Source organism: Apodemus sylvaticus, chromosome 7 (assembly GCF_947179515.1).
Source record: "Apodemus sylvaticus chromosome 7, mApoSyl1.1, whole genome shotgun sequence".
NCBI lineage: Eukaryota > Metazoa > Chordata > Mammalia > Rodentia > Muridae > Apodemus > Apodemus sylvaticus.
In genome coordinates this window covers 93,361,062-93,433,150 of record NC_067478.1, presented here as the reverse complement: position 1 = coordinate 93,433,150, position 72,089 = coordinate 93,361,062, and positions in this window count along the sequence as shown.

The window sequence follows — 72,089 nt, the reverse complement described above, 5'->3', positions numbered from 1 at the left end:
GACTGCAAACTTTGCCAAAGCTTGAGAAGCATAAGTTGGAGCATTATCAGTTTTAATTCTTTTTGGCTTACCTGAGGAGGAGGAGCATGTAATAAGGTGTTGAATGACATGTTTCTCAGCCTCCACGGTTCTTGCAGTGGCCATAACCACATGAGAGTAGGTATCTACAGTAACACATACGTAGGCCAACTTTCCATATTCTGGGAAGTGAGTTATGTCCATTTGTCTTGTTATGTCCATTTGTCATGAAACTTGAGCCTTAAGGCCCTTTGGATTAACTCCCATTTTTAATGGTTGCTATACATCAGGACAATGTTCACAGTCCTTCACAATTGGCCTAGGCTGTTTTCATGTCAAATTGAACATCCTGTACTCTGTGTGTGTGTGTGTGTGTGTGTGTCTATGTCTCTGTCTCTCTCTGTCTTGCTCTCTCTCTCTGTCTTTTGTTGTTTCAAGAGAGGTTTTCTCTATATAGCCCTGGTTGTCCTGGAACTCACTATGCAGACCAGGCTGGCCTCAAACTCAGAAATCCACCTACCTCTGCCTAGCAAGTACTGTGATTCAACTCGTGAGCCACCACTGCCGTGCTGAACACCCTTCTCAAAGCCAGTGCAATCTGATAATGAAAAGCATGACTTTCTAAAGCTTGTTCAACCATACTAGCAATCAAGGGTTCTTTTGTTAATAAATCTGCCATAGAATTTCCTTAAGCCACTGGACAGGGCAGGCCAGTATGTGTTCTGATATGTTCTATAAAATTTCCTTTTTCTTGATTGAATTATCTTTTGCAACAGAAGCAAGAGTGATATAATTTAAAAATTTCCAGATATAAGAGCTGTCTCTATATCAGAAAATAATCAAACTACATAATTTGAACTTGTATAAAGGTTGACCTCTTCAAGTATATGTTCAAGGGCAGTAATAACTGCAATAATTTCCTCCTAATGTGCAGAAATTTCTTTTGCCTTTTGAATAATCACAGGTCTATCTTTCATATAGATGGCTTAAATTCCATGGATGACACATCTGTAAATAGTAAGAGGGCTTCAGAAGTAGGTTCTGATGCTAGTATAGAAGGAAAGATTATTCCTGTTCCTTCTACAAGCTTTGATTCAGGGTGTTGAGGTACATGACATTTGATTTGTCCCATATAATGAGCTAATGCATTTCCCCAATCATCTGCAGTTTGACGTAAATACCCCAATTGTTCCTTATTATATGGAATACAAACTTCATGAGTTTCTTTGACAAATAGTTACCTGGATCCTAACCTCACTTTAATAATTAACTGACTACACATAACAGGATAAGAAGGTATCATTTTCACTTGACTATGAGTGAGATATATACATTTTCATAAAACTTCTTGCCATAAACTTGCATTAGGGTGTAAGATGTTTTAAGAATAATAAGCGAGCAAGTTTTTAAATAGTTTGTTTGATTTACTTTAGCATCTTATATCATTCATTTGCTTTATTCATTCTGATTGTTTTAATGCTTCTTTTGTAAGCTGTATTTTAGACTTAGGATCAGGATCTCCGTTAAGAATGTCAAACAAATTAAGCAATTGTCCTGTGGTAACTTTTAAATGAGGTCTTGTCCAGTTAATATTTCCCAATTATTTTTAAAGATCATTCAGTGTCTTTAATTTGTCAATACTAAGTTGCAGTATTTGAGAGATCATATATTCATTATAAATTATTTTTGCAAGAAATTTATTGGCTTGTATACTGGCTGGTTTTGTGTGTCAACTAGACACACACTGGACTTATCACAGAGAAAGGAGCTTCTGTTGGGGGAAGGGCCTCATTGAGATCCATCTGTGGGGCATTTTCTCAATTAGTGATGAAAGGGTGAGGGCCCCTTGTGGGTGGAACCATCTCTGGGCTGGTAGTCTAGGGTTCTATAAGAGAGCAGGCTGAGCAAGCCAGGGGGATCAAGCTAGTAAGACACATTTTCCATGGCCTCTGCATCAGTTCCTGCTTCCTGACCTGCTTGAGTTCCAGTCCTGACTTCCTTTAGTGGTGAACAGCAGTGTGGAAGTGTAAGCTCAATAAACACTTTCCTCCTCAATTTGCTTCTTGGTCATGATGTTTGTACAGGACTAGAAACCCTAAGACAAATTGGTACCACTGTAGTGGGGTATTCCTGGGACAACTTTACCATGTTTTGGGGAGGATTGTGGGAGGGCGTGGAAGTTTGAGCTAGAAGAGCCAATAGGATGTTAAGAGCTCTGTGGAAAGTTCTGTAGGAGCTTGGAAGATAATGTTAAGAACAGTGCAGGATATGGTGGCCTGGCTTGTGACATTTCAGAGGGAAGATTAAAGTCTCTTATCAGGTGCAGGTTTTGATTGTGAAGATTCTGTGGTTTTGATTACCTGGGGCTGAAGAATCAGCTGTGACTAACAAGATAACAGAACCACTAAAGCAATCCTTTGTGTTACTGGGAATATTGATGCTGGTTAACAGGGGCTAAGAAATTAGTGGTGATTAAGAAGAGACCAGCATCACTGAGGTGAAAACTTTGGGAAGTGTTTTCTGAGAGCACAGAGGCTGGGTTCCTGAGAGAGCCACGGTTGTATTTTGTGCTGTGGCTAGACTTGGTACTTTGGAAGATTCACCCAGGTGGTCCTGGTTTTGAAGGCATGAAGTGGTCATGAAGAACAGTTAAAGCTCTGCACTGTGTGAGGCTGTGGAAGGCCATTGGTGAAGATGCAATGTCAGATGCAATTGAAGGCCCAAGACTGAAGGAGTCATGCAAAGAGTTGAGGCTTGGCACCATGAAAAAGAGCCTATGCCAGGCTATTGGTGAAGCGTAGTTACAGCAGAAAACAGCAGTGTTTTGTAGATGCCTGTGCCATGCAATGACCACCAAGAACAGCAGCAGCAGTGGAATACAGACAGCTGGAGCCTAGGAGTCAAGGTGTGTGTTAGAACAAGCATGGAAGGTTTTCCCATTTTCTGAGATCTTCTTCGATTTCCTTCTTCAGAGATCTGAAGTTCTTGTCATATAGGTCTTTCACTTGTTTGGTTAGAGTCACCCCAAGATACTTTATGTTGTTTGTAGCTATTGTGAAGGGGGTCATTTCCCTAATTTCTTTCTCAGTCTGCTTATCCTTTGAATATATAAAGGCTACTGATTTGCTTGCGTTGATTTTGTAGTCAGCCACTTTGCTGAAGTTGTTTATCAGCTGTAGGAGTTCTCTAGTAGAGTTTTTAGGGTCACTTAAGTATATGATCATATCATCTGCAAATAGTGATAATTTGACTTCTTCCTTTCCAATTTGTATCCCTTTGACTTCCTTCTGTTGTCTAATTGCTCTAGCTAGGACTTCAAGAACTATATTGAAAAGATATGGAGAGAGGGGGCAGCCTTGTCTAGTCCCTGATTTAAGTGGGATTGCTTCAAGTTTCTCTTCATTTAGTTTGATGTTGGCAACCGGTTTGCTGTATATTGCTTTTACTATGTTTAGATATGGGCCTTGAATTCCTGTCCTTTCCAAGACTTTTAGCATGAAAGGGTGCTGAATTTTGTCAAATGCTTTTTCAGCATCTAGTGAAATGATCATGTGTTTTTTTTTCTTTGAGTTTGTTTATGTAGTAGATAGCATTTATGGATTTCCGTATATTGCACCATCCCTGCATCCCTGCGATGAAGCCTACTTGATCATGGTGGATGATCGTTTTGATGTGTTCTTGGATTCGGTGGGCAAGAAGGCTTAATAGTGGTGTGTTTTTGTGTCAAGTTGTCAAGGGGTCAATGGTACTGGCAGGTTCTGTGTGTCTACTTGACAGAGACTGGAGTTATCACAGAGAAAGGAGTTTCAGTTGGGAAGTACCTCCAGGAGATCCGTCTGTGGGTCATTTTCTCACTATAGGGATCAAAAGGGGAGGGCTCCTTGTGGGTGGTACCATCTCTGTACTGGTATTCTTGGGTTCTATAAAGAGCAGGCTGGCCGGTGGTGGTGGTTCATGCCTTTACTCCCAGCATTTGGGAGACAGAGGCAGGCAGATTTCTGACTTGGAGGCCAGCATGGTCCACAGATTGAATTTCGGGAGAGCCATGGCTATAAAGAGAAACCCTTACAGAAGTGCTATGGAGTGTGGGGAGAGCTGACTAACAGGGACACATGGAGTCTCTGCCCCATTCAGACTAATACAGGGACATGCTGGAGACTACATGCATTAGGAGACAGACAGGGCTATACACAGAAACCGTGTCTCAAAAAATCAAATCTAACAAAACAAAACAAAACAAAACAAAACAAAACAAAACAAAACAAACAAAAAACCCATGCCTTAGGAGACATACCCTCTACCCAACATCATAGAACCCAAATACATAGTAAAGTATTAACCACACTTTAGTTAGCAAACTAAAATATTTATTTCTTGGGCCTAGTTACAGAGCCGGGGATTGAAATAAGTGTGGAGTAAATGCCTGTCCTTAAGAACCGGGTTACCCTAGTGTGAACAGCAGGTTACTCATGTCCTCAAATGTCGAATGTCCCCACCCACAACCTACTGTAAATCTCCCACCCTGTCTCATCTATAGTCCCACTGAGTTTATGAGAAATGAGAGCAGCATTACAACCAAATGCAAGGACAGAAAGGAAGGGAGCAGCAGCCTGCAGGCTCTCTGTCCTTCCTCCCTGCCTCCTCCTAGGAGGGAGAAGTCAAAGTCAATGAACCCATCTGGGTCTCTTGTAGGTCCTTACTGATGTTCTGAAGACTATGATCTCCGGGTGAATCTTGTCAGACTTGCAGGTCCATCGAGGGCTATGCTGTGAGCCTGAGACCTGCTTGGTTTCTCACTCTGGCATGCTATTGCCGGACACTGAAATCAATGGAGGGTCAGTGGGCAGTGCAGGAGGAAGTATCAGTATCCTCAGCATCCTCAGGCCAATCATTTCCTTCTGAGTGTAGGGAAGTCCCAGTTTGGCGAACAGCAGGATACTGTTAGAAGATAAAGAATCTGGAAGCTTTCTCTTCCTACAATGGCACAAGATCCTGCAGATCACCATAAATTCTGAAGGAGACCCTGCCCAATCCAAGAGGACACTCAGATGCATCATCCGAAGGAGAGTCTGATGGCCTCAGACCTTGGAGGTGATCCTGCATGATGATACTTCTACTCCACCACCAGGAGTGGCTGGGAGACCTGGGGGCTCCTATGCAAGATTCTCCAGACCTGTGAGTGGTTCCCTGGGACCTATAGCATCAGCAGAATCAAAAAGGATCCCGGAGGCTCCAGAAGTGAGTTTGGAGAATGTTGTCCCTTGTGGAGTAGATCCAGGATACAAAAGCTTGGATGGGGAAAGGCGCAGGGACTCTGGGTGCACCTCCTTGTAATAAGGACAGCTGTTGTGGCCCCTGCTCACGCGACTCCTGAGGGGTCCCAAATGGGAATGCCTCCAGATGGAAGTGGGCTTCCCCTGATCCAGTGTGTAGGTCCCAAGTGTCAGCTCCTGCCTGGGACAGGAGGTGAGCTCCAGCTGGTCCTTTCCTCTAGGATCCCCTTGCTGTTTCCACAACTCATAGCTCTCAGGCTGCAGGAGCCTTTCAAAGGCATCCATGGAGAAGCTCACCCTGGCCTCCCCACAGCTGCACTGACGTGCCACCTTGCCATAGTCAATCCACCTCGGGGTGGCAAAATTGATGGCCTCTGCGCAGTTGAAGCCATGGTTGAAGCCCGCGTGGTAGCCATAGGGAAAGGTGACCATGAACTCCCCAGCCTGCTGGGTGATGCGGCCAAAGGGGATGCCATTCTCCTTGAGCACGGTGGGGGAGATGAGCGCCACCTTGTGTCTCAGGAAGGCCTGGCAGCCCTTGGAGCTGCCAGGGAAGAGTTGCCTGGCCAGGAGCTCCAGGCGCCTGCCATGCTCAGGGGGCACAGCATACCAAGTCTTGGGCTGCCCAAAGTGCAGGTAGTTGATACTGTACAGGTCCATGTCCTCCGTGTGCCACGCAAAGGTGGTCTTCCACATGCCAAAGTACAGGTAGGGCGTGTTGACGCCCTCAATCACTATGCCATGGTCCTGCTTCAACACATCCAAAAGGCTCCCCAGGTGGCCCACGTTCCAGTGTTGAGTGTTCTCATCAAACAGGGAGCCGCTGACATCAGCACCATAAATTGGTGACCCAAACAGACGATTCTTCCAGTATTTTCTCTCCAAATCATCAAAATCCAGGTGTGGTGGGGTCTGGTATTTTTTGCTGGTGGCCAGCTCACGATACTCACCCACACTCATGCCTTTCCTCTTCTTATGGAATTGGGTGAACACACCTGCCTGCCCCGAGACCACTTGCTGCAGAGGAGCAGGAATTGACATATCCAGGACATCCTCACAGGACTTTCCACTGCCTTTCCACTCCTTGGGTGGGATGACCTTGGCCAGTCCAGCTCGGTGTGCGCCTTGGGACTCCATGTAGGTGATGTATTTGCGGAAGTTTGAGAATTCTTCCATGTTTGGGCGGAAGGTCATGATGGTACAGCCTGGGTTCTGGGACATATCCTGCTCAGGGTTTGTCATGGCCACAGCAATGCAGGAGCTCAGCCTGGGGTCCTGGCTGCCCTGGGTGTTTATGTTTTCTGAGACTTCTCTCTCTCTCTCTCTCTCTCTCTCTCTCTCTGTCTGTCTGTCTGTTTCTCTCTCTCTCTGAGTTTTCCTGACTTCCTGTTGTATTTTCTTCACAGTCTGATCTGTCCTTATGCTTGTCTTTTATGCCTTCTTCTCTGTGTTCTATGGTTTAGGTTTCCTGGTGGACAAGATAACATTTTGAAGATAAATTTGAATTCAGGAGAATGGCTTGTCTGAGTAGAACACTGTATATATAGCAAGACCCTTCTAATCTCTACAATCAACAGAAAAGACAAGAAAATGTAAGAAAGAAGAAGCCTTCTTTCTTGGTTGATAGTTTGTTTTCCCAGGGCATCCTCTTACTGGTCAGCGCTTTTCACCTTGAAAAACTGAGTTTCTATGGAGCAGAATCCCTATGCCACTACAGCAGCACTGGGAGCACAGCACTATCCCACTCCTGGAGCACTCCCTTGATTCCCACTCATCCTTGGACTCCATTGGTCACTGTGTGTTGATTGGGGAGGCTCAGTGCCATTCGCCTTTTAAGTAGAAATTCATCTACCCAAGGAACAATCATAGGTGGTTCATATGAGAAAGATTCTCACTGAGATGGGCAAAAATCATCAGAGGTTTCTCAGGACCTGATCTCAAAATATTTAAATCATTGCTTCCTAGTCTCTGAAACTAAATTAAAAGTTCCTCAGGAATTACTGACTTTGGGTTCCAGCATGCTGGTTATGCTGGCCCGTATTTGTCCAGCAGAGGCGACCTGTCTTGGCTCCCAGCTGAGGGCGGGCATAAGGAGGCTGTCTCAGAGGAGGACTGCTGCCAGCCTTGTCATCCCAGCTGCTTAGACTAAAGACAGCTGTGAGTCTTTCCAGCTGTGTCAGAGTATGGCAGCCTCTGTGTAGCAGTGTTGTGGGAGTAACATGCCTTCCATATACAAGCAGGAGGTGGGGCTGGGGAGCACTGAGCCTCTAACCAGACCAAGGCTACATAAAGAGGTATTACCCCAAGTGTTGTTAGCTCTCCTAGGGTTCGCTCTCCCTAGTCTAATGGAAAAACTAAAAACAAACAGCAGCTGATCTGGATCACAACATCCCACACTGCAGCTGAGGCCTCCTCCTGAGAGCAACAGAATTCTGACTGTCTAGTGTCAGTGGGACCCGGGCCCTTGCCCACCTCCTAAACAACTGTCATGGACCCTGCTACTCTCTTGCGGGGTGACAATCTCCTGGTGCTCATCTATGCCTGTCACATGAGGGGAGATGACATTAGCTCCATGGGTACTGCAGTCCTTAGTGTAACTGGAACTATTGGGGCCCAGGCCAAGACTCTCAGCCCAGAGAGAAGACCTGATCCATTTTATCCAGGCTGGGGGAGGACCTCAGAAAGATTGATCATTCTAAAAGAACTGGTAGAATCTACTACCTGACCTTCACAAGGTTACTCATCTGGGATACAAAACCTGCTCTCTGTTTCTAGTCACACCTAGGCCAAAGAAGGTCTAAGGGATGATTTCTCTGCCAGAAGCCAGGTTGGTCTGTCCTGAAGTAAATCCAAACTAGGCAGCCCTCTGCCCCATCTCCACTCTCACTGATCATGCTCAGTAGCTGAAAAGATCCCCAGGACCTTGTCTGCTGATTTGCCCTCCCATATGGGTGGGGTCCAACAATGGCCTGGCTATCACAGCTACAAACCTTTCAATCAATAGCTAAAGTTTAGGCATGCATTAAAAATATTCATTACTGGTATGGACCTTAAGAGTTCTATCCAGACAGGCAGTGGTGGCACACACCTTTATTCCCAGCACTTGTGGTGTTGAGGCAGTTGATTTCTGAGTTCGAGGCCAGCCAGGTCTACAGAGTGAGTTCCATGACAGCCAGGGTTACAAAGGGAAACCCTATCTCAAAAAACAAACAACAACGACAACAAAACACACACCCCCAAAACAACAAAAAAACAAACAAAAAAAATCTTACTTTGTTTAGCTGGGCATTGGTGGAACACGCCTTTGATCTCAGCACTTGGGAGGCAGACGTAGGCAGTTTCTGAGTTCCAAGCCACGCTAGTCTACAGAGTGATTTCCAGGACAGCCAGAGCTATACAGAGAAACCAAATCTTAGAAAAAAAAATCCAAAAAAAAAAAAAAAGAGAGAGAGAGAGAGAGAGATTTTTCTTGCAAGGGAGTGGTGGCACACACCTTTAAATCCAGCACTTGGGATGCTGGGGCAGTTAATTTCAGAGTTCGAGGCCAGCCTGCTCTACATCTTACTGTGTTTAGCCGGGGAGTGGTTGCACATGCCTTTAATCCCAGCACTTGCAAAGCGGAGGGAGGTGGATTTCTCAGTACGAGGCCAGCCTGGTCTACAGAGAGAATTCCAAGATAGCTAGGGCTACACAGAGAAACACTGTCTCAAAAAACAACAACAACAAAAAATACATTCCTGGTATGGACTTTTAGGGTTCTAGTCTGCCAGGCAGTAGGGGCACATGCCTTTAATCCCAGCACTTGGGAGGCAGAGGGAGGAGGATTTCTGAGTTTGAGGCCAGCCTGGTCAAAGGAATAAATTCCAGGACACGTATGGCTACACAGAGAATCCCTGTCTCAAAAAACAACACAAACACAAACACAAACACAACCAAAAACTAAAAACAAAAAAACAGGAAAAAAACAAACAAACAGGGTTTTACACCCGGGTAAAAATAAATTATCAGATATTGAAAGAAACTATTACACACTGGATAGACATCCTGCCTTTGCTTTGGGTCCTCTGTGCTCCATGTAGAGAGAGATTTGCTCCCAAAAGAAGTTCTATTGAGAACAGCTCAGTGCTACCCTGGGATCCCCAACACCCATGGTCATGTCTGGAAGCTGATAAAGTCTTTCTACAGTTTCAAACCCATTCCCTGCTCTCTTCTCTGGTGACTGCCCAATAGTAACCACATCTGAATGCCATATTTGTCAAAAAGGAACACAACTTAATCTTAAATGAAACTCACACATTAACGCCAAAGATTGACCAGCATTTTCTAATGCTTTGTAGAATGATTGAATCTTATCAACTATTACCACGACTCATTTCCTCACAAGAACAAATTTCCAAAAGCTGTGAATAGAGATAGGACTTACCCAACACCAGTGGAATGGAGACCTGTGAGGAGACAATCCAGCCACAGAGAGAAGTTTCCCCCTTAGGACTTGCTCTTCCTATGAGCAGGTAACCTAATGGGTTCGTCTTTTATAGTCATGAAGATCTGAGGCAAGGAAAGCTTGCCCACCCACTGGGGTCTCAACCAATCACTGGCTCTCAGCTGACTTAGGCCCACCCAGCTTCCCTAGAATGGAAACAATCTCATTAGGAGACATGGCAAATATTGAAGAAAGAATGATACAACACCAACTGTGCATAGAATCTATAAGAATGTTTTAGAATTTCCAAGGCTAACTGGGAGCATGTGGCAGAGCAGTCAGAGAACTGGACATCCAGAAAGTGTCTGTGCTCTTGCTGGACAGGCTTTCTCTTTCTCCCACCACCTCTAAACCTGAAAATAAAAACCTAAACATAAAATAAATAAACCTAAAAATATTCATTACTGGTATGGACCTTAAGACTTCTAACCAGCCAGGCAGTGGTGGCACACACATTTATTCCCAGCACTTGTGGTGCTAAAGCAGTTGATTTTTGAGTTGAGGCCAGCCAGGTCTACAGAGTGAGTTCCATGACAGCCAGGTTTACACAGAGAAACCCTATCTCAAAAAACAAACAACAACAACAACAAAACACCCCCGCCAAAAAAAAACCAAAAAACAAAAAACATCTTACTTTGTTTAGCTGGGCATTGGTGGAACACGCCTTTAATCTCAGCACTTGGGAGGCAGAGGCAGGCAGATTTCTTATTTCCAAGCCAGCCTGGTCTACAGAGTGATTTCCAGGACAGTCAGAGCTGTACAGAGAAACCAAATCTCGAAAATAAAACCAAATCCAAAAAGAAAAAGAGAGAGAGAGAGATTATTCTTGCAAGGCAGTGGTGGCACACACCTTTAATCCCAGCAGTTGGGATGCTGGGGCAGTTGATTTCAGAGTTCAAGGCCAGCCTGCTCTACATCTTACTGTGTTTAGCCAGGCAGTGGTGGTGCATGCCTTTAATCCCAGCACTTGCGAAGCAGAGGGAGGCAGATTTCTCGGTAGGAGGCCAGCCTGGTCTACAGAGTGGGTTCCAAGATAGCCAGGGCTACACAAGAAACACTGTCTCAAAAAACAACAACAAAAAAATACATTGCTGATATGGAATTTTAGGGTTCTAGTCTGCCAGGCAGTGGTGGCACATGCCTTTAATCCCAGCACTTGGGAGGCAGAGGGAGGAGGATTTCTCAGTTTGAGGCCATCCTGGTCAACAGAGTAAATTCCAGGACAGGTATGGCTACACAGAGAATCCCTGTCTCAAAAAACAAAAACAAAAACAAAAAAACAAATCAAAAACCAGGGTTTTCCACCGGGGTAAAAATAAATTATCAGACATTGAAAGAAACTATTACACACTGGATAGACATCCTGCCTTTGCTTTGGGTCCTCTGTGCCCCATGTAGAGAGAGATTTACTCCCAAATGAAGTTCTCTTGAGAATAGCTCAGTGCTACCCAGGGATCCTCAACACCCAGAGTCCATGTCTGGAAGCTGATAAAGTCTTTCTACAGTTTCAAAGTCATTCCCTGCTCTCTTCTCTGGTTCCTGCCTAATAGTAACCACATCTGAATGCCATATTTGTCAGAAAGGAACACAAATTAATCTGAAATGAAACTCACACATTAACTCCAAAGATTGACCAGCATTTTCTAATGCTTTGTAGAATGATTGAATCTTATCAACTATTACCACGACTCATTTCCTCACAAGAACAAATTTCCAAAAGCTGTGAATAGAGATAGGACTTACCCAACACCAGTGGAATGGAGACCTGTGAGGAGACAATCCAGCCACAGAGAGAAGCTTCCCCCTTAGGACTTGCTCTTCCTATGAGCAGGTAACCTAATGGCTTCATCTTTTATAGTCATGAACATCTGAGGCAAGGAGAGCTTGCCCACCCACTGGGGTCTCAACCAATCACTGGCTCTCAGCTGACTTAGGCCCACCCAGCTTCCCTAGAATGGAAACAATCTCATTAGGAGACATGACAAACATTGAAGAAAGAATGATACAACAGCCACTGTGCATAGAATCTATAAGAATGTTTTAGAATTTCCAAGGCTAACTGGGAGCATGTGGCAGAGCAGTCAGAGAACTGGACATCCAGAACATGTCTTTGCTCTTGCTGGACAGACTTTGTCTTTCTTCCACCACCTCTAAACCTGAAACAGACAAGAGAACAGCAGGGGCTCCACATTCTGAACAACTAAACATTTTAACCAAAAAGTAGCACAAAACAAAAGAATGAGAAAGATTTTTGCTGGGCATTGGGTTGTATGCACTCTATCCCACTCTGGAGGCAGAGCCTGGAGGTTCAATGAATTTGAGAAAAGACTGGTCTACAGATACACTTGCTGGAAAGTCAGGATTACAAGGATCAACTCTCTCTCTCTCTCTCTCTCTCTCTCTCTCTCTCTCTCTCTCTCTTTCTCTCTCTCTGTCTGGTTTTTCGAGACAGGTTTTCTCTGTGTAGTCCTGGCTGTCTGGGCACTCTGTAGACCAAGCTGGCATCAAACTCAGAAATCTGCCTGCCTCTGCCTCCCAAGTGCCTGGATTACAGGTGTTGGCCACCACACCGCCTGGTCTTTGACCTCATTTTACAGACCAGGCTACAGGCTGGCCTGATGTCTGAGATCTGTATGTCACCATGCTTTTGGTTAGTTTGTTTTGTATGCCTATGTCTATCTCTGTTCCTCTCTGCCTCAGGCTCTCTCTCTCTCTCTCTCTCTCTCTCTCTCTCTCTCTCTCTCTCTCTCGGTTTCTCTCTTTTTCTCTCTGTCTCTCTCTGTCTCTCTCCATCTCTCTCTGTCTCTGTCTCTGTCTCTGTCTCTGTCTCTCTGTCTCTCTGTCTCTCTCTCTCTCTCTCTCTCTCTCTGTGTGTGTGTGTGCGTTTCATGGGCATGCCCTGTAGTGCATGTTCATCACAAGCCATCTATCATGGTTTGTGGGATTTATGAGATTTGAATATATGTTCTCTGTAATCGTGCTAAATACTCTTGCCTATTGGGCATCCTCACACCAAAATTTCTAATTTCAAATGTGGCTCCAAAATTTTGACTCAGACCTTTCACACATACATTTAAGGAAACAGAATATTAAAGATCACAGATTATGTGGTTTCTCTTGATCACAGTTGACTAAACAATGCAAACTTCCAGAATCTGCCATGCAGGGATGCACAGGGTGTGTGAGATGGGTTAGTGACATTACATCTTTGTTTGCCTTGGGAATGTGACACAGTCTTAAGGAATCCAGGGTAACAGATGCAAAGGCCCCATGGACATTAACAATGAAGCCAGCCCAGGATATCAACATCACCCAAGGTTGGTCCAATTGACAATGGGAGTGAACAACCAAAAGCTGAGGTAAATTATCCTGGGTCCTCCAATAGGGGAGGTAACATGGCAACAGGCCCTGGCTAGGAGTCACAGACACAAGGGGAGAATACTGGGGCATCCAGTGGGTGTGGAAGTCTACAGGAGTGGACACAGGGACACTGAATGTCACAATAGGAGAGTCTATCTTTTCCAAATTGTACTGGAGCTACTAGCTAGAGCAATTAGACAACATAAAGAGGTCAAAGGGATATAAATAGGAAAGGAAGAAGTCAAACTATCACTATTTGCAGATGATATGATAGTATACTTAAGTGATCCAAAAAACTCCATCACAGAACTCCTATAGCTGATAAACAACTTCAGCAATGTGGCAGGTTATAACATCATCTCAAGCAAATCAGTAGCCTTCCTACACTCAAAGGATAAGCAGGCTGAGAAAGAAATTAGGGAAACGACACACTTCACAATAGCCACAAATAGTGTAAGGTATCTTGGGGTGACCCTAACCAAACAAGTGAAAGATCTGTATGACAAGAAGTCCAAGTTTCTGAAGAAGGAAATGGAAGAAGAACTCAGAAAATGGAAAAATCTGCCATACTCATGGATTGGCACGATTAATATAGTTAAAGTAGCCATCTTGCCAAAAGCAATATACAGATTCAATTGAATACCCATCACAATCTCAACTCAGTTCTTCATAGAGTTAGAAAGAGCAATTTTCAAATTCATCAGCAATAACAAAAAAAAAAAAAAAAAAAAAAAAAAAACCAGGGTAGCTAAAACTATTCTCAACAGTCAAAGAACTTCTGGGGGAATCAGCATCCCAGACCTCAAGCAGTACTAGAGAGCAATAGTGTTAAAAACTGCATGGTATTGGTACAGTGACAGGCAGGTGGATCAATGGAATAGGATTGAAGATGTAGAAATGAACCCACACACCTATGGCCACTTGATCTTTGACAAAGAAGCTGAAAACATGCAGTGGGAAAAAAGATAGCCTTTTCAACAAATGGTGCAGGCTCAACTGGAGGTCAACATGCAGAAGAATGTGAATTGATCCATTCTTATCTCCTTGTACAGAGCTCATCTCCAAGTGGATCAAGGACCTCCACATAAAGCCAGGCACACTGAAACTATTAGAAAAGAAACTGGGGAAAACCCTTGAGGACATGGGGTGGGGGGGAAGATCCTGAACAGAACACCAATAGCTTATGCTCTAAGATAAAGAATTGACAGATGGGACCTCATAAAATTACAAAGTTTCTGTAAGGCAAAGGACACCACCAAAATGGCAAATCAGCAGCCAACAAATTGGGAAAAGATCTTTAACAACCCTACATCTGAAATAGGGCTAATACCCGATATATACAAAGAACACAAGAAGTTAGACCCCAGGGAAACAAATAACCCTATTAAGAAAGGGGTACAGAGCTAAACAAAGAATTTTCACCTGAAGAACTTCAGATGCCTAAGAAGCATCTTAAAAAGGGTTGAACATCATTAATCATTAGGGAAATGCAAATCAAAACAACCCTGAGATTTCATCTCACACCAATCAGAATGGCTAAAATTAAAATCTCAGGAGACAGCAGGTGTTGGCAAGGATGTTGAGAAAGAGGAACACTCCTCCACTACTGGTGCAGTTGCAAGTTGGTACAACCAATCTGGAAATCAGTCTCACTTTTCCTCAGGAAACTGAGCATGTCACTTCCGGAGGACCCTACTATATCACACCTGGGCATATACCCAGAGGATTCCCCAGCATGTAATAAAGATACATGCTCCACTATATTCATAGCAGTCGTATTTATAATAGCCAGAAGCTGGAAAGAACCCAGATGTCCCTCCACGGAAGAATGAACACAAAAAATGTGGTATATATATACACACAATTGCGTATTATTCAACCATTAGAAACAATGAATTCATGAAATTCTTATACAAATGGATGGGGCAGGAGAACATCATCCTAAGTGAGGTAACCCAGTCTCAAAAAATCAATCACGGTATGCACTCACTGATAAGCAGATATTAGCCTAGAAACTTGCAATTCCCAAGACATAATCCACATATCAAATGATGTCCAAAAAGAACAGAGGAGTGGCCCCTGATTCTGGAAAGGCTCAGTGCAGCAGTGTAGGGCAATACCATAACAGGGATGTGGGAAGGGGTGGATGGTGGAACTCGGGGAGGGAAGAGAGCTTATGGAACTTTCAGGGAATTGCCAGGAAAGGTGAAATCATGTGAAATGCAAATAAAAAATATATCAAATAAAAAAAGTGAAATATTGTCTAACTCAAATAAAACAAACAAACAATCGTCCTGGATGATCATTCCAGAGGCATGGTGACCTTATGTGCTCCCAGAGAAACACTGTCAGGATGTTTCCCGGCACTGCAGTCCATTGAGAGCACTTCTTTAAATCAGGGATGTGAACTAGAGCATCCAGGTGCTGCTCCTCAACCCTTCCACAGCCCAACAAAGTCTGTGAACAAACCGCCACAGGTGGGACTGCAACAGGTATTTTCACAAGTAGAACTGCCTCACTCAGGGATCAGAGAAACAACCTGCCCCAAAATGGTTTCTTGTGGGAATGGGGATACTTTTGGGAGGGGTCTCCACATAAGATTCACCTTCCCTAAGAGGAGACGCACCCCTTTTGCAGGCAAACACAGGAACCCCTCAGGTGGCTGGAAGTCTGGAGAAATGCAAAAGTCTTGGGAATGGGAAGCATCCCCCGTGATTGGAGAAGAAGCCAGGATCTCTCAGGGGCTCCATGGAGACTGGATAATGAGGGTCCTGCCGAGACTAGCCCAGCCAGGAATGGGGTCCCTGGAATGAGGGTCCTTGAAATCCAGGTGCCTCTGAAAAACTCTAGCCTCATTATTAAAATTGTAACAGTCTGCTGTACTGAGAGCTCAATGCTTTTGTATAAGAGAAAATCCTTTATCATCTGTATTAAGGTGATTAATGGTAAATAAAGCATAGCTTAATAATTGATGAGGTGAAGACAGGTGATAGTGGCACATGCCTTTAATCCCGGCACTTGGGAGGCAGAGGCAGGCCGATTTCTGAGTTTGAGGCCAGCCTGATTTTCAGAGTGAGTTCCAGGACAGCTATGGCTACACAGAGAAACCCTGTCTCAAAAAACAAAAAAAAAAAAAAAAAAAAGGCTGGGCACAGGTGTCACACACCTCTAATCCCAGCACTCTGGGACACAGAGGCAGGAGGATTTCTGAGTTCGAAGCCAGCCGGGTCAAAAGAGTGAGTTGCAGGACAGTCAGGGCTACACAGGGAAAACCTGTCTCAAAAAAAAAAAAAAAATCCAAAGAACCACAAAACAAACAAAAAATTGATGAGGCAAATAGAAAGACTACTAGATTTTAATCTTTGATGTTGAACCTTAAGATTTTGATGAGTCCTTTCTATGATAGCCTGTCCTTGGAGGTTATATGGAATTCCCATTGTACATTGTGTACTCAGTTGACTGCAAACTTTGCCAAAGCTTGAGAAGCATAAGTTGGAGCATTATCAGTTTTAATTCTTTTTGGCTTACCTGAGGAGGAGGAGCATGTAATAAGGTGTTGAATGACATGTTTCTCAGCCTCCACGGTTCTTGCAGTGGCCATAACCACATGAGAGTAGGTATCTACAGTAACACATACGTAGGCCAACTTTCCATATTCTGGGAAGTGAGTTATGTCCATTTGTCTTGTTATGTCCATTTGTCATGAAACTTGAGCCTTAAGGCCCTTTGGATTAACTCCCATTTTTAATGGTTGCTATACATCAGGACAATGTTCACAGTCCTTCACAATTGGCCTAAGCTGTTTTCATGTCAAATTGAACATCCTGTACTCTGTGTGTGTGTGTGTGTCTATGTCTCTGTCTCTCTCTGTCTTGCTCTCTCTCTCTGTCTTTTGTTGTTTTAAGAGAGGTTTTCTCTATATAGCCCTGGTTGTCCTGGAACTCACTATGCAGACCAGGCTGGCCTCAAACTCAGAAATCCACCTACCTCTGCCTAGCAAGTACTGTGATTCAACTCGTGAGCCACCACTGCCGTGCTGAACACCCTTCTCAAAGCCAGTGCAATCTGATAATGAAAAGCATGACTTTCTAAAGCTTGTTCAACCATACTAGCAATCAAGGGTTCTTTTGTTAATAAATCTGCCATAGAATTTCCTTAAGCCACTGGACAGGGCAGGCCAGTATGTGTTCTGATATGTTCTATAAAATTTCCTTTTTCTTGATTGAATTATCTTTTGCAACAGAAGCAAGAGTGATATAATTTAAAAATTTCCAGATATAAGAGCTGTCTCTATATCAGAAAATAATCAAACTACATAATTTGAACTTGTATAACGGTTGACCTCTTCAAGTATATGTTCAAGGGCAGTAATAACTGCAATAATTTCCTCCTAATGTGCAGAAATTTCTTTTGCCTTTTGAATAATCACAGGTCTATCTTTCATATAGATGGCTTAAATTCCATGGATGACACATCTGTAAATAGTAAGAGGGCTTCAGAAGTAGGTTCTGATGCTAGTATAGAAGGAAAGATTATTCCTGTTCCTTCTACAAGCTTTGATTCAGGGTGTTGAGGTACATGACATTTGATTTGTGCCATATAATGAGCTAATGCATTTCCCCAATCATCTGCAGTTTGACGTAAATACCCCAATTGTTCCTTATTATATGGAATACAAACTTCATGAGTTTCTTTGACAAATAGTTACCTGGATCCTAACCTCACTTTAATAATTAACTGACTACACATAACAGGATAAGAAGGTATCATTTTCACTTGACTATGAGTGAGATATATACATTTTCATAAAACTTCTTGCCATAAACTTGCATTAGGGTGTAAGATGTTTTAAGAATAATAAGCGAGCAAGTTTTTAAATAGTTTGTTTGATTTACTTTAGCATCTTGTATCATTCATTTGCTTTATTCATTCTGATTGTTTTAATGCTTCTTTTGTAAGCTGTATTTTAGACTTAGGATCAGGATCTCCGTTAAGAATGTCAAACAAATTAAGCAATTGTCCTGTGGTAATTTTTAAATGAGGTCTTGTCCAGTTAATATTTCCCAATTATTTTTAAAGATCATTCAGTGTCTTTAATTTGTCAATACTAAGTTGCAGTATTTGAGAGATCATATATTCATTATAAATTATTTTTGCAAGAAATTTATTGGCTTGTATACTGGCTGGTTTTGTGTGTCAACTAGACACACACTGGACTTATCACAGAGAAAGGAGCTTCTGTTGGGGGAAGGGCCTCATTGAGATCCATCTGTGGGGCATTTTCTCAATTAGTGATGAAAGGGTGAGGGCCCCTTGTGGGTGGAACCATCTCTGGGCTGGTAGTCTAGGGTTCTATAAGAGAGCAGGCTGAGCAAGCCAGGGGGATCAAGCTAGTAAGACACATTTTTCCATGGCCTCTGCATCAGTTCCTGCTTCCTGACCTGCTTGAGTTCCAGTCCTGACTTCCTTTAGTGGTGAACAGCAGTGTGGAAGTGTAAGCTCAATAAACACTTTCCTCCTCAATTTGCTTCTTGGTCATGATGTTTGTACAGGACTAGAAACCCTAAGACAAATTGGTACCACTGTAGTGGGGTATTCCTGGGACAACTTTACCATGTTTTGGGGAGGATTGTGGGAGGGCGTGGAAGTTTGAGCTAGAAGAGCCAATAGGATGTTAAGAGCTCTGTGGAAAGTTCTGTAGGAGCTTGGAAGATAATGTTAAGAACAGTGCAGGATATGGTGGCCTGGCTTGTGACATTTCAGAGGGAAGATTAAAGTCTCTTATCAGGTGCAGGTTTTGATTGTGAAGATTCTGTGGTTTTGATTACCTGGGGCTGAAGAATCAGCTGTGACTAACAAGATAACAGAACCACTAAAGCAATCCTTTGTGTTACTGGGAATATTGATGCTGGTTAACAGGGGCTAAGAAATTAGTGGTGATTAAGAAGAGACCAGCATCACTGAGGTGAAAACTTTGGGAAGTGTTTTCTGAGAGCACAGAGGCTGGGTTCCTGAGAGAGCCACGGTTGTATTTTGTGCTGTGGCTAGACTTGGTACTTTGGAAGATTCACCCAGGTGGTCCTGGTTTTGAAGGCATGAAGTGGTCATGAAGAACAGTTAAAGCTCTGCACTGTGTGAGGCTGTGGAAGGCCATTGGTGAAGATGCAACCTCAGATGCAATTGAAGGCCCAAGACTGAAGGAGTCATGCAAAGAGTTGAGGCTTGGCACCATGAAAAAGAGCCTATGCCAGGCTATTGGTGAAGCGTAGTTACAGCAGAAAACAGCAGTGTTTTGTAGATGCCTGTGCCATGCAATGACCACCAAGAACAGCAGCAGCAGTGGACTACAGACAGCTGGAGCCTAGGAGTCAAGGTGTGTGTTAGAACAAGCATGGAAGGTTTTCCCATTTTCTGAGATCTTCTTCGATTTCCTTCTTCAGAGATCTGAAGTTCTTGTCATATAGGTCTTTCACTTGTTTGGTTAGAGTCACCCCAAGATACTTTATGTTGTTTGTAGCTATTGTGAAGGGGGTCATTTCCCTAATTTCTTTCTCAGTCTGCTTATCCTTTGAATATATAAAGGCTACTGATTTGCTTGCGTTGATTTTGTAGTCAGCCACTTTGCTGAAGTTGTTTATCAGCTGTAGGAGTTCTCTAGTAGAGTTTTTAGGGTCACTTAAGTATATGATCATATCATCTGCAAATAGTGATAATTTGACTTCTTCCTTTCCAATTTGTATCCCTTTGACTTCCTTCTGTTGTCTAATTGCTCTAGCTAGGACTTCAAGAACTATATTGAAAAGATATGGAGAGAGGGGGCAGCCTTGTCTAGTCCCTGATTTAAGTGGGATTGCTTCAAGTTTCTCTTCATTTAGTTTGATGTTGGCAACCGGTTTGCTGTATATTGCTTTTACTATGTTTAGATATGGGCCTTGAATTCCTGTCCTTTCCAAGACTTTTAGCATGAAAGGATGCTGAATTTTGTCAAATGCTTTTTCAGCATCTAGTGAAATGATCATGTGTTTTTTTTTCTTTGAGTTTGTTTATGTAGTAGATAGCATTTATGGATTTCCGTATATTGCACCATCCCTGCATCCCTGCGATGAAGCCTACTTGATCATGGTGGATGATCGTTTTGATGTGTTCTTGGATTCGGTGGGCAAGAAGGCTTAATAGTGGTGTGTTTTTGTGTCAAGTTGTCAAGGGGTCAATGGTACTGGCAGGTTCTGTGTGTCTACTTGACAGAGACTGGAGTTATCACAGAGAAAGGAGTTTCAGTTGGGAAGTACCTCCAGGAGATCCGTCTGTGGGTCATTTTCTCACTATAGGGATCAAAAGGGGAGGGCTCCTTGTGGGTGGTACCATCTCTGGACTGGTATTCTTGGGTTCTATAAAGAGCAGGCTGGCCGGTGGTGGTGGTTCATGCCTTTACTCCCAGCATTTGGGAGACAGAGGCAGGCAGATTTCTGACTTGGAGGCCAGCATGGTCCACAGATTGAATTCCGGGAGAGCCATGGCTATAAAGAGAAACCCTTACAGAAGTGCTATGGAGTGTGGGGAGAGCTGACTAACAGGGACACATGGAGTCTCTGCCCCATTCAGACTAATACAGGGACATGCTGGAGACTACATGCATTAGGAGACAGACAGGGCTATACAGAGAAACCGTGTCTCAAAAAAACAAATCTAACAAAACAAAACAAAACAAAACAAAACAAAACAAACAAAAAACCCATGCCTTAGGAGACATACCCTCTACCCAACATCATAGAACCCAAATACATAGTAAAGTATTAACCACACTTTAGTTAGCAAACTAAAATATTTATTTCTTGGGCCTAGTTACAGAGCCGGGGATTGAAATAAGTGTGGAGTAAATGCCTGTCCTTAAGAACCGGGTTACCCTAGTGTGAACAGCAGGTTACTCATGTCCTCAAATGTCGAATGTCCCCACCCACAACCTACTGTAAACCTCCCACCCTGTCTCATCTATAGTCCCACTGAGTTTATGAGAAATGAGAGCAGCATTACAACCAAATGCAAGGACAGAAAGGAAGGGAGCAGCAGCCTGCAGGCTCTCTGTCCTTCCTCCCTGCCTCCTCCTAGGAGGGAGAAGTCAAAGTCAATGAACCCATCTGGGTCTCTTGTAGGTCCTTACTGATGTTCTGAAGACTATGATCTCCGGGTGAATCTTGTCAGACTTGCAGGTCCATCGAGGGCTATGCTGTGAGCCTGAGAGCTGCTTGGTTTCTCACTCTGGCATGCTATTGCCAGACACTGAAATCAATGGAGGGTCAGTGGGCAGTGCAGGAGGAAGTATCAGTATCCTCAGCATCCTCAGGCCAATCATTTCCTTCTGCGTGTAGGGAAGTCCCAGTTTGGCGAACAGCAGGATACTGTTAGAAGATAAAGAATCTGGAAGCTTTCTCTTCCTACAATGGCACAAGATCCTGCAGATCACCATAAATTCTGAAGGAGACCCTGCCCAATCCAAGAGGACACTCAGATGCATCATCCGAAGGAGAGTCTGATGGCCTCAGACCTTGGAGGTGATCCTGCATGATGATACTTCTACTCCACCACCAGGAGTGGCTGGGAGACCTGGGGGCTCCTATGCAAGATTCTCCAGACCTGTGAGTGGTTCCCTGGGACCTATAGCATCAGCAGAATCAAAAAGGATCCCGGAGGCTCCAGAAGTGAGTTTGGAGAATGTTGTCCCTTGTGGAGTAGATCCAGGATACAAAAGCTTGGATGGGGAAAGGCGCAGGGACTCTGGGTGCACCTCCTTGTAATAAGGACAGCTGTTGTGGCCCCTGCTCACGCGACTCCTGAGGGGTCCCAAATGGGAATGCCTCCAGATGGAAGTGGGCTTCCCCTGATCCAGTGTGTAGGTCCCAAGTGTCAGCTCCTGCCTGGGACAGGAGGTGAGCTCCAGCTGGTCCTTTCCTCTAGGATCCCCTTGCTGTTTCCACAACTCATAGCTCTCAGGCTGCAGGAGCCTTTCAAAGGCATCCATGGAGAAGCTCACCCTGGCCTCCCCACAGCTGCACTGACGTGCCACCTTGCCATAGTCAATCCACCTCGGGGTGGCAAAATTGATGGCCTCTGCGCAGTTGAAGCCATGGTTGAAGCCCGCGTGGTAGCCATAGGGAAAGGTGACCATGAACTCCCCAGCCTGCTGGGTGATGCGGCCAAAGGGGATGCCATTCTCCTTGAGCACGGTGGGGGAGATGAGCGCCACCTTGTGTCTCAGGAAGGCCTGGCAGCCCTTGGAGCTGCCAGGGAAGAGTTGCCTGGCCAGGAGCTCCAGGCGCCTGCCATGCTCAGGGGGCACAGCATACCAAGTCTTGGGCTGCCCAAAGTGCAGGTAGTTGATACTGTACAGGTCCATGTCCTCCGTGTGCCACGCAAAGGTGGTCTTCCACATGCCAAAGTACAGGTAGGGCGTGTTGACGCCCTCAATCACTATGCCATGGTCCTGCTTCAACACATCCAAAAGGCTCCCCAGGTGGCCCACGTTCCAGTGTTGAGTGTTCTCATCAAACAGGGAGCCGCTGACATCAGCACCATAAATTGATGACCCAAACAGATGATTCTTCCAGTATTTTCTCTCCAAATCATCAAAATCCAGGTGTGGCGGGGTCTGGTATTTTTTGCTGGTGGCCAGCTCACGATACTCACCCACACTCATGCCTTTCCTCTTCTTATGGAATTGGGTGAACACACCTGCCTGCCCCGAGACCACTTGCTGCAGAGGAGCAGGAATTGACATATCCAGGACATCCTCACAGGACTTTCCACTGCCTTTCCACTCCTTGGGTGGGATGACCTTGGCCAGTCCAGCTCGGTGTGCGCCTTGGGACTCCATGTAGGTGATGTATTTGCTGAAGTTTGAGAATTCTGCCATGTTTGGGCGGAAGGTCACGATGGTACAGCCTGGGTTCTGGGACATATCCTGCTCAGGGTTTGTCATGGCCACAGCAATGCAGGAGCTCAGCCTGGGGTCCTGGCTGCCCTGGGTGTTTATGTTTTCTGAGACTTCTCTCTCTCTCTCTCTCTCTCTCTCTCTCTCTCTCTCTCTCTCTCTCTCTCTCTGTCTGTCTGTTTCTCTCTCTCTCTGAGTTTTCCTGACTTCCTGTTGTATTTTCTTCACAGTCTGATCTGTCCTTATGCTTGTCTTTTATGCCTTCTTCTCTGTGTTCTATGGTTTAGGTTTCCTGGTGGACAAGATAACATTTTGAAGATAAATTTGAATTCAGGAGAATGGCTTGTCTGAGTAGAACACTGTATATATAGCAAGACCCTTCTAATCTCTACAATCAACAGAAAAGACAAGAAAATGTAAGAAAGAAGAAGCCTTCTTTCTTGGTTGATAGTTTGGTTTCCCAGGGCATCCTCTTACTGGTCAGCGCTTTTCACCTTGAAAAACTGAGTTTCTATGGAGCAGAATCCCTATGCCACTACAGCAGCACTGGGAGCACAGCACTATCCCACTCCTGGAGCACTCCCTTGATTCCCACTCATCCTTGGACTCCATTGGTCACTGTGTGTTGATTGGGGAGGCTCAGTGCCATTCGCCTTTTAAGTAGAAATTCATCTACCCAAGGAACAATCATAGGTGGTTCATATGAGAAAGATTCTCACTGAGATGGGCAAAAATCATCAGAGGTTTCTCAGGACCTGATCTCAAAATATTTAAATCATTGCTTCCTAGTCTCTGAAACTAAATTAAAAGTTCCTCAGGAATTACTGACTTTGGGTTCCAGCATGCTGGTTATGCTGGCCCGTATTTGTCCAGCAGAGGCGACCTGTCTTGGCTCCCAGCTGAGGGCGGGCATAAGGAGGCTGTCTCAGAGGAGGACTGCTGCCAGCCTTGTCATCCCAGCTGCTTAGACTAAAGACAGCTGTGAGTCTTTCCAGCTGTGTCAGAGTATGGCAGCCTCTGTGTAGCAGTGTTGTAGGAGTAACATGCCTTCCATATACAAGCAGGAGGTGGGGCTGGGGAGCACTGAGCCTCTAACCAGACCAAGGCTACATAAAGAGGTATTACCCCAAGTGTTGTTAGCTCTCCTAGGGTTCGCTCTCCCTAGTCTAATGGAAAAACTAAAAACAAACAGCAGCTGATCTGGATCACAACATCCCACACTGCAGCTGAGGCCTCCTCCTGAGAGCAACAGAATTCTGACTGTCTAGTGTCAGTGGGACCCGGGCCCTTGCCCACCTCCTAAACAACTGTCATGGACCCTGCTACTCTCTTGCCTGGTGACAATCTGCTGGTGCTCATCTATGCCTGTCACATGAGGGGAGATGACATTAGCTCCATGGGTACTGCAGTCCTTAGTGTAACTGGAACTATTGGGGCCCAGGCCAAGACTCTCAGCCCGGAGAGAAGACCTGATCCATTTTATCCAGGCTGGGGGAGGACCTCAGAAAGATTGATCATTCTAAAAGAACTGGTAGAATCTACTACCTGACCTTCACAAGGTTACTCATCTGGGATACAAAACCTGCTCTCTGTTTCTAGTCACACCTAGGCCAAAGAAGGTCTAAGGGATGATTTCTCTGCCAGAAGCCAGGTTGGTCTGTCCTGAAGTAAATCCAAACTAGGCAGCCCTCTGCCCCATCTCCACTCTCACTGATCATGCTCAGTAGCTGAAAAGATCCCCAGGACCTTGTCTGCTGATTTGCCCTCCCATATGGGTGGGGTCCAACAATGGCCTAGCTATCACAGCTACAAACCTTTCAATCAATAGCTAAAGTTTAGGCATGCATTAAAAATATTCATTACTGGTATGGACCTTAAGAGTTCTATCCAGACAGGCAGTGGTGGCACACACCTTTATTCCCAGCACTTGTGGTGTTGAGGCAGTTGATTTCTGAGTTCGAGGCCAGCCAGGTCTACAGAGTGAGTTCCATGACAGCCAGGGTTACAAAGGGAAACCCTATCTCAAAAAGCAAACAACAACGACAACAAAACACACACCCCCAAAACAACAAAAAAACAAACAAACAAAAAATCTTACTTTGTTTAGCTGGGCATTGGTGGAACACGCCTTTGATCTCAGCACTTGGGAGGCAGAGGTAGGCAGTTTCTGAGTTCCAAGCCACGCTAGTCTACAGAGTGATTTCCAGGACAGCCAGAGCTATACAGAGAAACCAAATCTTAGAAAAAAAATCCAAAAAAAAAAGAGAGAGAGAGAGAGAGAGAGATTTTTCTTGCAAGGGAGTGGTGGCACACACCTTTAAATCCAGCACTTGGGATGCTGGGGCAGTTAATTTCAGAGTTCGAGGCCAGCCTGCTCTACATCTTACTGTGTTTAGCCGGGGAGTGGTTGCACATGCCTTTAATCCCAGCATTTGCAAAGCGGAGGGAGGTGGATTTCTCAGTACGAGGCCAGCCTGGTCTACAGAGAGAATTCCAAGATAGCCAGGGCTACACAGAGAAACACTGTCTCAAAAAACAACAACAACAACAAAAAATACATTCCTGGTATGGACTTTTAGGGTTCTAGTCTGCCAGGCAGTAGGGGCACATGCCTTTAATCCCAGCACTTGGGAGGCAGAGGGAGGAGGATTTCTGAGTTTGAGGCCAGCCTGGTCAAAGGAATAATTTCCAGGACACGTATGGCTACACAGAGAATCCCTGTCTCAAAAAACAACACAAACACAAACACAAACACAACCAAAAACTAAAAACAAAAAAACAGGAAAAAAACAAACAAACAGGGTTTTACACCCGGGTAAAAATAAATTATCAGATATTGAAAGAAACTATTACACACTGGATAGACATCCTGCCTTTGCTTTGGGTCCTCTGTGCTCCATGTAGAGAGAGATTTGCTCCCAAAAGAAGTTCTATTGAGAACAGCTCAGTGCTACCCTGGGATCCCCAACACCCATGGTCATGTCTGGAAGCTGATAAAGTCTTTCTACAGTTTCAAACCCATTCCCTGCTCTCTTCTCTGGTGACTGCCCAATAGTAACCACATCTGAATGCCATATTTGTCAAAAAGGAACACAACTTAATCTGAAATGAAACTCACACATTAACTCCAAAGATTGACCAGCATTTTCTAATGCTTTGTAGAATGATTGAATCTTATCAACTATTACCACGACTCATTTCCTCACAAGAACAAATTTCCAAAAGCTGTGAATAGAGATAGGACTTACCCAACACCAGTGGAATGGAGACCTGTGAGGAGACAATCCAGCCACAGAGAGAAGTTTCCCCCTTAGGACTTGCTCTTCCTATGAGCAGGTAACCTAATGGCTTCGTCTTTTATAGTCATGAAGATCTGAGGCAAGGAAAGCTTGCCCACCCACTGGGGTCTCAACCAGTCACTGGCTCTCAGCTGACTTAGGCCCACCCAGCTTCCCTAGAATGGAAACAATCTCATTAGGAGACATGGCAAATATTGAAGAAAGAATGATACAACACGAACTGTGCATAGAATCTATAAGAATGTTTTAGAATTTCCAAGGCTAACTGGGAGCATGTGGCAGAGCAGTCAGAGAACTGGACATCCAGAAAGTGTCTGTGCTCTTGCTGGACAGGCTTTCTCTTTCTCCCACCACCTCTAAACCTGAAAATAAAAACCTAAACATAAAATAAATAAACCTAAAAATATTCATTACTGGTATGGACCTTAAGACTTCTAACCAGCCAGGCAGTGGTGGCACACACCTTTATTCCCAGCACTTGTGGTGCTAAAGCAGTTGATTTTTGAGTTGAGGCCAGCCAGGTCTACAGAGTGAGTTCCATGACAGCCAGGTTTACACAGAGAAACCCTATCTCAAAAAACAAACAACAACGACAACAAAACACCCCCGCCAAAAAAAACCAAAAAACAGAAAACATCTTACTTTGTTTAGCTGGGCATTGGTGGAACACGCCTTTAATCTCAGCACTTGGGAGGCAGAGGCAGGCAGATTTCTTATTTCCAAGCCAGCCTGGTCTACAGAGTGATTTCCAGGACAGTCAGAGCTGTACAGAGAAACCAAATCTCGAAAATAAAACCAAATCCAAAAAGAAAAAGAGAGAGAGAGAGATTATTCTTGCAAGGCAGTGGTGGCACACACCTTTAATCCCAGCACTTGGGATGCTGGGGCAGTTGATTTCAGAGTTCGAGGCCAGCCTGCTCTACATCTTACTGTGTTTAGCCAGGCAGTGGTGGTGCATGCCTTTAATCCCAGCACTTGCGAAGCAGAGGGAGGCAGATTTCTCGGTAGGAGGCCAGCCTGGTCTACAGAGTGGGTTCCAAGATAGCCAGGGCTACACAAGAAACACTGTCTCAAAAAACAACAACAAAAAAATACATTGCTGATATGGAATTTTAGGGTTCTAGTCTGCCAGGCAGTTGTGGCACATGCCTTTAATCCCAGCACTTGGGAGGCAGAGGGAGGAGGATTTCTCAGTTTGAGGCCATCCTGGTCAACAGAGTAAATTCCAGGACAGGTATGGCTACACAGAGAATCCCTGTCTCAAAAAACAAAAACAAAAACAAAAAAACAAAATCAAAAACCAGGGTTTTCCACCGGGGTAAAAATAAATTATCAGACATTGAAAGAAACTATTACACACTGGATAGACATCCTGCCTTTGCTTTGGGTCCTCTGTGCCCCATGTAGAGAGAGATTTACTCCCAAATGAAGTTCTCTTGAGAATAGCTCAGTGCTACCCAGGGATCCTCAACACCCAGAGTCCATGTCTGGAAGCTGATAAAGTCTTTCTACAGTTTCAAAGTCATTCCCTGCTCTCTTCTCTGGTTCCTGCCTAATAGTAACCACATCTGAATGCCATATTTGTCAGAAAGGAACACAAATTAATCTGAAATGAAACTCACACATTAACTCCAAAGATTGACCAGCATTTTCTAATGCTTTGTAGAATGATTGAATCTTATCAACTATTACCACGACTCATTTCCTCACAAGAACAAATTTCCAAAAGCTGTGAATAGAGATAGGACTTACCCAACACCAGTGGAATGGAGACCTGTGAGGAGACAATCCAGCCACAGAGAGAAGCTTCCCCCTTAGGACTTGCTCTTCCTATGAGCAGGTAACCTAATGGCTTCGTCTTTTATAGTCATGAACATCTGAGGCAAGGAGAGCTTGCCCACCCACTGGGGTCTCAACCAATCACTGGCTCTCAGCTGACTTAGGCCCACCCAGCTTCCCTAGAATGGAAACAATCTCATTAGGAGACATGACAAACATTGAAGAAAGAATGATACAACAGCCACTGTGCATAGAATCTATAAGAATGTTTTAGAATTTCCAAGGCTAACTGGGAGCATGTGGCAGAGCGTCAGAGAACTGAGACATCCAGAACATGTCTTTGCTCTTGCTGGACAGACTTTGTCTTTCTTCCACCACCTCTAAACCTGAAACAGACAAGAGAACAGCAGGGGCTCCACATTCTGAACAACTAAACATTTTAACCAAAAAGTAGCACAAAACAAAAGAATGAGAAAGATTTTTGCTGGGCATTGGGTTGTATGCACTCTATCCCACTCTGGAGGCAGAGCCTGGAGGTTCAATGAATTTGAGAAAAGACTGGTCGACAGATACACTTGCTGGAAAGTCAGGATTACAAGGATCAACTCTCTCTCTCTCTCTCTCTCTCTCTCTCTCTCTCTCTCTCTCTCTCTGTTTTTTCGAGACAGGTTTTCTCTGTGTAGTCCTGGCTGTCTGGGCACTCTGTAGACCAAGCTGGCATCGAACTCAGAAATCTGCCTGCCTCTGCCTCCCAAGTGCCTGGATTACAGGTGTTGGCCACCACACCGCCTGGTCTTTGACCTCATTTTACAGACCAGGCTACAGGCTGGCCTGATGTCTGAGATCTGTATGTCACCATGCTTTTGGTTAGTTTGTTTTGTATGCCTATGTCTATCTCTGTTCCTCTCTGCCTCAGGCTCTCTCTCTCTCTCTCTCTCTCTCTCTCTCTCTCTCTCTCTCTCTCTCGGTTTCTCTCTTTTTCTCTCTGTCTCTCTCTGTCTCTCTCCATCTCTCTCTGTCTCTGTCTCTGTCTCTGTCTCTCTGTCTCTGTCTCTGTCTCTCTCTCTCTCTCTCTCTCTCTCTGTGTGTGTGTGCGTTTCATGGGCATGCCCTGTAGTGCATGTTCATCACAAGCCATCTATCATGGTTTGTGGGATTTATGAGATTTGAATATATGTTCTCTGTAATCGTGCTAAATACTCTTGCCTATTGGGCATCCTCACACCAAAATTTCTAATTTCAAATGTGGCTCCAAAATTTTGACTCAGACCTTTCACACATACATTTAAGGAAACAGAATATTAAAGATCATAGATTATGTGGTTTTTCTTGATCACAGTTGACTAAACAATGCAAACTTCCAGAATCTGCCATGCAGGGATGCACAGGGTGTGTGAGATGGGTTAGTGACATTACATCTTTGTTTGCCTTGGGAATGTGACACAGTCTTAAGGAATCCAGGGTAACAGATGCAAAGGCCCCATGGACATTAACAATGAAGCCAGCCCAGGATATCAACATCACCCAAGGTTGGTCCAATTGACAATGGGAGTGAACAACCAAAAGCTGAGGTAAATTATCCTGGGTCCTCCAATAGGGGAGGTAACATGGCAACAGGCCCTGGCTAGGAGTCACAGACACAAGGGGAGAATACTGGGGCATCCAGTGGGTGTGGAAGTCTACAGGAGTGGACACAGGGACACTGAATGTCACAATAGGAGAGTCTATCTTTTCCAAATTGTACTGGAGCTACTAGCTAGAGCAATTAGACAACATAAAGAGGTCAAAGGGATATAAATAGGAAAGGAAGAAGTCAAACTATCACTATTTGCAGATGATATGCTAGTATACTTAAGTGATCCAAAAAACTCCACCACAGAACTCCTATAGCTGATAAACAACTTCAGCAATGTGGCAGGTTATAACATCATCTCAAGCAAATCAGTAGCCTTCCTACACTCAAAGGATAAGCAGGCTGAGAAAGAAATTAGGGAAACGACATACTTCACAATAGCCACAAATAGTGTAAGGTATCTTGGGGTGACCCTAACCAAACAAGTGAAAGATCTGTATGACAAGAAGTCCAAGTTTCTGAAGAAGGAAATGGAAGAAGAACTCAGAAAATGGAAAAATCTGCCATACTCATGGATTGGCACGATTAATATAGTTAAAGTAGCCATCTTGCCAAAAGCAATATACAGATTCAATTGAATACCCATCACAATCTCAACTCAGTTCTTCATAGAGTTAGAAAGAGCAATTTTCAAATTCATCAGCAATAACAAAAAAAAAAAAAAAAAAAAAAACCAGGGTAGCTAAAACTATTCTCAACAGTCAAAGAACTTCTGGGGGAATCAGCATCCCAGACCTCAAGCAGTACTAGAGAGCAATAGTGTTAAAAACTGCATGGTATTGGTACAGTGACAGGCAGGTGGATCAATGGAATAGGATTGAAGATGTAGAAATGAACCCACACACCTATGGCCACTTGATCTTTGACAAAGAAGCTGAAAACATGCAGTGGGAAAAAAGATAGCCTTTTCAACAAATGGTGCAGGCTCAACTGGAGGTCAACATGCAGAAGAATGTGAATTGATCCATTCTTATCTCCTTGTACAGAGCTCATCTCCAAGTGGATCAAGGACCTCCACATAAAGCCAGGCACACTGAAACTATTAGAAAAGAAACTGGGGAAAACCCTTGAGGACATGGGGTGGGGGGGAAGATCCTGAACAGAACACCAATAGCTTATGCTCTAAGATAAAGAATTGACAGATGGGACCTCATAAAATTACAAAGTTTCTGTAAGGCAAAGGACACCACCAAAATGGCAAATCAGCAGCCAACAAATTGGGAAAAGATCTTTAACAACCCTACATCTGAAATAGGGCTAATACCCGATATATACAAAGAACACAAGAAGTTAGACCCCAGGGAAACAAATAACCCTATTAAGAAAGGGGTACAGAGCTAAACAAAGAATTTTCACCTGAAGAACTTCAGATGCCTAAGAAGCATCTTAAAAAGGGTTGAACATCATTAATCATTAGGGAAATGCAAATCAAAACAACCCTGAGATTTCATCTCACACCAATCAGAATGGCTAAAATTAAAATCTCAGGAGACAGCAGGTGTTGGCAAGGATGTTGAGAAAGAGGAACACTCCTCCACTACTGGTGCAGTTGCAAGTTGGTACAACCAATCTGGAAATCAGTCTCACTTTTCCTCAGGAAACTGAGCATGTCACTTCCGGAGGACCCTACTATATCACACCTGGGCATATACCCAGAGGATTCCCCAGCATGTAATAAGGATACATGCTCCACTATATTCATAGCAGTCCTATTTATAATAGCCAGAAGCTGGAAAGAACCCAGATGTCCCTCCACGGAAGAATGAACACAAAAAATGTGGTATATATATACACACAATTGCGTATTATTCAACCATTAGAAACAATGAATTCATGAAATTCTTATACAAATGGATGGGGCAGGAGAACATCATCCTAAGTGAGGTAACCCAGTCTCAAAAAATCAATCACGGTATGCACTCACTGATAAGCAGATATTAGCCTAGAAACTTGCAATTCCCAAGACATAATCCACATATCAAATGATGTCCAAAAAGAACAGAGGAGTGGCCCCTGATTCTGGAAAGGCTCAGTGCAGCAGTGTAGGGCAATACCATAACAGGGATGTGGGAAGGGGTGGATGGTGGAACTCGGGGAGGGAAGAGAGCTTATGGAACTTTCAGGGAATTGCCAGGAAAGGTGAAATCATGTGAAATGCAAATAAAAAATATATCAAATAAAAAAAATGAAATATTGTCTAACTCAAATAAAACAAACAAACAATCGTCCTGGATGATCATTCCAGAGGCATGGTGACCTTATGTGCTCCCAGAGAAACACTGTCAGGATGTTTCCCGGCACTGCAGTCCATTGAGAGCACTTCTTTAAATCAGGGATGTGAACTAGAGCATCCAGGTGCTGCTCCTCAACCCTTCCACAGCCCAACAAAGTCTGTGAACAAACCGCCACAGGTGGGACTGCAACAGGTATTTTCACAAGTAGAACTGCCTCACTCAGGGATCAGAGAAACAACCTGCCCCAAAATGGTTTCTTGTGGGAATGGGGATACTTTTGGGAGGGGTCTCCACATAAGATTCACCTTCCCTAAGAGGAGACGCACCCCTTTTGCAGGCAAACACAGGAACCCCTCAGGTGGCTGGAAGTCTGGAGAAATGCAAAAGTCTTGGGAATGGGAAGCATCCCCCGTGATTGGAGAAGAAGCCAGGATCTCTCAGGGGCTCCATGGAGACTGGATAATGAGGGTCCTGCCGAGACTAGCCCAGCCAGGAATGGGGTCCCTGGAATGAGGGTCCTTGAAATCCAGGTGCCTCTGAAAAACTCTAGCCTCATTATTAAAATTGTAACAGTCTGCTGTACTGAGAGCTCAATGCTTTTGTATAAGAGAAAATCCTTTATCATCTGTATTAAGGTGATTAATGGTAAATAAAGCATAGCTTAATAATTGATGAGGTGAAGACAGGTGATAGTGGCACATGCCTTTAATCCCGGCACTTGGGAGGCAGAGGCAGGCCGATTTCTGAGTTTGAGGCCAGCCTGATTTTCAGAGTGAGTTCCAGGACAGCTATGGCTACACAGAGAAACCCTGTCTCAAAAAAAAAAAAAAAAAAAAGGCTGGGCACAGGTGTCACACACCTCTAATCCCAGCACTCTGGGACACAGAGGCAGGAGGATTTCTGAGTTCGAAGCCAGCCGGGTCAAAAGAGTGAGTTGCAGGACAGTCAGGGCTACACAGGGAAAACCTGTCTCAAAAAAAAAAAAAATCCAAAGAACCACAAAACAAACAAAAAATTGATGAGGCAAATAGAAAGACTACTAGATTTTAATCTCTGATGTTGAACCTTAAGATTTTGATGAGTCCTTTCTATGATAGCCTGTCCTTGGAGGTTATATGGAATTCCTATTGTACATTGTATACTCAGTTGATTGCAAACTTTGCCAAAGCTTGAGAAGCATAAGTTGGAGCATTATCAGTTTTAATTCTTTTTGGCTTACCTGAGGAGGAGGAGCATGTAATAAGGTGTTGAATGACATGTTTCTCAGCCTCCACGGTTCTTGCAGTGGCCATAACCACATGAGAGTAGGTATCTACAGTAACACATACGTAGGCCAACTTTCCATATTCTGGGAAGTGAGTTATGTCCATTTGTCTTGTTATGTCCATTTGTCATGAAACTTGAGCCTTAAGGCCCTTTGGATTAACTCCCATTTTTAATGGTTGCTATACATCAGGACAATGTTCACAGTCCTTCACAATTGGCCTAGGCTGTTTTCATGTCAAATTGAACATCCTGTACTCTGTGTGTGTGTGTGTGTGTGTGTCTATGTCTCTGTCTCTCTCTGTCTTGCTCTCTCTCTCTGTCTTTTCTTGTTTCAAGAGAGGTTTTCTCTATATAGCCCTGGTTGTCCTGGAACTCACTATGCAGACCAGGCTGGCCTCAAACTCAGAAATCCACCTACCTCTGCCTAGCAAGTACTGTGATTCAACTCGTGAGCCACCACTGCCGTGCTGAACACCCTTCTCAAAGCCAGTGCAATCTGATAATGAAAAGCATGACTTTCTAAAGCTTGTTCAACCATACTAGCAATCAAGGGTTCTTTTGTTAATAAATCTGCCATAGAATTTCCTTAAGCCACTGGACAGGGCAGGCCAGTATGTGTTCTGATATGTTCTATAAAATTTCCTTTTTCTTGATTGAATTATCTTTTGCAACAGAAGCAAGAGTGATATAATTTAAAAATTTCCAGATATAAGAGCTGTCTCTATATCAGAAAATAATCAAACTACATAATTTGAACTTGTATAAAGGTTGACCTCTTCAAGTATATGTTCAAGGGCAGTAATAACTGCAATAATTTCCTCCTAATGTGCAGAAATTTCTTTTGCCTTTTGAATAATCACAGGTCTATCTTTCATATAGATGGCTTAAATTCCATGGATGACACATCTGTAAATAGTAAGAGGGCTTCAGAAGTAGGTTCTGATGCTAGTATAGAAGGAAAGATTATTCCTGTTCCTTCTACAAGCTTTAATTCAGGGTGTTGAGGTACATGACATTTGATTTGTCCCATATAATGAGCTAATGCATTTCCCCTATCATCTGCAGTTTGACGTAAATACCCCAATTGTTCCTTATTATATGGAATACAAACTTCATGAGTTTCTTTGACAAATAGTTACCTGGATCCTAACCTCACTTTAATAATTAACTGACTACACATAACAGGATAAGAAGGTATCATTTTCACTTGACTATGAGTGAGATATATACATTTTCATAAAACTTCTTGCCATAAACTTGCATTAGGGTGTAAGATGTTTTAAGAATAATAAGCGAGCAAGTTTTTAAATAGTTTGTTTGATTTACTTTAGCATCTTGTATCATTCATTTGCTTTATTCATTCTGATTGTTTTAATGCTTCTTTTGTAAGCTGTATTTTAGACTTAGGATCAGGATCTCCGTTAAGAATGTCAAACAAATTAAGCAATTGTCCTGTGGTAATTTTTAAATGAGGTCTTGTCCAGTTAATATTTCCCAATTATTTTTAAAGATCATTCAGTGTCTTTAATTTGTCAATACTAAGTTGCAGTATTTGAGAGATCATATATTCATTATAAATTATTTTTGCAAGAAATTTATTGGCTTGTATACTGGCTGGTTTTGTGTGTCAACTAGACACACACTGGACTTATCACAGAGAAAGGAGCTTCTGTTGGGGGAAGGGCCTCATTGAGATCCATCTGTGGGGCATTTTCTCAATTAGTGATGAAAGGGTGAGGGCCCCTTGTGGGTGGAACCATCTCTGGGCTGGTAGTCTAGGGTTCTATAAGAGAGCAGGCTGAGCAAGCCAGGGGGATCAAGCTAGTAAGACACATTTTTCCATGGCCTCTGCATCAGTTCCTGCTTCCTGACCTGCTTGAGTTCCAGTCCTGACTTCCTTTAGTGGTGAACAGCAGTGTGGAAGTGTAAGCTCAATAAACACTTTCCTCCTCAATTTGCTTCTTGGTCATGATGTTTGTACAGGACTAGAAACCCTAAGACAAATTGGTACCACTGTAGTGGGGTATTCCTGGGACAACTTTACCATGTTTTGGGGAGGATTGTGGGAGGGCGTGGAAGTTTGAGCTAGAAGAGCCAATAGGATGTTAAGAGCTCTGTGGAAAGTTCTGTAGGAGCTTGGAAGATAATGTTAAGAACAGTGCAGGATATGGTGGCCTGGCTTGTGACATTTCAGAGGGAAGATTAAAGTCTCTTATCAGGTGCAGGTTTTGATTGTGAAGATTCTGTGGTTTTGATTACCTGGGGCTGAAGAATCAGCTGTGACTAACAAGATAACAGAACCACTAAAGCAATCCTTTGTGTTACTGGGAATATTGATGCTGGTTAACAGGGGCTAAGAAATTAGTGGTGATTAAGAAGAGACCAGCATCACTGAGGTGAAAACTTTGGGAAGTGTTTTCTGAGAGCACAGAGGCTGGGTTCCTGAGAGAGCCACGGTTGTATTTTGTGCTGTGGCTAGACTTGGTACTTTGGAAGATTCACCCAGGTGGTCCTGGTTTTGAAGGCATGAAGTGGTCATGAAGAACAGTTAAAGCTCTGCACTGTGTGAGGCTGTGGAAGGCCATTGGTGAAGATGCAACGTCAGATGCAATTGAAGGCCCAAGACTGAAGGAGTCATGCAAAGAGTTGAGGCTTGTCACCATGAAAAAGAGCCTATGCCAGGCTATTGGTGAAGCGTAGTTACAGCAGAAAACAGCAGTGTTTTGTAGATGCCTGTGCCATGCAATGACCACCAAGAACAGCAGCAGCAGTGGAATACAGACAGCTGGAGCCTAGGAGTCAAGGTGTGTGTTAGAACAAGCATGGAAGGTTTTCCCATTTTCTGAGATCTTCTTCGATTTCCTTCTTCAGAGATCTGAAGTTCTTGTCATATAGGTCTTTCACTTGTTTGGTTAGAGTCACCCCAAGATACTTTATGTTGTTTGTAGCTATTGTGAAGGGGGTCATTTCCCTAATTTCTTTCTCAGTCTGCTTATCCTTTGAATATATAAAGGCTACTGATTTGCTTGCGTTGATTTTGTAGTCAGCCACTTTGCTGAAGTTGTTTATCAGCTGTAGGAGTTCTCTAGTAGAGTTTTTAGGGTCACTTAAGTATATGATCATATCATCTGCAAATAGTGATAATTTGACTTCTTCCTTTCCAATTTGTATCCCTTTGACTTCCTTCTGTTGTCTAATTGCTCTAGCTAGGACTTCAAGAACTATATTGAAAAGATATGGAGAGAGGGGGCAGCCTTGTCTAGTCCCTGATTTAAGTGGGATTGCTTCAAGTTTCTCTTCATTTAGTTTGATGTTGGCAACCGGTTTGCTGTATATTGCTTTTACTATGTTTAGATATGGGCCTTGAATTCCTGTCCTTTCCAAGACTTTTAGCATGAAAGGATGCTGAATTTTGTCAAATGCTTTTTCAGCATCTAGTGAAATGATCATGTGTTTTTTTTTTCTTTGAGTTTGTTTATGTAGTAGATAGCATTTATGGATTTCCGTATATTGCACCATCCCTGCATCCCTGCGATGAAGCCTACTTGATCATGGTGGATGATCGTTTTGATGTGTTCTTGGATTCGGTGGGCAAGAAGGCTTAATAGTGGTGTGTTTTTGTGTCAAGTTGTCAAGGGGTCAATGGTACTGGCAGGTTCTGTGTGTCTACTTGACAGAGACTGGAGTTATCACAGAGAAAGGAGTTTCAGTTGGGAAGTACCTCCAGGAGATCCGTCTGTGGGTCATTTTCTCACTATAGGGATCAAAAGGGGAGGGCTCCTTGTGGGTGGTACCATCTCTGGACTGGTATTCTTGGGTTCTATAAAGAGCAGGCTGGCCGGTGGTGGTGGTTCATGCCTTTACTCCCAGCATTTGGGAGACAGAGGCAGGCAGATTTCTGACTTGGAGGCCAGCATGGTCCACAGATTGAATTCCGGGAGAGCCATGGCTATAAAGAGAAACCCTTACAGAAGTGCTATGGAGTGTGGGGAGAGCTGACTAACAGGGACACATGGAGTCTCTGCCCCATTCAGACTAATACAGGGACATGCTGGAGACTACATGCATTAGGAGACAGACAGGGCTATACAGAGAAACCGTGTCTCAAAAAAACAAATCTAACAAAACAAAACAAAACAAAACAAAACAAACAAAAAACCCATGCCTTAGGAGACATACCCTCTACCCAACATCATAGAACCCAAATACATAGTAAAGTATTAACCACACTTTAGTTAGCAAACTAAAATATTTATTTCTTGGGCCTAGTTACAGAGCCGGGGATTGAAATAAGTGTGGAGTAAATGCCTGTCCTTAAGAACCGGGTTACCCTAGTGTGAACAGCAGGTTACTCATGTCCTCAAATGTCGAATGTCCCCACCCACAACCTACTGTAAACCTCCCACCCTGTCTCATCTATAGTCCCACTGAGTTTATGAGAAATGAGAGCAGCATTACAACCAAATGCAAGGACAGAAAGGAAGGGAGCAGCAGCCTGCAGGCTCTCTGTCCTTCCTCCCTGCCTCCTCCTAGGAGGGAGAAGTCAAAGTCAATGAACCCATCTGGGTCTCTTGTAGGTCCTTACTGATGTTCTGAAGACTATGATCTCCGGGTGAATCTTGTCAGACTTGCAGGTCCATCGAGGGCTATGCTGTGAGCCTGAGAGCTGCTTGGTTTCTCACTCTGGCATGCTATTGCCGGACACTGAAATCAATGGAGGGTCAGTGGGCAGTGCAGGAGGAAGTATCAGTATCCTCAGCATCCTCAGGCCAATCATTTCCTTCTGAGTGTAGGGAAGTCCCAGTTTGGCGAACAGCAGGATACTGTTAGAAGATAAAGAATCTGGAAGCTTTCTCTTCCTACAATGGCACAAGATCCTGCAGATCACCATAAATTCTGAAGGAGACCCTGCCCAATCCAAGAGGACACTCAGATGCATCATCCGAAGGAGAGTCTGATGGCCTCAGACCTTGGAGGTGATCCTGCATGATGATACTTCTACTCCACCACCAGGAGTGGCTGGGAGACCTGGGGGCTCCTATGCAAGATTCTCCAGACCTGTGAGTGGTTCCCTGGGACCTATAGCATCAGCAGAATCAAAAAGGATCCCGGAGGCTCCAGAAGTGAGTTTGGAGAATGTTGTCCCTTGTGGAGTAGATCCAGGATACAAAAGCTTGGATGGGGAAAGGCGCAGGGACTCTGGGTGCACCTCCTTGTAATAAGGACAGCTGTTGTGGCCCCTGCTCACGCGACTCCTGAGGGGTCCCAAATGGGAATGCCTCCAGATGGAAGTGGGCTTCCCCTGATCCAGTGTGTAGGTCCCAAGTGTCAGCTCCTGCCTGGGACAGGAGGTGAGCTCCAGCTGGTCCTTTCCTCTAGGATCCCCTTGCTGTTTCCACAACTCATAGCTCTCAGGCTGCAGGAGCCTTTCAAAGGCATCCATGGAGAAGCTCACCCTGGCCTCCCCACAGCTGCACTGACGTGCCACCTTGCCATAGTCAATCCACCTCGGGGTGGCAAAATTGATGGCCTCTGCGCAGTTGAAGCCATGGTTGAAGCCCGCGTGGTAGCCATAGGGAAAGGTGACCATGAACTCCCCAGCCTGCTGGGTGATGCGGCCAAAGGGGATGCCATTCTCCTTGAGCACGGTGGGGGAGATGAGCGCCACCTTGTGTCTCAGGAAGGCCTGGCAGCCCTTGGAGCTGCCAGGGAAGAGTTGCCTGGCCAGGAGCTCCAGGCGCCTGCCATGCTCAGGGGGCACAGCATACCAAGTCTTGGGCTGCCCAAAGTGCAGGTAGTTGATACTGTACAGGTCCATGTCCTCCGTGTGCCACGCAAAGGTGGTCTTCCACATGCCAAAGTACAGGTAGGGCGTGTTGACGCCCTCAATCACTATGCCATGGTCCTGCTTCAACACATCCAAAAGGCTCCCCAGGTGGCCCACGTTCCAGTGTTGAGTGTTCTCATCAAACAGGGAGCCGCTGACATCAGCACCATAAATTGGTGACCCAAACAGACGATTCTTCCAGTATTTTCTCTCCAAATCATCAAAATCCAGGTGTGGCGGGGTCTGGTATTTTTTGCTGGTGGCCAGCTCACGATACTCACCCACACTCATGCCTTTCCTCTTCTTATGGAATTGGGTGAACACACCTGCCTGCCCCGAGACCACTTGCTGCAGAGGAGCAGGAATTGACATATCCAGGACATCCTCACAGGACTTTCCACTGCCTTTCCACTCCTTGGGTGGGATGACCTTGGCCAGTCCAGCTCGGTGTGCGCCTTGGGACTCCATGTAGGTGATGTATTTGCTGAAGTTTGAGAATTCTGCCATGTTTGGGCGGAAGGTCATGATGGTACAGCCTGGGTTCTGGGACATATCCTGCTCAGGGTTTGTCATGGCCACAGCAATGCAGGAGCTCAGCCTGGGGTCCTGGCTGCCCTGGGTTTTTATGTTTTCTGAGACTTCTCTCTCTCTCTCTCTCTCTCTCTCTCTGTCTGTCTGTTTCTCTCTCTCTCTGAGTTTTCCTGACTTCCTGTTGTATTTTCTTCACAGTCTGATCTGTCCTTATGCTTGTCTTTTATGCCTTCTTCTCTGTGTTCTATGGTTTAGGTTTCCTGGTGGACAAGATAACATTTTGAAGATAAATTTGAATTCAGGAGAATGGCTTGTCTGAGTAGAACACTGTATATATAGCAAGACCCTTCTAATCTCTACAATCAACAGAAAAGACAAGAAAATGTAAGAAAGAAGAAGCCTTCTTTCTTGGTTGATAGTTTGGTTTCCCAGGGCATCCTCTTACTGGTCAGCACTTTTCACCTTGAAAAACTGAGTTTCTATGGAGCAGAATCCCTATGCCACTACAGCAGCACTGGGAGCACAGCACTATCCCACTCCTGGAGCACTCCCTTGATTCCCACTCATCCTTGGACTCCATTGGTCACTGTGTGTTGATTGGGGAGGCTCAGTGCCATTCGCCTTTTAAGTAGAAATTCATCTACCCAAGGAACAATCATAGGTGGTTCATATGAGAAAGATTCTCACTGAGATGGGCAAAAATCATCAGAGGTTTCTCAGGACCTGATCTCAAAATATTTAAATCATTGCTTCCTAGTCTCTGAAACTAAATTAAAAGTTCCTCAGGAATTACTGACTTTGGGTTCCAGCATGCTGGTTATGCTGGCCCGTATTTGTCCAGCAGAGGCGACCTGTCTTGGCTCCCAGCTGAGGGCGGGCATAAGGAGGCTGTCTCAGAGGAGGACTGCTGCCAGCCTTGTCATCCCAGCTGCTTAGACTAAAGACAGCTGTGAGTCTTTCCAGCTGTGTCAGAGTATGGCAGCCTCTGTGTAGCAGTGTTGTAGGAGTAACATGCCTTCCATATACAAGCAGGAGGTGGGGCTGGGGAGCACTGAGCCTCTAACCAGACCAAGGCTACATAAAGAGGTATTACCCCAAGTGTTGTTAGCTCTCCTAGGGTTCGCTCTCCCTAGTCTAATGGAAAAACTAAAAACAAACAGCAGCTGATCTGGATCACAACATCCCACACTGCAGCTGAGGCCTCCTCCTGAGAGCAACAGAATTCTGACTGTCTAGTGTCAGTGGGACCCGGGCCCTTGCCCACCTCCTAAACAACTGTCATGGACCCTGCTACTCTCTTGCCTGGTGACAATCTCCTGGTGCTCATCTATGCCTGTCACATGAGGGGAGATGACATTAGCTCCATGGGTACTGCAGTCCTTAGTGTAACTGGAACTATTGGGGCCCAGGCCAAGACTCTCAGCCCGGAGAGAAGACCTGATCCATTTTATCCAGGCTGGGGGAGGACCTCAGAAAGATTGATCATTCTAAAAGAACTGGTAGAATCTACTACCTGACCTTCACAAGGTTACTCATCTGGGATACAAAACCTGCTCTCTGTTTCTAGTCACACCTAGGCCAAAGAAGGTCTAAGGGATGATTTCTCTGCCAGAAGCCAGGTTGGTCTGTCCTGAAGTAAATCCAAACTAGGCAGCCCTCTGCCCCATCTCCACTCTCACTGATCATGCTCAGTAGCTGAAAAGATCCCCAGGACCTTGTCTGCTGATTTGCCCTCCCATATGGGTGGGGTCCAACAATGGCCTAGCTATCACAGCTACAAACCTTTCAATCAATAGCTAAAGTTTAGGCATGCATTAAAAATATTCATTACTGGTATGGACCTTAAGAGTTCTATCCAGACAGGCAGTGGTGGCACACACCTTTATTCCCAGCACTTGTGGTGTTGAGGCAGTTGATTTCTGAGTTCGAGGCCAGCCAGGTCTACAGAGTGAGTTCCATGACAGCCAGGGTTACAAAGGGAAACCCTATCTCAAAAAACAAACAACAACGACAACAAAACACACACCCCCAAAACAACAAAAAAACAAACAAACAAAAAATCTTACTTTGTTTAGCTGGGCATTGGTGGAACACGCCTTTGATCTCAGCACTTGGGAGGCAGAGGTAGGCAGTTTCTGAGTTCCAAGCCACGCTAGTCTACAGAGTGATTTCCAGGACAGCCAGAGCTATACAGAGAAACCAAATCTTAGAAAAAAAATCCAAAAAAAAAAAAAAGAGAGAGAGAGAGAGAGAGAGAGAGAGATTTTTCTTGCAAGGGAGTGGTGGCACACACCTTTAAATCCAGCACTTGGGATGCTGGGGCAGTTAATTTCAGAGTTCGAGGCCAGCCTGCTCTACATCTTACTGTGTTTAGCCTGGGAGTGGTGGCACATGCCTTTAATCCCAGCACTTGCGAAGCAGAGGGAGGTGGATTTCTCAGTACGAGGCCAGCCTGGTCTACAGAGAGAGTTCCAAGATAGCCAGGGTTACACAGAGAAACATTGTCTCAAAAAACAACAACAACAAAAGATACATTCCTGGTATGGACTTTTAGGGTTCTAGTCTGCCAGGCAGTAGTGGCACATGCCTTTAATCCCAGCACTTGGGAAGCAGAGGGAGGAGGAATTCTGAGTTTGAGGCCAGCCTGGTCAACAGAATAAATTCCAGGACACGTATGGCTACACAGAGAATCCCTGTCTCAAAAAACAACACAAACACAAACACAACCAAAAACTAAAAACAAAAAAAACAGGAAAAAAACAAACAAACAGGGTTTTACACCCGGGTAAAAATAAATTATCAGACATTGAAAGAAACTATTACACACTGGATAGACATCCTGCCTTTGCTTTGGGTCCTCTGTGCTCCATGTAGAGAGAGATTTGCTCCCAAAAGAAGTTCTATTGAGAACAGCTCAGTGCTACTCTGGGATCCCCAACACCCATGGTCATGTCTGGAAGCTGATAAAGTCTTTCTACAGTTTCAAACCCATTCCCTGCTCTCTTCTCTGGTGACTGCCCAATAGTAAGCACATCTGAATGCCATATTTGCCAAAAAGGAACACAAATTAATCTGAAATGAAACTCACACATTAATGCCAAAGATTGACCAGCATTTTCTAATGCTTTGTAGAATGATTGATTCTTATCAACTATTACCACGACTCATTTCCTCACAAGAACAAATTTCCAAAAGCTGTGAATAGAGATAGGACTTACCCAACACCAGTGGAATGGAGACCTGTGAGGAGACAATCCAGCCACAGAGAGAAGCTTCCCCCTTAGGACTTGCTTTTCCTATGAGCAGGGAACCTAATGGCTTCGTCTTTTATAGCCAGGAAGACCTGAGGCAATGAGAGCTTGCTCACCCACTGGGGTCTCAACCAATCACTGGCTCTCAGCTGACTTAGGCCCACCCAGCTTCCCTAGAATGGAAACAATCTCATTAAGAGACATGGCAAATATTGAAGAAAGAATGATACAACACCAACTATGCATAGAATCTATAAGAATGTTTTAGAATTTCCAAGGCTAACTGGGAGCATGTGGCAGAGCAGTCAGAGAACTGGACATCCAGAACGTGTCTGTGCTCTTGCTGGACAGGCTTTCTCTTTCTCCCACCACCTCTAAACCTGAAAATAAAAACCTAAACATAAAATAAATAAACCTAAAAATATTCATTACTGGTATGGTCCTTAAGACTTCTAACCAGCTAGGCAGTGGTGGCACACAACTTTATTCCCAGCACTTGTGGTGCTGAAGCAGATGATTTTTGAGTTGAGGCCAGCCAGGTATACAGAGTGAGTTCCATGACAGCCAGGGTTACACAGAGAAACCCTATCTCAAAAAACAAACAACAACGACAACAAAACACCCCCGCCAAAAAAAAAAACCAAAAAAAAAAACCAAAAAACATCTTACTTTGTTTAGCTGGGCATTGGTGGAACACGCCTTTAATCTCAGCACTTGGGAGGCAGAGGCAGGCAGATTTCTGAGTTCCAAGCCAGCCTGGTCTACAGAGTGATTTCCAGGACAGTCAGAGCTATACAGAGAAACCAAATCTCAAAAATAAAACCAAATCCAAAAAGAAAAAGAGAGAGAGAGAGAGATTTTTCTTGCAAGGCAGTGGTGGCACACACCTTTAATCCCAGCACTTGGGATGCTGGGGCAGTTGATTTCAGAGTTCGAGGCCAGCCTGCTCTACATCTTACTGTGTTTAGCCAGGCAGTGGTGGTGCATGCCTTTAATCCCAGCACTTGCGAAGCAGAGGGAGGCAGATTTCTCGGTAGGAGGCCAGCCTGGTCTACAGAGTGGGTTCCAAGATAGCCAGGGCTACACAGAGAAACACTGTCTCAAAAAACAACAACAAAAAAATACATTGCTGGTATGGAATTTTAGGGTTCTAGTCTGCCAGGCAGTGGTGGCACATGCCTTTAATCCCAGCACTTGGGAGGCAGAGGGAGGAGGATTTCTGAGTTTGAGGCCAGCCTGGTCAACAGAGTAAATTCCAGGACAGGTATGGCTACACAGAGAATCCCTGTCTCAAAAAACAAAAACAAAAACAAAAACAAAAAAACAAAAACAATAACCAGGGTTTTCCACCGGGGTAAATATAAATTATCAGACATTGAAAGAAACTATTACACACTGGATAGACATCCTGCCTTTGCTTTGGGTCCTCTGTGCCCCATGTAGAGAGAGATTTACTCCCAAATGAAGATCTCTTGAGAATAGCTCAGTGCTACCCAGGGATCCTCAACACCCAGAGTCCATGTCTGGAAGCTGATAAAGTCTTTCTATAGTTTCAAAGTCATTCCCTGCTCTCTTCTCTGGTTCTTGCCTAATAGTAACCACATCTGAATGCCATATTTGTCAGAAAGGAACACAAATTAATCTGAAATGAAACTCACACATTAACGCCAAAGATTGACCAGCATTTTCTAATGCTTTGTAGAATGATTGAATCTTATCAACTATTACCACGACTCATTTCCTCACAAGAACAAATTTCCAAAAGCTGTGAATAGAGATAGGACTTACCCAACACCAGTGGAATGGAGACCTGTGAGGAGACAATCCAGCCACAGAGAGAAGCTTCCCCCTTAGGACTTGCTCTTCCTATGAGCAGGTAAACTAATGGCTTCGTCTTTTATAGTCATGAAGATCTGAGGCAAGAAGAGCTTGCCCACCCACTGGGGTCTCAACCAATCACTGGCTCTCAGCTGACTTAGGCCCACCCAGCTTCCCTAGAATGGAAACAATCTCATTAGGAGACATGGCAAACATTGAAGAAAGAATGATACAACAGCAACTGTGCATAGAATCTATAAGAATGTTTTAGAATTTCCAAGGCTAACTGGGAGCATGTGGCAGAGCGTCAGAGAACGGAGACATCCAGAACATGTCTGTGCTCTTGCTGGACAGACTTTGTCTTTCTTCCACCACCTCTAAACCTGAAACAGACAAGAGAACAGCAGGGGCTCCACGTTCTGAACAACTAAACATTTTAACCAAAAAGTAGCACAAAACAAAGGAATGAGAAAGATTTTTGCTGGGCATTGGGTTATATGCACTCTATCCCACTCTGGAGGCAGAGCCTGGAGGTTCAATGAATTTGAGAAAAGACTGGTCGACAGATACACTTCCTGGAAAGTCAGGATTACAAGGATCAACTCTCTCTCTCTCTCTCTTTCTCTCTCTCTCTCTCTCTCTCTCTCTCTTTCTCTCTCTCTCTTGCTCTCTCTCTCTCTCTCTCTATCTCTCTCTCTCTCTCTCTCTCTCTCTCTCTCTCTGGTTTTTCGAGACAGGTTTTCTCTGTATAGTCCTGGCTGTCTGGGCACTATGTAGACCAAGCTGGCATCGAACTCAGAAATCTGCCTGCCTCTGCCTCCCAAGTGCCTGAATTACAGGTGTTGGCCACCACACCGCCTGGTCTTTGACCTCATTTTACAGATCAGGCTCCAGGCTGGCCTGATGTCTGAGATCTGTATGTCACCATGCTATTAGTTGGTTTGTTTTGTATGCCTGTGTCTATCTCTGTTCCTCTCTGCCTCTCAGGCTCTCTCTCTCTCTCTCTCTCTCTCTCTCTCTCTCTCTCTTTCTCTCTCTCTCTCTCTCTCTCTCTGTGTGTGTGTGTGTGTGTGTGTGTGTGTGTTTCATGGGCATGCCCTCTAGGGCATGTTCATCACAAGCCATCTATCATGGTTTGTGGGATTTATGAGATTTGAATATATGTTCTCTGTAATCGTGCTAAATACTCTTGCCTATTGGGCATCCTCACACCAAAATTTCTAATTTCAAATGAGGCTCCAAAATTTTGACTCAGACCTTTCACACATACATTTAAGGAAACAGAATATTAAAGATCATAGATTATGTGGTTTCTCTTGATCACAGTTGACTAAACAATGCAAACTTCCAGAATCTGCCATGCAGGGATGCACAGGGTGTGTGAGATGGGTTAGTGACATTACATCTTTGTTTGCCTTGGGAATGTGACACAGTCTTAAGGAATCCAGGGTAACAGATGCAAAGGCCCCATGGACATTAACAATGAAGCCAGCCCAGGATATCAACATCACCCAAGGTTGGTCCAATTGACAATGGGAGTGAACAACCAAAAGCTGAGGTAAATTATCCTGGGTCCTCCAATAGGGGAGGTAACATGGCAACAGGCCCTGGCTAGGAATCACAGACACAAGAGGAGAATACTGGGGCATCCAGTGGGTGTGGAAGTCTACAGGAGCGGACACAGGGACACTGAATGTCACAATAGGAGAGTCTATCTTTTCCAAATTGTACTGGAGCTACTAGCTAGAGCAATTAGACAACATAAAGAGGTCAAAGGGATATAAATAGGAAAGGAAGAAGTCAAACTATCACTATTTGCAGATGATATGATAGTATACTTAAGTGACCCAAAAAACTCCACCACAGAACTCCTATAGCTGATAAACAACTTCAGCAATGTGGCAGGTTATAACATCATCTCAAGCAAATCAGTAACCTTCCTACACTGAAAGGATAAGCAGGCTGAGAAAGAAATTAGGGAAACGACACACTTCACAATAGCCACAAACAGTGTAAGGTATCTTGGGGTGAACCTAACCAAACAAGTGAAAGATCTATATGACAAGAAGTCCAAGTTTCTGAAGAAGGAAATGGAAGAAGAACTCAGAAAATGGAAAAATCTGCAATACTCATGGATTGGCACGATTAATATAGTTAAAATAGCCATCTTGTCAAAAGCAATATACAGATTCAATTGAATACCCATCAAAATCTCAACTCAGTTCTTCATAGAGTTAGAAAGAGCAATTTTCAAATTCATCAGCAATAACAAAAACAAACAAACAAAAAAAAAACCAGGGTAGCTAAAACTATTCTCAACAGTCAAAGAACTTCTGGGGGAATCAGCATCCCAGACCTCAAGCAGTACTAGAGAACAATAGTGTTAAAAACTGCATGGTATTGGTACAGGCAGGTGGATCAATGGAATAGGATTGAAGATGTAGAAATGAACCCACACACCTATGGCCACTTGTTCTTTGACAAAGAAGCTGAAAACACGCAGAGGGAAAAAAGATAGCCTTTTCAACAAATGGTGCTGGCTCAACTGGAGGTGAGCAAGCAGAAGAATGTGAATTGATCCATTCTTATCTCCTTGTACAGAGCTCATCTCCAAGTGGATCAAGGACCTCCACATAAAGCCAGGCACACTGAAACTATTAGAAAAGAAACAGGAGAAAACCCTTGAGGACATGGGGTCTGGGGAGATCCTGAACAGTACACCAATAGCTTATGCTCTAAGATCAAGAATTGACAGATGGGACCTCATAAAATTAGAAAGTTTCTGTAAGGCAAAGGACACCACCAAAATGGCAAATCAGCAGCCAACAAATTGGGAAAAGATCTTTAACAACCCTACATCTGAAAGAGGGCTAATACCCGATATATACAAAGAACACAAGAAGTTAGACCCCAGGGAAACAAATAACCCTATTAAGAAAGGGGTACAGAGCTAAACAAAGAATTTTCACCTGAAGAACTTCAGATGCCTAAGAAGCATCTTAAAAAGGGTTGAACATCATTAATCATTAGGGAAATGCAAATCAAAACAACCCTGTGATTTCACCTCACACCAATCAGAATGGCTAAAATTAAAATCTCAGGAGACAGCAGGTGTTGGCAAGGATGTTGAGAAAGAGGAACACTCCTCCACTACTGGTGCAGTTGCAAGTTGGTACAACCAATCTGGAAATCAGTCTCACTTTTCTTCAGGAAACTGAGCATGTCACTTCCGGAGGACCCTACTATATCACACCTGGGCATATACCAAGAGGATTCCCCAGCATGTAATAAGGATACATGCTCCACTATATTCATAGCAGTCCTATTTATAATAGCCAGAAGCTGGAAAGAACCCAGATGTCCCTCCACGGAAGAATGAACACAAAAAAAATGTGGTATATATACACACAATTGCGTATTATTCAACCATTAGAAACAATGAATTCATGAAATTCTTATACAAATGGATGGGGCAGGAGAACATCATCCTAAGTGAGGTAACCCAGTCTCAAAAAATCAATCACGGTATGCACTCACTGATAAGCAGATATTAGCCTAGAAACTTGCAATTCCCAAGACATAATCCACATATCAAATGATGTCCAACAAGAACAGAGGAGTGGCCCCTGATTCTGGAAAGGCTCAGTGCAGCAGTGTAGGGCAATACCATAACAGGGATGTGGGAAGGGGTGGATGGTGGAACTGGGGGAGGGAAGAGAGCTTATGGAACTTTCAGGGAATTGCCAGGAAAGGTGAAATCATGTGAAATGCAAATAAAAAATATATCAAATAAAAAAATGAAATATTGTCTAACTCAAATAAAACAAACAAACAACCGTCCTGGATGATCATTCCAGAGGCATGGTGACCTTATGTGCTCCCAGAGAAACACTGTCAGGATGTTTCCCGGCACTGCAGTCCATTGAGAGCACTTTAAATCAGGGATGTGAACTAGAACATCCAGGTGCTGCTCTTCGACCCTTCCACAGCCCAACAAAGTCTGTGAACAAACCGCCACAGGTGGGACTGCAACAGGTATTTTCACAAGTAGAACTGCCTCACTCAGGGATCGAGAAACAACCTGCCCCAAAATGATTTCTTGTGGGAATGGGGATACTTTTGGGAGGGGTCTCCACATAAGATTCACCTTCCCTAAGAGGAGACGCACCCCTTTTGCAGGCAAACACAGGAACCCCTCAGGTGGCTGGAAGTCTGGAGAAATGCAAAAGTCTTGGGAATGGGAAGCATCCCCCGTGATTGGAGAAGAAGCCAGGATCTCTCAGGGGCTCCATGGAGACTGGATAATGAGGGTCCTGCCGAGACTAGCCCAGCCAGGAATGGGGTCCCTGGAATGAGGGTCCTGGAAATCCAGGTGCCTCTGAAAAACTCTAGCCTCATTATTAAAATTGTAACAGTCTGCTGTACTGAGAGCTCAATGCTTTTGTATAAGAGAAAATCCTTTATCATCTGTATTAAGGTGATTAATGGTAAATAAAGCATAGCTTAATAATTGATGAGGTGAAGACAGGTGATAGTGGCACATGCCTTTAATCCCGGCACTTGGGAGGCAGAGGCAGGCCGATTTCTGAGTTTGAGGCCAGCCTGATTTTCAGAGTGAGTTCCAGGACAGCCATGGCTACACAGAGAAACCCTGTCTCAAAAAACAAACCAAAAGGCTGGGCACAGGTGTCACACACCTCTAATCCCAGCACTCTGGGACACAGAGGCAGGAGGGTTTCTGAGTTCGAAGCCAGCTGGGTCAAAAGAGTGAGTTGCAGGACAGCCAGGGCTACACAGGGAAAACCTGTCTCAAAAAAAAAAAATCTAAAGAACCACAAAACAAACAAAAAATTGATGAGGCAAATAGAAAGACTACTAGATTTTAATCTTTGATGTTGAACCTTAAGATTTTGATGAGTCCTTTCTATGATAGCCTGTCCTTGGGGGTTATATGGAATTCCCATTGTACATTGTATACTCAGTTGACTGCAAACTTTGCCAAAGCTTGAGAAGCATAAGTTGGAGCATTATCAGTTTTAATTCTTTTTGGCTTACCTGAGGAGGAGGAGCATGTAATAAGGTGTTGAATGACATGTTTCTCAGCCTCCACGGTTCTTGCAGTGGCCATAACCACATGAGAGTAGGTATCTACAGTAACACATACGTAGGCCAACTTTCCATATTCTTGGAAGTGAGTTATGTCCATTTGTCTTGTTATGTCCATTTGTCATGAAACTTGAGCCTTAAGGCCCTTTGGATTAACTCCCATTTTTAATGGTTGCTATATATCAGGACAATGTTCACAGTCCTTCACAATTGGCCTAGGCTGTTTTCATGTCAAATTGAACATTCTGTACTCTGAGTGTGTGTGTGTGTGTGTCTATGTCTCTATCTCTCTCTGTCTTGCTCTCTCTCTCTGTCTTTTGTTGTTTCAAGAGAGGTTTTCTCTATATAGCCCTGGTTGTCCTGGAACTCACTATGCAGACCAGGCTGGCCTCAAACTCAGAAATCCACCTACCTCTGCCTAGAAAGTACTGTGATTCAACTCGTGAGCCACCACTGCCGTGCTGAACACCCTTCTCAAAGCCAGTGCAATCTGATAATGAAAAGCATGACTTTCTAAAGCTTGTTCAACCATACTAGCAATCAAGGGTTCTTTTGTTAATAAATCTGCCATAGAATTTCCTTAAGCCACTGGACAGGGCAGGCCAGTATGTGTTCTGATATGTTCTATAAAATTTCCTTTTTCTTGATTGAATTATCTTTTGCAACAGAAGCAAGAGTGATATAATTTAAAAATTTCCAGATATAAGAGCTGTCTCTATATCAGAAAATAATCAAACTTGAACTTGTATAAAGGTTGACCTCTTCAAGTATATGTTCAAGAACAGTAATAACTGCAATGATTTCCTCCTAATGTGCAGAAATTTCTTTTGCCTTTTGAATAATCACAGGTCTATCTTTCATATAGATGGCTTAAATTCCATGGATGACACATCTGTAAATAGTAAGAGGGCTTCAGAAGTACGTTCTGATGCTAGTATAGAAGGAAAGATTATTCCTGTTCCTTCTACAAGCTTTAATTCAGGGTGTTGAGGTACATGACATTTGATTTGTCCCATATAATGAGCTAATGCATTTCCCCAATCATCTGCAGTTTGACGTAAATACCCCAATTGTTCCTTATTATATGGAATACAAACTTCATGAGTTTCTTTGACAAATAGTTACCTGGATCCTAACCTCACTTTAATAATTAACTGACTACACATAACAGGATAAGAAGGTGTCTTTTTCACTTGACTATGAGTGAGATATATACATTTCCATAAAACTTCTTGCCATAAACTTGCAGTAGGGTGTAAGATGTTTTAAGAATAATAAGCGAGCAAGTTTTTAAATAGTTTTTTTGATTTACTTTAGCATCTTGTATCATTCATTTGCTTTATCCATTCTGATTGTTTTAATGCTTCTTTTGTAAGCTGTATTTTAGACTTAGGATCAGGATCTCCGTTAAGAATGTCAAACAAATTAAGCAATTGTCCTGTGGTAATTTTTAAATGAGGTCTTGTCCAGTTAATATTTCCCAATTATTTTTAAAGATCATTCAGTGTCTTTAATTTGTCAATACTAAGTTGCAGTATTTGAGAGATCATATATTCATTATAAATTATTTTTGCAAGAAATTTATTGGCTTGTATACTGGCTGGTTTTGTGTGTCAACTAGACACACACTGGACTTATCACAGAGAAAGGAGCTTCTGTTGGGGGAAGGGCCTCATTGAGATCCATCTGTGGGGCATTTTCTCAATTAGTGATGAAAGGGTGAGGGCCCCTTGTGGGTGGTACCATCTCTGGGCTGGTAGTCTAGGGTTCTATAAGCGAGCAGGCTGAGCAAGCCAGGGGGATCAAGCTAGTAAGACACATTTTTCCATGGCCTCTGCATCAGTTCCTGCTTCCTGACCTGCTTGAGTTCCAGTCCTGACTTCCTTTAGTGGTGAACAGCAGTGTGGAAGTGTAAGCTCAATAAACACTTTCCTCCTCAATTTGCTTCTTGGTCATGATGTTTGTACAGGACTAGAAACCCTAAGACAAATTGGTACCACTGTAGTAGGGTATTCCTGGGACAACTTTACCGCGTTTTGGGGAGGATTGTGGGAGGGCGTGGAAGTTTGAGCTAGAAGAGCCAATAGGATGTTAAGAGCTCTGTGGAAAGTTCTGTAGGAGCTTGGAAGATAATGTTAAGAACAGTGCAGGATATGGTGGCCTGGCTTGTGACATTTCAGAGGGAAGATTAAAGTCGCTTATCAGGTGCAGGTTTTGATTGTGAAGATTCTGTGGTTTTGATTACCTGGGGCTGAAGAATCAGCTGTGACTAACAAGATAACAGAACCACTAAAGCAATCCTTTGTGTTACTGGGAATATTGATGCTGGTTAACAGGGGCTAAGAAATTAGTGGTGATTAAGAAGAGACCAGCATCACTGAGGTGAAAACTTTGGGAAGTGTTTTCTGAGAGCACAGAGGCTGGGTTCCTGAGAGAGCCACGGTTGTATTTTGTGCTGTGGCTAGAGTTGGTACTTTGGAAGATTCACCCAGGTGGTCCTGGTTTTGAAGGCATGAAGTGGTCATGAAGAACAGTTAAAGCTCTGCACTGTGTGAGGCTGTGGAAGGCCATTGGTGAAGATGCAACCTCAGATGCAATTGAAGGCCCAAGACTGAAGGAGTCATGCAAAGAGTTGAGGCTTGGCACCATGAAAAAGAGCCTATGCCAGGCTATTGGTGAAGCGTAGTTACAGCAGAAAACAGCAGTGTTTTGTAGATGCCTGTGCCATGCAATGACCACCAAGAACAGCAGCAGCAGTGGAATACAGACAGCTGGAGCCTAGGAGTCAAGGCATGTGTTAGAACAAGCATGGAAGGTTTTCCCATTTTCTGAGATCTTCTTCGATTTCCTTCTTCAGAGATCTGAAGTTCTTGTCATATAGGTCTTTCACTTGTTTGGTTAGAGTCACCCCAAGATACTTTATGTTGTTTGTAGCTATTGTGAAGGGGGTCATTTCCCTAATTTCTTTCTCAGTCTGCTTATCCTTTGAATATATAAAGGCTACTGATTTGCTTGCGTTGATTTTGTAGTCAGCCACTTTGCTGAAGTTGTTTATCAGCTGTAGGAGTTCTCTATTGAGTTTTTAGGGTCACTTAAGTATACGATCATAACATCTGCAAATAGTGATAATTTGACTTCTTCCTTTCCAATTTGTATCCCCTTGACTTCCTTCTGTTGTCTAATTGCTCTAGCTGGGGCTTCAAGAACTATATTGAAAAGATATGGAGAGAGGGGGCAGCCTTGTCTAGTCCCTGATTTAAGTGGGATTGCTTCAAGTTTCTCTTCATTTAGTTTGATGCTGGCAACCGGTTTGCTGTATATTGCTTTTACTATGTTTAGATATGGGCCTTGAATTCCTGTTCTTTCCAAGACTTTTAGCATGAAAGGATGCTGAATTTGTCAAAATCTTTTTCAGCATCTAATGAAATGATCATGTGGTTTTTTACTTTGAGTTTGTTTATGTAGTAGATAGCATTTATGGATTTCCGTATATTGAACCATCCCTGCATCCCTGGGATGAAGCCTACTTGATCATGGTGGATGATCGTTTTGATGTGTTCTTGGATTCGGTGGGCAAGAAGGCTTAATAGTGGTGTCTTTTTGTGTCAAGTTGTCAAGGGGTCAATGGTACTGGCAGGTTCTGTGTGTCTACTTGACAGAGACTGGAGTTATCACAGAGAAAGGAGTTTCAGTTGGGAAGTGCCTCCAGGAGATCTGTCTGTGGGTCATTTTCTCACTATAGGGATCAAAAAGGGAGGGCACCTTGTGGGTGGTACCATCTCTGGACTGGTATTCTTGGGTTCTATAAAGAGCAGGCTGGCCGGTGGTGGTGGTTCATGCCTTTACTCCCAGCATTTGGGAGACAGAGGCAGGCAGATTTCTGACTTGGGGGCCAGCATGGTCCACAGATTGAATTTCGGGAGAGCCATGGCTATAAAGAGAAACCCTTACAGAAGAGCTATGGAGTGTGGGGAGAGCTTACTAACAGGGACACATGGAGTCTCTGCCCCATTCAGACTAATACAGGCACATGCTGGAGACTACATGCATTAGGGACAGACAGGGCTATACAGAGAAACCGTGTCTCAAAAAAAAAAATCTAAAAAAACAAAACAAAACAAAACAAAACAAACAAAAAACCCATGCCTTAGGAGACATACCCTCTACCCAACATCGTAGAACCCAAATACATAGTAAGTATTAACTACACTTTATTGAGCAAACTAAAATATTTATTTCTTGGGCCTAGTTACAGAGCCGGGGATTGAAATAAGTGTGGAGTAAATGCCTGTCCTTAAGAACCGGGTTACCCTAGTGTGAACAGCAGGTTACTCATGTCCTCACATGTCGAATGTCCCCACCCACAACCTACTGTAAACCTCCCACCCTGTCTCATCTATAGTCCCACTGAGTTTATGAGAAATGAGAGCAGCATTACAACCAAATGCCAGGACAGAAAGGAAGGGAGCAGCAGCCTGCAGGCTCTCTGTCCCTCCTCCCTGCCTCCTCCTAGGAGGGAGAAGTCAAAGTCAATGAACCCATCTGTTTCTCTTGTAGGTCCTTACTGATGTTCTGAAGACAATGATCTCCGGGTGAATCTTGTCAGACTTGCAGGTCCATCGAGGGCTATGCTGTGAGCCTGAGACCTGCTTGGTTTCTCACTCTGGCATGCTATTGCCGGACACTGAAATCAATGAAGGGTCAGTGGGCAGTGCAGGAGGAAGTATCAGTATCCTCAGCATCCTCAGGCCAATCATTTCCTTCTGAGTGTAGGGAAGTCCCAGTTTGGCGAACAGCAGGATACTGTTAGAAGATAAAGAATCTGGAAGCTTTCTCTTCCTACAATGGCACAAGATCCTGCAGATCACCATAAATTCTGAAGGAGACCCTGCCCAATCCAAGAGGACACTCAGATGCATCATCCGAAGGAGAGTCTGATGGCCTCAGACCTTGGAGGTGATCCTGCATGATGATACTTCTACTCCACCACCAGGAGTGGCTGGGAGACCTGGGGGCTCCTATTCAAGATTCTCCAGACCTGTGAGTGGTTCCCTGGGACCTATAGCATCAGCAGAATCAAAAGGGATCCCGGAGGCTCCAGAAGTGAGTTTGGAGAATTGTACAGAGCCATATTGGGGCAGTCTTGCACTTGGTCAGAGTTTGACTTTGGTCAAGGTTAACTTCTCCCAGAAAGCCAGGATCCTGCTCCACCTAGGGTGGAGCGCTCGTAGTAAAGGTTAAGTTCATTGTTCCTCCAGGTATAGGGATTCCTGAATTAAACAGGTGACCCACCCAGCTGCCGGAGCAGTCAAGACGAAGACCTCCAAGAGAAGCTAGACAACTTCCACCGGAACTCAGCCTGGAGTCTGGGGGGAAGGGTTTGCCCGAACTGTTAAAAGGTCCGGCGCCATTAAAGTTTACGGCTTTGATCAGTGAACATTGACTTGGCCGTACGTTCTTTTCGCCGCTCTTCCCTATGACCCCAAAATTCTCTCAACAGGTAACCCGGTTTACATGTAGCTGCTGGCGGCTACATATTGGCGCCTGAACGTGGGAAGACCTGGCACGAGAGAATTTCCTGAGGTAGCCCTATCCAGCGAAGCTTCGCGGAAAAGGTGAAAATTAATGGTATCTGCACGGTAAGCAACATAGAGGTCAAAGCTAGCGCTAGTGAATTCGTGTCTATTGTTGTGAGTGCAAGGAATGGATACAGTTTTTCAAGCATACTGCGTGGACCCAGCGCAGGACTGCTTGGGTTGATAAGATAGGGAAATATGGGGAAGGAATTTGGTAGGCATTTGCCCAAAGCTCGTAAGAGCTGATTTCGGCGAAAAGAAAGGGGTTTTTAAAAATAGGCATATGTCCACAGCTTCTAAGAGCTGTTTAAAGAGGAAAATGGATGCAATTGCTTAACAAGCACGCTTAACTTTCTGTGTATCTTTCCGTGTTTGTCCCGGTGCACCGACTGTCTATGTGTATGTTTATGTCCTCTCTGTGTCTTTGTGTGAATGACTGTTTCATGTTAAAAAGAAAAAATTGGTAAAGATTACATCTGCTGGTAACCTCTTGAGCTAGCCACAGTTTGTGTGGGGATTGATTCAAAGCCACGCTGCAGCAGCGTAGCTCACTCACTCAAGAGGCAAGCGTGGCTGGGGAAAAAGCCGCTCTTAAAGCCCAGAAACCTCGAGATTTGGGAAGACTTTGGTTTGGCTTGTGAAATTCATGTAGTCGCTTTATACTTGTTTCTAATTGGTTTTAATGATATAAGGCTTTACATTTCTTGACTAAAGAGTTATAAATTAATTGGTTATTATGTAAAAGGTATGGTGTTATTAAGAAAAGGTTAGTTTAAAACTGGTGATTCAGTGTTAGAGCTATCTTAACTAACTACACGTGGCCTAACGCCACTCATGCCTTGTTCTTGTTTATAATTGGATTTAAAGGTATATTTTGCATGTCTTGACTATAGAGTATTGGCTTAAGTCACTGCACATGATTTAAAAGGTATAATGTTATTAACAAAAGTTAGGTTAAGGCTGGTAGTTTAGGGTAGTCGCCATTTTGAACACGTGGCATGATGGTTAAGGCTGGTAGTTTAGGGTAGTCGCCATTTTGAACACGTGGCATGACGATTAAGGCTGGTAGTTTAGGGTAGTCGCCATTTTGAACACCACGTGGCATGACGCAATCCAGGAAATACAGGCCTTTGGGACGCTCCTAAATTGGCATGGTGTTTCATGTGAATCTTGGCCTGGAGATTAGACTTAATGAAGATTAAGATTTAAAATATTGTCTCTTTAATAAGTTACACTGTTATACACTTGAACATAAGAACTGGCATACAAACCTTGTGCTGTAAATATGTGTTTGCCATTGATTTTAAAGAAAATAGATTGTTTAAAATTGAGATTTGCTTCCAAAATTACAATTGTGCTCTAATATTGCAAGAAAACATTGAGTTACAATAAAAATCAAGTGTGTCATTGGCTACAGTTTTCAGTTTGCAGGCTCGTAATTGTTAACATTTTGTAATTAAGATAATTTTGAGAGTGATACAGCTATGGGTTTTAGAGGCCCATTGCCACTTTCCCACAAGTTTATAGGCTACAATGGTAGGAGCAAAATTTAACCCTCCAAGATTAAAAAGGATATCTCTGTAGAAATGTATTTGATATCAAGTAGGTTCCTTTGACCATGAAATTACAGGTTTCTTTTGTTTAATCCTTAAATTGTCCTTGTAGGTTTGGGTCTGGTCTTAGATAAAAGGCTCAGATTAGAAGATATTTACATTTGAGGAATCTCATACAATGTCCTTGCCAAGGACTCAAGGTGGATCCTAGGGCAGATAAAAAAAAATTTACATTTGAGTTAATGCAAAGCTTAGAGTTGCCTCAGGGGAAGCTAGTGAGGAAGTTTTGAGAAATTGTTTCTGCCTTACAGGCCCCACCTAGGGAGTGTTTGGCTTTAAAAAAAAAAAAAAGGTTTTTGACTTATCCAGGTGTGGGTTAAAATGCAGTTCAAATCTATGAAAGGTCAAGGAGGCTATAAAAGCATTAACATTTGGCCTGTCTACTCCCTATAAAATTATTGTAAATTTAAAGGGTTGGTTTTTTGCTTTACATTCTGATAATTATAAAAGCATTTGCTTCTAATTTTAAAGAGACAACAAAACAATTTCATTAGAAAGTTTTGCCTCAAGGAATGGCTAACAGCCTTATGTCTTGTGAGAAAAAGTGTTTTGTCTCTGTTTCAATACTAGAAGTTAAGATCTTAAAATTTTCAGTGTATAATATTCATAGAATGTTTGTTACAGGCCCTTGCTCCTATAGACTTTTAGAATTTTTAGGTAAATGGCTTTCAAAAGTTGTTAGGATATATTAATTGGCTTTATCTTATATTTACCTCATTTTAAGCTTGCCACAGAAGGTCTTAAACCTCTGTTTTCTAGGTAGGAAACGTTTGTTCCTTGCTTCAAGCAACAATCAAATTTATTATTAATGGTTGGTCTATTACATGGCAAGCATTTTTAGACAAAATTAATAATTGTTATCCAAAAGATAATTTATACTCTCAGATCACATGTTTATTCCTTTAAGTTTCTCCCTGCTTCAACACAGATACCTGAATTGGGTGCTATAGCAGCTATTTTTAAGATGTTAAAGGTCAAGCTTTTAATAATAGTAGATATACATAGCTCATGGTTTATAATTGCTTAAAATTGGTCCATTTTTAATACTGCTCTAACAGAAAAAGCAACTATATTTTATATAATTACATAGTTATTGCCTATGTTATGGTTTATACTTTGTGTTCCAACTTAAATTAATAAAACAATATCTTCTTGGAAGAAAGAAGAGAGGGGAAATTGTGTCCCTGTGCATATAATTTAAATTATGCTTGCATGTTTTTAAAAAAAAAATTTTAAAATTGGATGCCAAGAAACTCCTTGCTAAATGTATATGACATCTTGTAATTAGGCATATTGATGTCTAGGTGAAATGAAGGAATTCACTTACTAACATATGCCATGATCCTGATTTAATATTGGGGGAGAAGGCATGTCCTCTGTTTTTTCCACAGAATGCGGCAGAAGATATGCTGACTGTGCTTGCTGAATGCCCAGACCATGGTAACATAAGAGCTATATTGGATATATGTTCTTGACTTACCTCAATTGTTAAATGTCCCAGGTTAGATAAATTGCCTAGCTTCAAGCTTTTAGACTTTGTGGGACAGAACATGGAGACTGTTATGCTAGCTTAGGAAAAATTAATTAGAAGAGTTAAAATGACTCTTCTCCTTATTGTGCTCAGCTGACTCAACCATAGACTGGTCTAGAAATAATTCCAATATTGAAGATTCCAATTTTGAAGATGGCTAACAATCTTCAGCCAGCTGTGTTAATTTAACATATAGTCTCCACCTTTCCTGAGAAGTAACAGCATATCTCTTGATACACAAGGCTACCTCTCCCATCTCAGAGGCCAAGCCTTGGGTCCTTAAAGTTGTTAATTTACAACTGAATTGGATACTTCTGGGACAAGTTAATCCTATTCCACCTTTAACTCTTGACCTTGTCTGTTAAGCAGACTGGCTGTCTCCACCCAGGCTCACCTGGATGGAGAGATTACATGTCTGTTAAAGACACTTGCAGACCCCCCTGGCTTCAAAACTTACACAAGTGGATCTCCAAAGAGGGAGCCACATAGAACTCAGATCTATGTGTGTTTGTTTATGAACAAACATGGTTACCAGCGAGACGTGCGAGGCAAAGCACTGCATGGGGAGTTGAATTTCTGCTTCTGAGTCCCCAGGAAGTACACCTAATTGCATAGGGGTTAACGTCGAGAGGCTGTCCTTAAAATAATAAGGGAGCCTATTACCCCTCCTCTGAAAAAGACGTTATACAATATTTAAGAGGAATTACGGTCAATGCTTCCCCTCCTGGTTAAGGCCCGCCTTCTTATGAAGGATATTTATCCACTTGTTTTCTACCTCCTCGTGTTCAAATTAATAAAAAAAGGGAGGACATGTACAGAGCCATATTGGGGCAGTCTTGCACTTGGTCAGAGTTTGACTTTGGTCAAGGTTAACTTCTCCCAGAAAGCCAGGATCCTGCTCCACCTAGGGTGGAGCGCTCGTAGTAAAGGTTAAGTTCATTGTTCCTCCAGGTATAGGGATTCCTGAATTAAACAGGTGACCCACCCAGCTGCCGGAGCAGTCAAGACGAAGACCTCCAAGAGAAGCTAGACAAGTTCCACCGGAACTCAGCCTGGAGTCTGGGGGGAAGGGTTTGCCCGAACTGTTAAAAGGTCCGGCGCCATTAAAGTTTACGGCTTTGATCAGTGAACATTGACTTGGCCGTACGTTCTTTTCGCCGCTCTTCCCTATGACCCCAAAATTCTCTCAACAGGTAACCCGGTTTACATGTAGCTGCTGGCGGCTACAGAGAATGTTGTCCCTTGTGGAGTAGATCCAGGATACAAAAGCTTGGATGGGGAAAGGCGCAGGGACTCTGGGTGCACCTCCTTGTAATAAGGACAGCTGTTGTGGCCCCTGCTCACGCGACTCCTGAGGGGTCCCAAATGGGAATGCCTCCAGATGGAAGTGGGCTTCCCCTGATCCAGTGTGTAGGTCCCAAGTGTCAGCTCCTGCCTGGGACAGGAGGTGAGCTCCAGCTGGTCCTTTCCTCTAGGATCCCCTTGCTGTTTCCACAGCTCATAGCTCTCAGGCTGCAGGAGCCTTTCAAAGGCATCCATGGAGAAGCTCACCCTGGCCTCCCCACAGCTGCACTGACGTGCCACCTTGCCATAGTCAATCCACCTCGGGGTGGCAAAATTGATGGCCTCTGCGCAGTTGAAGCCATGGTTGAAGCCCGCGTGGTAGCCATAGGGAAAGGTGACCATGAACTCCCCAGCCTGCTGGGTGATGCGGCCAAAGGGGATGCCATTCTCCTTGAGCACGGTGGGGGAGATGAGCGCCACCTTGTGTCTCAGGAAGGCCTGGCAGCCCTTGGAGCTGCCAGGGAAGAGTTGCCTGGCCAGGAGCTCCAGGCGCCTGCCATGCTCAGGGGGCACAGCATACCAAGTCTTGGGCTGCCCAAAGTGCAGGTAGTTGATACTGTACAGGTCCATGTCCTCCGTGTGCCACGCAAAGGTGGTCTTCCACATGCCAAAGTACAGGTAGGGCGTGTTGACGCCCTCAATCACTATGCCATGGTCCTGCTTCAACACATCCAAAAGGCTCCCCAGGTGGCCCACGTTCCAGTGTTGAGTGTTCTCATCAAACAGGGAGCCGCTGACATCAGCACCATAAATTGGTGACCCAAACAGACGATTCTTCCAGTATTTTCTCTCCAAATCATCAAAATCCAGGTGTGGTGGGGTCTGGTATTTTTTGCTGGTGGCCAGCTCACGATACTCACCCACACTCATGCCTTTCCTCTTCTTATGGAATTGGGTGAACACACCTGCCTGCCCCGAGACCACTTGCTGCAGAGGAGCAGGAATTGACATATCCAGGACATCCTCACAGGACTTTCCACTGCCTTTCCACTCCTTGGGTGGGATGACCTTGGCCAGTCCAGCTCGGTGTGCGCCTTGGGACTCCATGTAGGTGATGTATTTGCTGAAGTTTGAGAATTCTGCCATGTTTGGGCAGAAGGTCATGATGGTACAGCCTGGGTTCTGGGACATATCCTGCTCAGGGTTTGTCATGGCCACAGCAATGCAGGAGCTCACCCTGGGGTCCTGGCTGCCCTGGGTGTTTATGTTTTCTGAGACTTCTCTCTCTCTCTCTCTCTCTCTCTCTCTCTCTCTCTCTCTCTCTCTCTCTCTCTCTGTCTGTTTCTCTCTCTCTCTGAGTTTTCCTGACTTCCTGTTGTATTTTCTTCACAGTCTGATCTGTCCTTATGCTTGTCTTTTATGCCTTCTTCTCTGTGTTCTACGGTTTAGGTTTCCTGGTGGACAAGATAACATTTTGAAGATAAATTTGAATTCAGGAGAATGGCTTGTCTGAGTAGAACACTGTATATATAGCAAGACCCTTCTAATCTCTACAATCAACAGAAAAGACAAGAAAATGTGAGAAAGAAGAAGCCTTCTTTCTTGGTTGATAGTTTGGTTTCCCAGGGCATCCTCTTACTGGTCAGCGCTTTTCACCTTGAAAAACTGAGTTTCTATGGAGCAGAATCCCTATGCCACTACAGCAGCACTGGGAGCACAGCACTATCCCACTCCTGGAGCACTCCCTTGATTCCCACTCATCCTTTGACTCCATTGGTCACTGTGTGTTGATGGGGGAGGCTCAGTGCCCTTCGTCTTTTAAGTAGAAATTCATCTACCCAAGGAACAATCATAGGTGGTTCATATGACAAAGATTCTTACTGAGATGGGCAAAAATCATCAGAGGTTTCTCAGGACCTGATCTCAAAATATTTAAATCATTGCCTCCTAGTCTCTGAAACTAAATTAAAAGTTCCTCAGGAATTTCTGACTTTGGGTTCCAGCATGCTGGTTATGCTGGCCCGTATTTGTCCAGCAGAGGCGACCTGTCTTGGCTCCCAGCTGAGGGCGGGCATAAGGAGGCTGTCTCAGAGGAGGACTGCTGCCAGCCTTGTCATCCCATCTGCTTAGACTAAAGACAGCTGTGAGTCTTTCCAGCTGTGTCAGAGTATGGCAGCCTCTGTGTAGCAGTGTTGTGGGAGTAACATGCCTTCCATATACAAGCAGGAGGTGGGGCTGGGGAGCACTGAGCCTCTAACCAGACCAAGGCTACATAAAGAGGTATTACCCCAAGTGTTGTTAGCTCTCTGAGGGTTCGCTCTCCCTAGTCTAATGGAAAAACTAAAAACAAACAGCAGCTGATCTGGATCACAACATCCCACACTGCAGCTGAGGCCTCCTCCTGAGAGCAACAGAATTCTGACTGTCTAGTGTCAGTGGGACCCGGGCCCTTGCCCACCTCCTAAACAACTGTCATGGACCCTGCTACTCTCTTGCCTGGTGACAATCTGCTGGTCCTCATCTATGCCAGTCACATGAGGGGAGATGATATTAGCTCCATGGGTACTGCAATCCTTAGTGTAACTGGAACTATTGGGGCCCAGGCCAAGACTCTCAGCCCAGAGAGAAGACCTGATCCATTTTATCCAGGCTGGGGAAGGACCTCAGAAAAAATTGATCATTATAAAAGAACTGGTAGAATCTACTAACTGACCTTCACAAGGTTACTCATCCGGGATACAAAACCTGCTCTCTGTTTCTAGTCACACCTAGGCCAAAGAAGGTCTAAGGGAAGATTTCGCTGCCAGAAGCCAGGTTGGTCTGTCCTGAAGTAAATCCAAACTAGGCAGCCCTCTGCCCCATCTCCACTCTCATTGATCATGCTCAGTAGCTGAAAAGATCCCCAGGACCTTGTCTGCTGATTTGCCCTCCCATATGTGTAGGGTCCAACAATGGCCTGGCTATCACAGCTACAAACCTTTCAATCAATAGCTAAAGTTTAGGCATGCATTAAAAATATTCTTTACCGGTATGGACCTTAAAAGTTCTCTCCAGACAGGCAGTGGTGGCACACACCTTTATTCCCAGCACTTGTGGTGTTGAGGCAGTTGATTTCTGAGTTTGAGGCCAGCCAGGTCTACAGAGTGAGTTCCATGACAGCCAGGGTTACAAAGAGAAACCCTATCTCAAAAAACAAACAACAACGACAACAAAACACACACCCCCCAAAAAACAAAAAAACAAACAAACAAAAAATCTTACTTTGTTTAGCTGGGCATTGGTGGAACACGCCTTTGATCTCAGCACTAGGGAGGCAGAGGTAGGCAGTTTCTGAGTTCCAAGCCACCCTAGTACAGAGTGATTTCCAGGACAGCCAGAGCTATACAGAGAAACCAAATCTCACAAAAAAAAAAAATCCAAAAACAAAAAAAAGTGAGAGAGAGAGAGAGAGAGAGAGAGAGAGAGAGAGAGAGAGAGAGAGATTTTTCTTGCAAGGGAGTGGTGGCACACACCTTTAAATCCAGCACTTGGGATGCTGGGGCAGTTAATTTCAGAGTTCGAGGCCAGCCTGCTCTACATCTTACTGTGTTTAGCCGGGGAGTGGTGGCACATGCCTTTAATCCCAGCACTTGCGAAGCAGAGGGAGGTGGATTTCTCAGTACGAGGCCAGCCTGGTCTACAGAGAGAGTTCCAAGATAGCCAGGGTTACACAGAGAAACATTGTCTCAAAAAACAACAACAACAAAAGATACATTCCTGGTATGGACTTTTAGGGTTCTAGTCTGCCAGGCAGTAGTGGCACATGCCTTTAATCCCAGCACTTGGGAAGCAGAGGGAGGAGGAATTCTGAGTTTGAGGCCAGCCTGGTCAACAGAATAAATTCCAGGACACGTATGGCTACACAGAGAATCCCTGTCTCAAAAAACAACACAAACACAAACACAACCAAAAACTAAAAACAAAAAAAACAGGAAAAAAACAAACAAACAGGGTTTTACACCCGGGTAAAAATAAATTATCAGACATTGAAAGAAACTATTACACACTGGATAGACATCCTGCCTTTGCTTTGGGTCCTCTGTGCTCCATGTAGAGAGAGATTTGCTCCCAAAAGAAGTTCTATTGAGAACAGCTCAGTGCTACTCTGGGATCCCCAACACCCATGGTCATGTCTGGAAGCTGATAAAGTCTTTCTACAGTTTCAAACCCATTCCCTGCTCTCTTCTCTGGTGACTGCCCAATAGTAAGCACATCTGAATGCCATATTTGCCAAAAAGGAACACAAATTAATCTGAAATGAAACTCACACATTAATGCCAAAGATTGACCAGCATTTTCTAATGCTTTGTAGAATGATTGATTCTTATCAACTATTACCACGACTCATTTCCTCACAAGAACAAATTTCCAAAAGCTGTGAATAGAGATAGGACTTACCCAACACCAGTGGAATGGAGACCTGTGAGGAGACAATCCAGCCACAGAGAGAAGCTTCCCCCTTAGGACTTGCTTTTCCTATGAGCAGGGAACCTAATGGCTTCGTCTTTTATAGCCAGGAAGACCTGAGGCAATGAGAGCTTGCTCACCCACTGGGGTCTCAACCAATCACTGGCTCTCAGCTGACTTAGGCCCACCCAGCTTCCCTAGAATGGAAACAATCTCATTAAGAGACATGGCAAATATTGAAGAAAGAATGATACAACACCAACTATGCATAGAATCTATAAGAATGTTTTAGAATTTCCAAGGCTAACTGGGAGCATGTGGCAGAGCAGCCAGAGAACTGAGACATCCAGAACGTGTCTGTGCTCTTGCTGGACAGGCTTTCTCTTTCTCCCACCACCTCTAAACCTGAAAATAAAAACCTAAACATAAAATAAATAAACCTAAAAATATTCATTACTGGTATGGTCCTTAAGACTTCTAACCAGCTAGGCAGTGGTGGCACACAACTTTATTCCCAGCACTTGTGGTGCTGAAGCAGATGATTTTTGAGTTGAGGCCAGCCAGGTATACAGAGTGAGTTCCATGACAGCCAGGGTTACACAGAGAAACCCTATCTCAAAAAACAAACAACAACGACAACAAAACACCCCCGCCAAAAAAAAAAACAAAAAAAAAAACCCAAAAAACATCTTACTTTGTTTAGCTGGGCATTGGTGGAACACGCCTTTAATCTCAGCACTTGGGAGGCAGAGGCAGGCAGATTTCTGAGTTCCAAGCCAGCCTGGTCTACAGAGTGATTTCCAGGACAGTCAGAGCTATACAGAGAAACCAAATCTCAAAAATAAAACCAAATCCAAAAAGAAAAAGAGAGAGAGAGAGAGAGATTTTTCTTGCAAGGCAGTGGTGGCACACACCTTTAATCCCAGCACTTGGGATGCTGGGGCAGTTGATTTCAGAGTTCGAGGCCAGCCTGCTCTACATCTTACTGTGTTTAGCCAGGCAGTGGTGGTGCATGCCTTTAATCCCAGCACTTGCGAAGCAGAGGGAGGCAGATTTCTCGGTAGGAGGCCAGCCTGGTCTACAGAGTGGGCTCCAAGATAGCCAGGGCTACACAGAGAAACACTGTCTCAAAAAACAACAACAAAAAAATACATTGCTGGTATGGAATTTTAGGGTTCTAGTCTGCCAGGCAGTGGTGGCACATGCCTTTAATCCCAGCACTTGGGAGGCAGAGGGAGGAGGATTTCTGAGTTTGAGGCCAGCCTGGTCAACAGAGTAAATTCCAGGACAGGTATGGCTACACAGAGAATCCCTGTCTCAAAAAACAAAAACAAAAACAAAAACATAAAAACAAAAACAATAACCAGGGTTTTCCACCGGGGTAAATATAAATTATCAGACATTGAAAGAAACTATTACACAATGGATAGACATCCTGCCTTTGCTTTGGGTCCTCTGTGCCCCATGTAGAGAGAGATTTACTCCCAAATGAAGATCTCTTGAGAATAGCTCAGTGCTACCCAGGGATCCTCAACACCCAGAGTCCATGTCTGGAAGCTGATAAAGTCTTTCTATAGTTTCAAAGTCATTCCCTGCTCTCTTCTCTGGTTCTTGCCTAATAGTAACCACATCTGAATGCCATATTTGTCAGAAAGGAACACAAATTAATCTGAAATGAAACTCACACATTAACTCTAAAGATTGACCAGCATTTTCTAATGCTTTGTAGAATGATTGAATCTTATCAACTATTGCCACGACTCATTTCCTCACAAGAACAAATTTCCAAAAGCTGTGAATAGAGATAGGACTTACCCAACACCAGTGGAATGGAGACCTGTGAGGAGACAATCCAGCCACAGAGAGAAGCTTCCCCCTTAGGACTTGCTCTTCCTATGAGCAGGTAAACTAATGGCTTCGTCTTTTATAGTCATGAAGATCTGAGGCAAAAGAGCTTGCCCACCCACTGGGGTCTCAACCAATCACTGGCTCTCAGCTGACTTAGGCCCACCCAGCTTCCCTAGAATGGAAACAATCTCATTAGGAGACATGGCAAACATTGAAGAAAGAATGATACAACAGCAACTGTGCATAGAATCTATAAGAATGTTTTAGAATTTCCAAGGCTAACTGGGAGCATGTGGCAGAGCGTCAGAGAACGGAGACATCCAGAACATGTCTGTGCTCTTGCTGGACAGACTTTGTCTTTCTTCCACCACCTCTAAACCTGAAACAGACAAGAGAACAGCAGGGGCTCCACGTTCTGAACAACTAAACATTTTAACCAAAAAGTAGCACAAAACAAAGGAATGAGAAAGATTTTTGCTGGGCATTGGGTTGTATGCACTCTATCCCACTCTGGAGGCAGAGCCTGGAGGTTCAATGAATTTGAGAAAAGACTGGTCGACAGATACACTTCCTGGAAAGTCAGGATTACAAGGATCAACTCTCTCTCTCTCTCTCTTTCTCTCTCTCTCTCTCTCTCTCTCTTTCTCTCGCTCTCTTGCTCTCTCTCTCTCTCTCTCTCTCTATCTCTCTCTCTCTCTCTCTCTCTCTCTCTCTCTCTCTCTCTCTCTCTCTCTGGTTTTTCGAGACAGGTTTTCTCTGTATAGTCCTGGCTGTCTGGGCACTATGTAGACCAAGCTGGCATCGAACTCAGAAATCTGCCTGCCTCTGCCTCCCAAGTGCCTGGATTACAGGTGTTGGCCACCACACCGCCTGGTCTTTGACCTCATTTTACAGATCAGGCTCCAGGCTGGCCTGATGTCTGAGATCTGTATGTCACCATGCTTTTAGTTGGTTTGTTTTGTATGCCTGTGTCTATCTCTGTTCCTCTCTGCCTCTCAGGCTCTCTCTCTCTCTCTCTCTCTCTCTCTCTCTCTCTCTCTCTCTCTCTTCTCTCTCTCTCTCTCTCTCTCTCTTGTGTGTGTGTGTGTGTGTGTGTGTGTTCATGGGCATGCCCTCTAGGGCATGTTCATCACAAGCCATCTATCATGGTTTGTGGGATTTATGAGATTTGAATATATGTTCTCTGTAATCGTGCTAAATACTCTTGCCTATTGGGCATCCTCACACCAAAATTTTTAATTTCAAATGAGGCTCCAAAATTTTGACTCAGACCTTTCACACATACATTTAAGGAAACAGAATATTAAAGATCATAGATTATGTGGTTTCTCTTGATCACAGTTGACTAAACAATGCAAACTTCCAGAATCTGCCATGCAGGGATGCACAGGGTGTGTGAGATGGGTTAGTGACATTACATCTTTGTTTGCCTTGGGAATGTGACACAGTCTTAAGGAATCCAGGGTAACAGATGCAAAGGCCCCATGGACATTAACAATGAAGCCAGCCCAGGATATCAACATCACCCAAGGTTGGTCCAATTGACAATGGGAGTGAACAACCAAAAGCTGAGGTAAATTATCCTGGGTCCTCCAATAGGGGAGGTAACATGGCAACAGGCCCTGGCTAGGAATCACAGACACAAGAGGAGAATACTGGGGCATCCAGTGGGTGTGGAAGTCTACAGGAGCGGACACAGGGACACTGAATGTCACAATAGGAGAGTCTATCTTTTCCAAATTGTACTGGAGCTACTAGCTAGAGCAATTAGACAACATAAAGAGGTCAAAGGGATATAAATAGGAAAGGAAGAAGTCAAACTATCACTATTTGCAGATGATATGATAGTATACTTAAGTGACCCAAAAAACTCCACCACAGAACTCCTATAGCTGATAAACAACTTCAGCAATGTGGCAGGTTATAACATCATCTCAAGCAAATCAGTAACCTTCTTACACTGAAAGGATAAGCAGGCTGAGAAAGAAATTAGGGAAACGACACACTTCACAATAGCCACAAACAGTGTAAGGTATCTTGGGGTGAACCTAACCAAACAAGTGAAAGATCTGTATGACAAGAAGTCCAAGTTTCTGAAGAAGGAAATGGAAGAAGAACTCAGAAAATGGAAAAATCTGCAATACTCATGGATTGGCACGATTAATATAGTTAAAATAGCCATCTTGTCAAAAGCAATATACAGATTTAATTGAATACCCATCAAAATCTCAACTCAGTTCTTCATAGAGTTAGAAAGAGCAATTTTCAAATTCATCAGCAATAACAAAAACAAACAAACAAAAAAAAAACCAGGGTAGCTAAAACTATTCTCAACAGTCAAAGAACTTCTGGGGGAATCAGCATCCCAGACCTCAAGCAGTACTAGAGAACAATAGTGTTAAAAACTGCATGGTATTGGTACAGGCAGGTGGATCAATGGAATAGGATTGAAGATGTAGAAATGAACCCACACACCTATGGCCACTTGTTCTTTGACAAAGAAGCTGAAAACACGCAGTGGGAAAAAAGATAGCCTTTTCAACAAATGGTGCTGGCTCAACTGGAGGTGAGCAAGCAGAAGAATGTGAATTGATCCATTCTTATCTCCTTGTACAGAGCTCATCTCCAAGTGGATCAAGGACCTCCACATAAAGCCAGGCACACTGAAACTATTAGAAAAGAAACAGGAGAAAACCCTTGAGGACATGGGGTCTGGGGAGATCCTGAACAGTACACCAATAGCTTATGCTCTAAGATCAAGAATTGACAGATGGGACCTCATAAAATTAGAAAGTTTCTGTAAGGCAAAGGACACCACCAAAATGGCAAATCTGCAGCCAACAAATTGGGAAAAGATCTTTAACAACCCTACATCTGAAAGAGGGCTAATACCCGATATATACAAAGAACACAAGAAGTTAGACCCCAGGGAAACAAATAACCCTATTAAGAAAGGGGTACAGAGCTAAACAAAGAATTTTCACCTGAAGAACTTCAGATGCCTAAGAAGCATCTTAAAAAGGGTTGAACATCATTAATCATTAGGGAAATGCAAATCAAAACAACCCTCTGATTTCACCTCACACCAATCAGAATGGCTAAAATTAAAATCTCAGGAGACAGCAGGTGTTGGCAAGGATGTTGAGAAAGAGGAACACTCCTCCACTACTGGTGCAGTTGCAAGTTGGTACAACCAATCTGGAAATCAGTCTCACTTTTCTTCAGGAAACTGAGCATGTCACTTCCGGAGGACCCTACTATATCACACCTGGGCATATACCCAGAGGATTCCCCAGCATGTAATAAGGATACATGCTCCACTATATTCCTAGCAGTCCTATTTATAATAGCCAGAAGCTGGAAAGAACCCAGATGTCCCTCCACGGAAGAATGAACACAAAAAAAATGTGGTATATATACACACATTTGCGTATTATTCAACCATTAGAAACAATGAATTCATGAAATTCTTATACAAATGGATGGGGCAGGAGAACATCATCCTAAGTGAGGTAACCCAGTCTCAAAAAATCAATCACGGTATGCACTCACTGATAAGCAGATATTAGCCTAGAAACTTGCAATTCCCAAGACATAATCCACATATCAAATGATGTCCAACAAGAACAGAGGAGTGGCCCCTGATTCTGGAAAGGCTCAGTGCAGCAGTGTAGGGCAATACCATAACAGGGATGTGGGAAGGGGTGGATGGTGGAACTGGGGGAGGGAAGAGAGCTTATGGAACTTTCAGGGAATTGCCAGGAAAGGTGAAATCATGTGAAATGCAAATAAAAAATATATCAAATAAAAAAATGAAATATTGTCTAACTCAAATAAAACAAACAAACAACCGTCCTGGATGATCATTCCAGAGGCATGGTGACCTTATGTGCTCCCAGAGAAACACTGTCAGGATGTTTCCCGGCACTGCAGTCCATTGAGAGCACTTTAAATCAGGGATGTGAACTAGAACATCCAGGTGCTGCTCTTCGACCCTTCCACAGCCCAACAAAGTCTGTGAACAAACCGCCACAGGTGGGACTGTAACAGGTATTTTCACAAGTAGAACTGCCTCACTCAGGGATCGAGAAACAACCTGCCCCAAAATGATTTCTTGTGGGAATGGGGATACTTTTGGGAGGGGTCTCCACATAAGATTCACCTTCCCTAAGAGGAGACGCACCCCTTTTGCAGGCAAACACAGGAACCCCTCAGGTGGCTGGAAGTCTGGAGAAATGCAAAAGTCTTGGGAATGGGAAGCATCCCCCGTGATTGGAGAAGAAGCCAGGATCTCTCAGGGGCTCCATGGAGACTGGATAATGAGGGTCCTGCCGAGACTAGCCCAGCCAGGAATGGGGTCCCTGGAATGAGGGTCCTGGAAATCCAGGTGCCTCTGAAAAACTCTAGCCTCATTATTAAAATTGTAACAGTCTGCTGTACTGAGAGCTCAATGCTTTTGTATAAGAGAAAATCCTTTATCATCTGTATTAAGGTGATTAATGGTAAATAAAGCATAGCTTAATAATTGATGAGGTGAAGACAGGTGATAGTGGCACATGCCTTTAATCCCGGCACTTGGGAGGCAGAGGCAGGCCGATTTCTGAGTTTGAGGCCAGCCTGATTTTCAGAGTGAGTTCCAGGACAGCCATGGCTACACAGAGAAACCCTGTCTCAAAAAACAAAAAAAAAGGCTGGGCACAGGTGTCACACACCTCTAATCCCAGCACTCTGGGACACAGAGGCAGGAGGGTTTCTGAGTTCGAAGCCAGCTGGGTCAAAAGAGTGAGTTGCAGGACAGCCAGGGCTACACAGGGAAAACCTGTCTCAAAAAAAAAAAAAAAAATCTAAAGAACCACAAAACAAACAAAAAATTGATGAGGCAAATAGAAAGACTACTAGATTTTAATCTTTGATGTTGAACCTTAAGATTTTGATGAGTCCTTTCTATGATAGCCTGTCCTTGGGGGTTATATGGAATTCCCATTGTACATTGTATACTCAGTTGACTGCAAACTTTGCCAAAGCTTGAGAAGCATAAGTTGGAGCATTATCAGTTTTAATTCTTTTTGGCTTACCTGAGGAGGAGGAGCATGTAATAAGGTGTTGAATGACATGTTTCTCAGCCTCCACGGTTCTTGCAGTGGCCATAACCACATGAGAGTAGGTATCTACAGTAACACATACGTAGGCCAACTTTCCATATTCTGGGAAGTGAGTTATGTCCATTTGTCTTGTTATGTCCATTTGTCATGAAACTTGAGCCTTAAGGCCCTTTGGATTAACTCCCATTTTTAATGGTTGCTATACATCAGGACAATGTTCACAGTCCTTCACAATTGGCCTAGGCTGTTTTCATGTCAAATTGAACATCCTGTACTCTGTGTGTGTGTGTGTGTGTGTGTGTCTATGTCTCTGTCTCTCTCTGTCTTGCTCTCTCTCTGTGTCTTTTGTTGTTTCAAGAGAGGTTTTCTCTATATAGCCCTGGTTGTCCTGGAACTCACTATGCAGACCAGGCTGGCCTCAAACTCAGAAATCCACCTACCTCTGCCTAGCAAGTACTGTGATTCAACTCGTGAGCCACCACTGCCGTGCTGAACACCCTTCTCAAAGCCAGTGCAATCTGATAATGAAAAGCATGACTTTCTAAAGCTTGTTCAACCATACTAGCAATCAAGGGTTCTTTTGTTAATAAATCTGCCATAGAATTTCCTTAAGCCACTGGACAGGGCAGGCCAGTATGTGTTCTGATATGTTCTATAAAATTTCCTTTTTCTTGATTGAATTATCTTTTGCAACAGAAGCAAGAGTGATATAATTTAAAAATTTCCAGATATAAGAGCTGTCTCTATATCAGAAAATAATCAAACTACATAATTTGAACTTGTATAAAGGTTGACCTCTTCAAGTATATGTTCAAGGGCAGTAATAACTGCAATAATTTCCTCCTAATGTGCAGAAATTTCTTTTGCCTTTTGAATAATCACAGGT